Source organism: Glycine max, chromosome 3, assembly GCF_000004515.6.
Source record: "Glycine max cultivar Williams 82 chromosome 3, Glycine_max_v4.0, whole genome shotgun sequence".
Classification (NCBI taxonomy): domain Eukaryota; kingdom Viridiplantae; phylum Streptophyta; class Magnoliopsida; order Fabales; family Fabaceae; genus Glycine; species Glycine max.
The window spans coordinates 20,023,682-20,095,770 of NC_016090.4; the positions used below are offsets into that span (position 1 = coordinate 20,023,682).

General features: G+C 37.7%; 4 protein-coding genes across 6 annotated transcripts; 2 read left to right on the forward strand and 2 right to left on the reverse strand.

The window, feature by feature from the left end:
- Positions 1 to 1,345: 1,345 nt before the first annotated feature.
- LOC100809667 (mitochondrial uncoupling protein 3-like) lies at positions 1,346 to 5,967 on the forward strand. Its single transcript, NM_001254382.2, is given in 9 exon segments — positions 1,346 to 1,743; positions 3,393 to 3,611; positions 3,715 to 3,793; positions 3,969 to 4,102; positions 4,203 to 4,301; positions 4,389 to 4,493; positions 4,811 to 4,885; positions 5,243 to 5,329; positions 5,673 to 5,967. Coding segments are annotated over 9 exon segments (918 nt in total). The 5' UTR covers positions 1,346 to 1,659; the 3' UTR covers positions 5,709 to 5,967.
- A 3,382-nt stretch (positions 5,968 to 9,349) lies between these two features.
- On the reverse strand, positions 9,350 to 12,331 carry LOC100809125 (reticulon-like protein B12). Of its 2 annotated transcripts, XM_003520887.5 has the most exons (5): positions 11,957 to 12,331; positions 11,725 to 11,835; positions 11,237 to 11,417; positions 9,857 to 10,068; positions 9,350 to 9,729 (listed from the first exon to the last, which is right to left on the reverse strand). In XM_003520887.5, exons 2-5 carry the CDS (start codon positions 11,789 to 11,791, stop codon positions 9,560 to 9,562), a joined length of 630 nt encoding a protein of 209 aa, XP_003520935.1. In that variant the 5' UTR covers positions 11,792 to 11,835; positions 11,957 to 12,331; the 3' UTR covers positions 9,350 to 9,559. The 2 variants fall into 2 exon arrangements, with proteins under 2 accessions (XP_003520935.1, XP_014629107.1); XM_014773621.3 differs by lacking the exon at positions 11,957 to 12,331 and having other exon boundaries at positions 11,725 to 11,907.
- Positions 12,332 to 19,655: 7,324 nt separating this feature from the next.
- LOC100808588 (uncharacterized) lies at positions 19,656 to 22,630 on the reverse strand. Of its 2 annotated transcripts, XM_041013832.1 has the most exons (8): positions 22,439 to 22,610; positions 21,671 to 21,765; positions 21,189 to 21,308; positions 20,978 to 21,056; positions 20,561 to 20,647; positions 20,314 to 20,453; positions 20,180 to 20,242; positions 19,889 to 19,934 (listed from the first exon to the last, which is right to left on the reverse strand). In XM_041013832.1, the coding sequence occupies exons 2-7, from the start codon at positions 21,724 to 21,726 to the stop codon at positions 20,221 to 20,223; spliced, it is 504 nt and encodes a 167-aa protein (XP_040869766.1). In that variant the 5' UTR covers positions 21,727 to 21,765; positions 22,439 to 22,610; the 3' UTR covers positions 19,889 to 19,934; positions 20,180 to 20,220. The 2 variants fall into 2 exon arrangements, with proteins under 2 accessions (XP_003520934.1, XP_040869766.1); XM_003520886.5 differs by lacking the exon at positions 20,314 to 20,453 and having other exon boundaries at positions 19,656 to 19,934; positions 22,439 to 22,630.
- Positions 22,631 to 71,072: 48,442 nt separating this feature from the next.
- On the forward strand, positions 71,073 to 71,993 carry LOC102669295 (protein MAIN-LIKE 1-like). The gene is made up of 3 exons (XM_006577471.1): positions 71,073 to 71,358; positions 71,521 to 71,634; positions 71,761 to 71,993. The coding sequence occupies exons 1-3, from the start codon at positions 71,073 to 71,075 to the stop codon at positions 71,991 to 71,993; spliced, it is 633 nt and encodes a 210-aa protein (XP_006577534.1).
- The last annotated feature ends 96 nt before the right edge of the window (positions 71,994 to 72,089 follow it).

A 72,089-nucleotide genomic window follows, 5' to 3' on the forward strand; every position in this document is an offset into this window, starting at 1 on the left:
TTTTATCCTATTGCAAACAGGAATAGATTCTTATTAACATATTTAAGATCAAACTGTCTACTAATTATATCGATTTGTACTTGGTAGACAAGAATAATGTTAGGTACATAGTGTAACACATGTAGCATTAACCATACGTGTGTAATATTCATTGTCTCGTTACGGCTGGATTCACTGAAAATTTTGTATACCAACGCTTTACTTGTGTCTCCAAATACTGAAATGAATTGCATAACAAAGAAACGTGAGACTGTGAAAGCCTTCTTTTACACACGAACGCTATGCACGTCAAAGAAAGGGGGCGAGGGCAACTAATGCTACTCAAAAGTTACACGCATCACTTGCGTAATGATTTAGTATTCGCTTACTAAATATTTATTTATAGTTAATTTATTGTATTGCAATGCACGTTTTAAAGTAAAAGAACAAATCCCCTTTAAAAAGAGTAAAAGAACAAATAATCCATATACTAACAATATAAACAAAATTTACATTATTCAATCATAAATTTGATATGTTCCATGAATTAAAAAAATCATAAATTAATATATTTAGTAATTTATTAATTTTTACAACAACTATTTTACACTGTCTTTGAGTGTGTTTATTTCAAGTCATATACAGATCTCTGGACTGAGTTGGAAATGTATCATCTTCGTATTTGATACAATCTGTTATAAAAAAATTATTCCTAGGTATGATCTATTCTAAGAATAAATATTACACATGATTTATTCCCTTTTTATTATATATGTAAAAGAGTGAGAATCTTCTATTTTCATGTTAACAGGAGTTATTTTCTAAAGTAACTTTTTATTTGTATTTTATTTTTTAATTAAAATAAATTTTAAGATATTTTGAGAAATGTGAAGTAGTTTTTTTTTAAGAAATGTTAAGTAGTTACCAAACATGTTAATAAGAATAATATTTCTAATACTAATATTCTCAAAAATATTATAATTTAGTTTGTGAAAAAAAAAAACATCATTTTATTCTAGATCACACATATCATTGTGGAAGATAATTCTATTTAAATCTTGTAAAATTATTGTGGAGGATAAATTCTTTTTTTAAATTTAACACAATTTTTGGTTTTACATTAATAATATATAAAAATTAATGATAAAATAAATTTGCTATAAAATCAATTAAAATATATATTAATTACGTTACATCTAATAATTAATACAATACTATTAATCCAATTAAACCCTTGATGAATCCTACATATTAGGATGGTCTTATCAATTCTTGACCAAACTTTAGGATTAGTTAAGATTTTTTTCGATAAAATCGGAGGGTTAAAAAGAATAATATTTATCAAATTTCGAACTCAGCTTATCCTGACTAAGCCTACAGTCATTAGAGGGATACGATGCTATACGAAACATTAAAAAGGAATTAAGGAAACCGTGCAAGTGTGCAACATGCATTGCATTCTAGCAAAGCAAGTGGACCTTGCCAGCTCAAGGAAATTTTACCAGACAATAAATGAGTGAGTATTCAGAAACCAAAAACCAATAGCAATACATTTCCGATTTCCAGACAGAGGAACTACTCAGCTTAGCTTGAGTATTTTCAAGAGGGGATCAAAGGGAAGAAGAAGGGAAGGACTCAAACTTGCACACGCAACCTTTGGTTCCTTTCCCAACACTCACCATGGTGGCAGATTCTAAGTCCAATTCCGACCTCTCCTTCGGAAAAATCTTTGCCAGCAGTGCTTTCTCTGCATGTTTCGCTGAGGTCATTTGCAAAACGCTATCTGGGTTTTCTTTCTTTTTTTTTTTCTTTTTTTTTTTTTCTGGGGATTCTCTCTTTTTTCATGATCTTGTGAAAAGACCCATCTTTTGTGTTGGTGTTATGTAGTTGTTAGTAGCAATCGATCTGATTTGTTCTATCACTTTGGTGGGTTTCTTAGTTCTGAGTGTTTTTTGATTTGTTGTGGAACAAACCATGGTTGATGGTAAAGTACTAACTTTGATGATCAAGTCAATGTTTTTGTGGACTCGAGTTTCAGTTGAAAGTGAAAGGTGTCGATGGTCTAACTGTGTTTAGTGATATATAAATTTCAAGTGGGTGGGCTTCAATTTGCAAACTTTATTTTGGATAGTAGTGATTTTGAAGTGAAATTGAGCTTTGGTTAAATGCGAGTTTGAAGTGATTTGTGTTTTCGAAATGATCATCTCAAAAAATAAGTTTGTATTGTTAATTCGAAATGATCATCTCAAAGCTATATTTTTTCACTTGTAGTCAGACCTGTGTTTTGGAGCAAACTTAAGTGTGGTTGGAAACAACCCAACATAATTTGTTTTTTTTTCCTGGCAAAATCATGTTAGACATCACCAAACATGCATGTAGATGTATCCCTCCACTGCTAAACCAAACACAGGAACAGTCTTTGTTAGATGTATTATATGTATCTTTTGTTTTATGCGTTATGGTTTTATGTTGTGTTCTGTAATGTTCATAAAATTTAGATTTGTGCTGAAAAAACAAAACAAGAACTTCTTTCTTTGCCATTGAGTTTAATTTATCCCTTTCTATTAATAGTCTTTGTTAGTCAATGGTGGTCATGGTGGATTTTGATTGCTGTGACATGATGAAAGGCATGCATGTTATTTTTCAAGGATTAACATGGATGAGGAGTCTTCCTTCGTTGATGACTTGTATGTCCTGACAAAATGCTTGACTTGGAAGCAGTTATAGACACTGGATGTTTTGTTATTAATGTTTTTTTATCGGAAAATTTTAGTTATTTGTTAGTGGGAGGGATTTGAACCCATGTTGTAACCAAATCCACCAGTGGGAATGAGCAGAAAAGGGAAGAAAAGGAATGGAACAATGCTATTTTCCCCGTTTGAATGATTAGTAATCAAATGGAATGAACCTCCATTAACCTTGAGTTTCCTCCATTCTACCTCTTGAATTTGTTTCTTTTCCTATTTATTTTTAATCTCCCAAAGAAAGAATTTGTTTCTTTTCTTATTTATTTTAATCTCCCAAAGAAAGAACTTGTTTCTGTTTTCCTTGTTCCCATTCTCTACCCCACTCCTTCTAACCTGTAATCCAAATACAGTTTGCAGATCTAGCTGTTATGCATTTGAACTTTGGTAGCACAAAACAATTACTTACATACTTGATAAATTGAATACTCTTCCAGGTTATCTTGTATGTGAAACAGGTTTTGCATCATTGGAGGTTTACATGGTGACAGTATGCTTTACATTGTTGATTTTTGTCCTGAGATTGATTTGGCTTGTTATATATTTGTGACTGATTTCTTAGTGCGTATCTCGTGTCCTGTTCACTTGTTAGTTCTCTACTGTTTTACGAAGTACTCAATTACAGTTATTTCCCCGGATTTGTTATTAGAGCTCTTGTAATTGAAATAGGTGTGTACTATTCCTTTGGATACTGCCAAAGTGAGGCTTCAGCTTCAAAAGCAAGCTGTAGCTGGTGATGTTGTCTCCTTACCTAAATATAAGGGTATGCTGGGAACAGTTGGAACCATTGCCAGGGAAGAAGGTCTTTCAGCACTCTGGAAGGGCATTGTGCCAGGGTTACATCGTCAATGTTTGTATGGAGGCTTAAGAATTGGGTTATATGAACCTGTGAGTTTTGAATCATGTTGCTGAAATTTGTTCATTTATTTTAGTTTATATATATTGTTTGCATGCGTTATCTAATGTTGTAAATAACATGGGTTGTTAACAGGTTAAGACTTTCTATGTGGGGAAAGACCATGTTGGAGATGTTCCATTGTCAAAGAAAATTCTTGCTGCATTTACAACTGGTAAATCTCAATGCTGGAAATTGTGGGAATAATTTGTATATGTGTGCTATTATATGAGTTTCTTTTCTAATCTATGGATTATTTACTTTTTCTTAGGGGCATCTTGTGTTATTCCTATCTAAATACTCATCGCAATAACTCAATCACGAACTCGTTCAATTTGTCTTGTCAACAGGTGCTTTTGCAATTGCAGTGGCAAATCCAACCGATCTTGTCAAAGTTAGACTTCAAGCTGAAGGAAAATTACCTCCTGGTGTTCCCAGGCGCTACTCTGGATCTTTAAATGCTTATTCAACAATTGTGAGACAGGTCTGTGCAATCCAATATAATTTATGGAAGAGAAAAACATATTTGGTTCATTTTAGTTTGTGATTATTTTTATTCTAACATACATCGATCTAACACACAGGAAGGAGTTGGGGCTCTTTGGACTGGGCTTGGCCCCAATATAGCAAGAAATGGTATCATCAATGCTGCCGAATTAGCCAGCTATGATCAAGTGAAACAGGTGATTTAAAAGTGACCGGAGGCTAGCATTGTGGAGCAAACATTTCTCCTTTATATTTGTAAATAATTTATGTCTTTTTTTGTGCAGACTATTTTGAAAATTCCAGGATTCACTGACAATGTTGTAACTCATCTTCTTGCTGGTCTTGGGGCAGGGTTTTTCGCCGTCTGTATTGGCTCCCCAGTTGATGTGGTAATGTTTTAGAATACTAATGAATATCCATGGTTGATTTGGCTTTCTTATTGCATTTTATATGTAGTGTGCTAATAAATTATTGTTTCAATATGATATGAATTTTGCACTTGATATTCCCTGTTCCACCATGATCAATTAAGAATTCCAGGATGATTAGAAAATGCTATACAATTAATAATAAACTTTGTACTTGTGTATAATTTTTTTTTCAATTTTCTTATTTGGTTGCAAGGTGATCAACTGAATTTCTTGCTTGTGCAGTTCTATCATTCCTCTAATTCTGTTGTTCTATCTTCATTCTGGTGTATATGCAGGTTAAGTCGAGAATGATGGGAGATTCTAGTTACAAGAACACCCTTGATTGTTTTATCAAAACATTGAAGAATGATGTAAGTTGCTTTCCACTGTTACTTTTTTGCTCTCTTAAGAACATCTACCATCATTTTGCTTTAGTTACAACAAGTTACAGTCATTAACAGTGTGGATCCTTTGTTGTTGCGATGGTGAATAAAATTCTTCACAGCATTTCATCACTTCTAACTGTAAGCAGAGGGTATAATCCACAAACATTGAGGATGAACAAACTTGCCTTTTCACTTGTAGTTATCTGACATATATTTACATTCTCAAATCTCAAATTTCTTTTCTATATGTTTTAGCCTTAAATTGTCAAACAAGTAGTTATATTGTAAATATGTATCCTTTATCAAAACTGATTTGCGTATGTAATCTGATGTATTTTCCAGGGACCCTTAGCCTTTTATAAAGGGTTCCTCCCAAATTTTGGACGGCTGGGATCTTGGAATGTGATCATGTTTCTAACCTTAGAACAGGTATATTTTGAATACTCTGCTACATTTCCATTTCCTTTCTTTTCTGTGGTAATCCTGTCATGAATTAATTTATTTTTATTGCTTTGCATGCTTGTTTGGGTAGAGATGAAAAACCTCATTTGCAAAAGCAGTATTTCTACATTTAATACCAACATGCTTAGATGTTAAAATAAGCATTCATAGAAGAAAAAAAATTTCTCATTAGCTAGAAGTTAATCCAAATTAGGCCAATTTCAAGCATGAGAGTTGATTGTTTCTTTTCTTGCATGCACTCCCAAAAACTCATTTAACATCTAACCTTTGAATTTGTGTTTACTTACTCACTTGTATCTTTTTTTGACAGACTAAAAAGTTCGTCAAAAGTTTAGAGTCGTCCTGAGGCGAGTTCCCGTTGAGAATTTTCTAAGGGGACTGGTTGCAACTGCAAATGTAGTGGAAATTGTAGAAAATAAAGGTCCCTTTCTCTTCATTCTGCTAACCAGGATGTGGTCAAACATTTTTTTAGGGAGGAAAAATTTGATAGTAAAATGAGAATGCTATTCATATATACTAGCTTTTAGCAATTGCCATATATTCTGTGGGATTGCATGCAGTTGTCATGTATTTCTCTTTAAACTTTATTATGAACCGAGCTTGGACATGTCACGAGATTCGTTTCAAATTTGGCGGGGGTTCAAGCCTCAAAACCAATGTTTTATTCATTCATAGATTTAAACACAACATAGCCCTTGATCAAGACCATTTGTCTTATAATGGTGGCTATTATAGTAAGTATCTAAATTCACGCAATTGATGCATCAACCCTTGTTGACTGTTTGCAAGGCAACACATTAGAGCAAATTTAATTGGGGTGGTTCTTAAAGTTAAGCAACTTGAAAATAATATTGGAGCAAATGAGTTTTACAGAATTTTTTTAATATAAAAAACAAATATGGTTGCTTAGAAAATTAAGAATCTAAATTAATTTTTGGAGATACCCTTTACTCAAATCTTTTTGTCCGATGGAAATTGATTAGTTAGTGTCTTTGAAAATCAAAACATTTTTTACTCTAAGTACAAGTATATGGACCATTTTTCCCGGCATTACTATATGTTGAGTCAATATTCTATCAAATTTGTTATCTGTCGATGTTTCATAAATGGTGACAATAATAGTTCTTTTCAAATCAACCATTGGTGGCACCATCATCTTCCACTGTAATTAGGAAGAAATGGCTCATTAACAGGAATTGATATTGATATTATTTTTTTGTCAATTTAATTACTATAATTAGGAAGAAAAGTCAATGTATTATTTTATAATGAATATTGTATAAATAACTCGTATCATGGCGGAAGTTGATCCATGTAGTCGATCCTACCTAGTGGGATAAGGCGTTGTTGTTGTTGTATTGTATAAATAACGTATTTTTTGTCGTTTAGGAATTGCATGCGTTATTCCAAATCATGTATAAACCTTTCTAAAGAAGAGTAGAATTTACTGTGTTTCCATTCTATTACTGTTAGCAATCTTTGAATTGTATTGTGTTGAGCATAGCAAAAAAACACTCACGATTGAAGGTTGACCAATATGCCTAACTATCACCAGGGAGCTAGCAAATAACAATCAATGTACCCACTAGCAGTCATATGATTACAAGTTAATTGAACAATGTTTTAATACGACCTTATGATATGATTAATTCAATAATTGAAGATGAAACCTCCTCAACAATTTTATTTTTTTGCTGAATACCTCCTCAACAAGATAACCCAATTGTTTATTAATATAAAAAAAAATAATTATAATCTTTCGATTACCCAAAACTCATCATGAAGTAATGATAACTGGTAGGAAAAAAAATCAAATTGTTCAAAAGGAGTAGTAAGTTAGGCATTTTTATATTTTTCAAAGTAATGTGTTTAAGATGTCATTTTTTATTTACTTTTTTAGTCATTTTTTTGAAGTAACGTATTTAAGATGTCATTTTTATATTTTTGATATTTTATAGCAAAATCAGGTATTTGTATAAACTTTCACGTATAATTGATATATTAAAAATAATTCCACTACTAAAAGATAAGACGATATTAAATTATTATATGTTAAATTTCTTTTGGTCACCCGCCACTCATTGTGAGTAAGATTGATTTATGACCCAATGTAATAAAAAAATATATTTATACTGAAGAAATTTTTTATCGTGAATTCAAGCGTTGACAAGTAAATTAGTATTTTCTTGTCACAATAGTATTTCTGCCATATAATTTTTTTATTGCATATAATTTTTTGCCAAATAATTTGCATTATATTAAAAAAATATATATTTTAATTAAATAGAATCTAAAATAATTTTATTCCGTAATATAGGAGTCCAAATTTATTATTACATAAATTATAAAAAAGAAGGCCAAACACACACTCGTGACAAACATAGTACTCCTTTTATTCTTATTTATAAGATTCAAATTTAAAATAATAATGATTTCTTTTTATAAAGTCCAATTTATAATTATATTAATTATTTTTATACTAGAAATACCCATAACTTAAAAAAGAGATAATATATTAACAAATAATTAAAAGGAAAAAAGTATAAACTATAAAGATAGTTTTAGAAAAAATTATAAATTTAACATAAATTTATCGCTATCAATTAAATTAACTATTTATGCAATCAAAAGCCATATGTGTTATAATTTGGCGAGAGTTGCTGCACCAAGTTTTCTACAGCATTTTTATAATAGACGTGTCACGAGTGGATGCAGAAAATTTGTTTAAGAGAGAAAAAAAATTACTTTCTTAGTTCCTGATTCACACCTTGAAAAAAAGTATTAATTTAATTAATCACATTAAATATATTAATTATTTATATTATTATTTTAAAATTAATTTTTTATCTTTTTATTCACTTATTTGTTTTTTATTAATGTTTAAAGAGAAAATAATTAAATAAGAGTATGTAAGAAAATAAATAAATAATACATCCAAAAATTTAAAAAAATGATCTTATATAGAAGAACAAATAAATTTTTTAAAAAAATCTTATAATTACGAATGGATGAAGTATATAATATTTCATAGAAGAAAAATATTATAAGCATTTGTTTAGTGAAAAAAAGCTTTTACGAAAATCCAAATTACTTTCGAAAAATATTATATTGTAAGCCTTAGATTGATTCTAGAATGTGATTATGATGTTCATCCACAAATTTTTAATTACATTTTCCTCCATTTTTTGCTGAGGTCCATGCTACAAAATGTTAAAGTAGATGTAGATGCCAAATGCGCCAGTACTAAGGCGCATCCTTGAGAAGTTACTTATTTTTCGGATTAAGAATAAAAAAGTTAATTTATACACACGTTTAGAAGATAGTCAACATTTGTAGGCAATATAAATAGTACTTTTGACATTGAAATGACTTTATAAAGCAATAACTTATCAAAGGACATTTTGTTCCACAAAACTAGCCAGCTGAAAATCTAAATAAAAGCTGAAAAGTTAACTCGAAAGTTAAAAAATTAGCTTATTAAATTATAACTATTTAGTAAAACTAATTATTGTAGTAATTGGAAAGTATGAAATGATAAAAAAAAATAATAATAATTTATTTAAAAATGATAACAAGAAAAATTAATAAATACATATAAAAGTGAAAGAAAATATAAAAAAAAAATTAAAAGCTAGAATTTTAAAAACCACTATTTCAAGTAGCATTTTAAAAAATGATAGAAATTACTAAAAAAACTTATTTACTGAACAGTTAAATAAATTTTTTAACCAGTAAAAAAACTAAAAATTAACTATAGACATATATTACTTTTAGAGGAGTGGAAAAAATATTAGTTGGTGTGCTAAATTGGTGAATTGAAGTGAATAACTCAGGCAAATCAACACATACATATGTAATAATAGTTGTACCTATATTATTTACATGTAAAAATACTTGCAAACACATTTTATCTTTTGTATAGGTAGTGGCACCTATATTTTTTCTTTGTTAACCTAAGAATAAATCTTAGATGCTTAGTGGACTACATTAACCAGCCCAACGTAAGAGTTTCATCATTATGTACCAAAAAAGTGATCCATCATTGAAGATGGAAAATGCAAAAGACACTCATTTTGGGGGGAGAAGATCACTATTGTTGTCCCTCAAACTCAATTACAATCTCACCAGTGATCCTGTAAGAAATATTTTAGAAGAATAATAAAAGAAATTGTGAAAATGAATGTGAAAAACACAAACTCAGCTCAGCTTTTTCTTCTCCAGGATCCAATTATGGACTTTGTTGACATATTGCTCATTTATTTTCAAATGTAATAGGCATAATTTTCTGTAACCCTTCAAGATATACTTATCTATGTAATCTTCATATCTTTCATAGATTGCTGGTACTGTAAGAACAATAAAAAGACCTGCCACATAACCAAACCACAACAACAAATTCATTTCTATCAATGTGCTTCTTAATTTTCAAAAACTGGAGACAAATTCATTAAGTGATTTGAATCTATTTCGATCACATGATGCTCAGAAACTTACTGGTGTATGCCAGGGTAAGGAAATCAGTTAAGCCACCGATGATAGAAATTATCCAGAGGTATGCAGCTACTTTCAGGAACAGCCTTGAGTCTTTACCAAGGGCAATATCTTGAGAAACTGATAACAGATCATTAACTCTTGTGCGGATAAAAGTCTTCACTTCGTTTGCCATTTCCTCTGAGAGATGCAACTGTGGTAGAGGTGGAGCAGGTCTGTCAAAAGAAAAAAAAACCGTTAACTTGTTTTTATACATTTTGTTGATACACCATAAACCATTAAACACTACTGAAAATTTACAGATGCAAATTACTGAACATGATGGCATGTTAAGAATGATGAATACTGTGAGGTGTCTAAATTACAACATGTTATTCAAGGGAAGGTATCAATCAAGAAGCAACAATTCCCAGAAAATCTTAAAGCATAATGATTAACAGACCAACCTAGACTTTGAAATGATACACTATATTACATATTTCCATCAAGCCAACTCATCCACGTGTAGCCAATGTATTGTTAACTGGACATTATTAGTTTAAGGAATATTTTTTCTATATAGGAATTGAGATACAAATAAGGTAACTATCCCTCTTCAGCACCAAAAACGAACTGTAAATAAATGGATGTAAGATCAGGACACTTAAAACGTAGGCATCACATCCTCTGCATTACAAACAGGTGTCAACACTGAGGACAAGGCTCAATTTCATCAGAGCACTGATCAAAGTTTTATGTACCTTCTATCACTCAGCTTCAAAACATGCAATAAATATACAGCAGAAACAAACTTCTCCAACAAAAGTATCTTATTGGATCAAAACTTGCAACTGTAAATGCAGATTTAATGAATCAAATTATCACAAAATCTCCCTCAAGAGCAGGGCCTAAATTTTAGGGCTCTCAAGAATGATTAATGATAATTAGTTTTCAATAGGCACATTCACAACTGCTGATAAACTGTTATCCCTCCAATGTACAAGAAAAGTAAATCCTGAACATCAACACACAAAAGTGTTATGCACATTTTAGTCTAAACAAAGTAACAAACATACATTACCATAGTGCACAGAGCATCAAGTTTTCAAACAATTCTTCATACTTAAAACTACAGTAGCTAAGTTACAATATACATGTTACAAAATTTCAACCACTTAATCATGCCAGCATTTATCTTTCAAACAAATAGCCTTGGACCATATAATTTTAAAAGAATACTATAAAGACATAACAATTTCATATTAGAACAAACAATCTGAATTTGAAGTATCAATGATCTATAAAAGCTTCGACATTCTAATACGTTTCAGAATTGAAAATAGAACACACAAGAAGATCCAACTCAAGTGTATACAAAATAATCTAATTAGTCTAAAGTATTACCTGTTGAGAATTGCAGCTGATTTGGCCCAGAGAAAAAGAATGACAATGAGGAGGAGGAGAACATTAGAAACAAGAGACAGAAGAGTATAACCAGATCTTTCAAACACAACCCAAACAGCTAGTGTGACCAACAATATCCCCACAGTAAGGTTCTTCCGCCTCCACAGTATTAAATCTGCAACTGCGTTGAAGCATGGCATTGATTCAGCATAGATTCAAAGATCATGATCAATTACCAATTCATTATTTTCTTCTGATTCTGACCCATTTCCCATTGGTACTAAATGCAAATAAATAACTAAAACAAACAAGCACAGGCGCAGCCCATATAGCTATTCCACAGTTAAAAACAGTACCAAAATGAACATAAACAAACAACACCAAGGAAATAAAAAGAAAAGATTGTGATATACAGATCAAAACAAATCACCAATAAAGCTGAGAAATTCAATCAAAACTAATAATAACAAGAAGAGAAAATGGCATGCCTTGACCACCACCAAGGATCTCATGAAGACTTCTTTGCCGGTTAAACAATCGATCAGAGGAACCCATTAGGGAGAGAATCCAAAGTGAGGAACTTGAACCCAGCAAGGGATCTGTGTCACAAAAAAGCAGAGAGCTTTGAGATGATCCACGGGAAAAAAAAAAAGAGAAGAAAAAGCAATGAACACCAACTATGTCGAACTTTTATAGTCTTATTCAATTTTTTCACCTTACCTATCTATGTCACTTTTTTTTTTTTTGAATTTTAATGTGATAGTGGACCCCGAATTATGTGTATCGTAATTTGTAAGGATGATGGGTTTTTGAAAGATGGGGTTGAATGTCTCAGATTACAGCCTAAAAGTGCAGTACCACTCTTTGCTTTTTGAGGCTCACATAACAGTGCACCACTCTCCTAAGTCCTATCCTACTACCCAATGCCCAACACAACACAACAAAAACACAAAAATACAAATAAGAAAAGAAAGAGAAAAATGAATGAACAAAGTGTGTGGTTGATGATCTCATGTTCCACTGTAAGCCACCGTCCCTTGATTTTACCGTGTTCCTTGTTCACCGCCCACCCAATCCATTTCAAACGAATCTTTTGTCCGGTGTTCACTGTAGTTACTCTTGTCACATCTCTTTGTTTTTTATTCTCTTAAGCACTCATTTTTAGTGTCCACTGATTCTCTAAGCACTCATTTTTTTTTTGGTAAATTTGTTTAAACTTACAAAAAAATGTCTTATAAAATAAATATTTTTCAAAAAATGTTTTTTCAATAAATATATATGATTTTGTTCTTACAATAATAAAATAAAAGACAAATACATTAGAAAGTATAAAATTGTTTATTTTATTAAAATAAATATTTTTTAAAATAAGCTTAAACAAACTCACCTATTATCTTTTTGCTAACATTTTTCATCCGCTTGTATAAACATGGTTAATTTTGTGTTAGAAGTGATTAAAAGTAAATGAATATATCAAGTGATACTGAATTCAATTTTTTTTAAGTAAAGTCTTATGTTTAAACTTTTTGGATGAAAAAAATGTAATTAGAAGAAGAAAATTCTTCTAAAGGTGACCCATTAAGTTTCTAACAAAAATTATGATAAGACATTATAGAACATTGATACATAATATAAATTATATTATGTCAAGTATAACCATAAAATCTAATACATTGTCAAAGATGTACCTGAATTCACATTCATTCTCATAAATGTGGCTTGACGATAGTAATTCACATATGATTATCATATCTTTAATGATCAATTGATGATACTAAAAAATAATGTATTAATTATTGATCGATATTAATCTACAACAAATATTTCAATAAGATAATAAAAAAAGTAAATAAATACAATTGCACGAAGTTATTAAAATATGTAATAGTAGTGGTTAAATTTATCTAATGAGTAGTTAATAGTGTCAAGGAGTGAAAATATTCTCGAGTAACACAAATTGCATCTTGTGGAGCTGTGATTCGTAGCAGCGATGGGGACTTTATCCAAGCTTTTGCTAGGAGGCTTGGACATTGTTCCATTCAAGAAGCTGAACTGTGGGCAATTTGGTATGGTATGCGTATGGCTAGTGACCAAGGGATTCCTAAAGTTCTGGTGGAAACTGACTGTATGGAGGCAGTTAGACTCTTGGAGGACGATTGTCAACATGCAAATCAGTTCTGGGAGCTCCTTTATGAGATTCGAAATTTAAAAAATACTTTCCAGCACTGTGTACGTGATATTGCATTTCTTGAGGGAAGCTAATAGTATGGAAGATTCCTTTGCCAAGACTGGTTTATCTTTAGAAACAGATGTTTGTTTCGATAACCATGTTCCATTTTTTTGTTGTAACCTCCATTTTGGAGGATGATGCTATTTTGAGTTCTAATGATTATATAAATTAGGTTGTCCTAGGGCTTTCTGCCCAAGCAACTCAGCAACAAAAAAAAAAAAAAAGAAGGGTCAGGTCTTCGCCTCCTGAGCCTAAGTCTCACCTTCATTAAAAAGTAAATAGTAAATTTTATCCTTAAATTTATAATTTGTTGATAAATACGTCTTTGAAATATGAAAATATAAAATTTAATCCCTGAAAGTATGAAAAGTGCAACAAATATATCCGACCATTAATTTTCATTCATCATTGTTAATAAAATAGTTAGCGTGACATAGATGAACAAATTTGTCACTAAAATGATTGTCAACGTGATTATGCTGACTAGATTGAACGAAAATGTCAACAAGATACCATTTTTGGACATAAATGTCAGTAATATTTTGCTGGATGAAAATGCCAAAATTTTTTATTGGATGAAAATGTCAGTAATTTTTTTTTTTACCAAAATATTAGTACGTTTCATTAGACCAAAATGCCAACAAGTTACCATTATTGCATGAAAATGTGAATAATTTTTTTATTAGACCTAAATATCAGTATGTTCCTATTGGACTAATTTGTTAGACCCGAAATTTTGTTTCATTTAAGGGTTAAATATAATTTTAGGATAAATTTTTGTCATTTTTTATCGTTACAAGTATAACTGTCACAACCCACTATTGGGACATGACCGGCGCACAGACTATGACTTCCTTAGTCTGGCCAGCCTATCCTATACAACATAACCTGTAAAGGAACACAATGTATATATATCTAGACAAATCCATATACTAGTATCTCATCTCATCCATTTAATAGCAAAGTGGATTATAAACACTAATCATCAAGTGTCTCATAACATCACAAGTGCATCATCATCATATCTATAAAAGAGAGTCATTTACAATTCCAAAATAAAGGAGTCCCCTCTAAATCTAGTACTACCCTGGTCCCTATAGCTATATTATGCTGAAGTTACAACCAAAATATCCATCAGACACAATGGGGACCTACCAAAAAGATAATCAAGTTCCTGGGTGTGTCAACCAATTCCAGGAAATCGGTTACTCCACTATTGGGTATCTGAGAAAAGAAGTAAAATAAGGGGTAAGTCACAAGGACTTAGTGAGAGCATAATATACTAAGCAGACATGAAAGAGAGCACCATTTAACATGAATCTTTCCGTTTCCAAAAGATATTAAAATAACATTCTTGAAAGTAATGAACAAAAATAGACTTGCTTTTAGAAATCATTGTACGCAAGGAATCTACATTTCAGAACTTCTCATAATCTGGTATTCAACATAATTACTGTAAATAATCAAGCATTTATTCTATTATGTGCACATAGACCACATTATCTCTTCATTGTGGTGAGCGGTAATTATATAACTACGGCATTTAGCTCGTAGGCTGCATTTTCTCTTCGTTGCAGCGAACGGAACATATAAATATACTATGAGAATTTAATTCATAGGCTACATTATCTCTTCGTTGTAGCAAACGACATATATCATTATACTATGAGAAATTATCCCATAGGCTACATTATCTCTTCGTTGTAGCAAACGACATATATCATTATACTATGAGAAATTATCCCATAGGCTACATTATCTCTTCGTTGTAGCAAACGACATATATCATTATACTATGAGAAATTATCCCATAGGCTACATTATCTCTTCGTTGTAGCAAACAACATATATCATTCATGAACTCAACATAAATAGAATTAAACAAATAGTTCAACATTCATCCTTATATGTTATCAAGATCTCAAAATAAATTTCAAAGCTCACCAAAAACATATATGTTCGAAAGTATACTTGCTTCTCCATAAATGAACTTTAAGAAAATCGCTAAGTACATTAGCTACTCACCTAAATAACGTAATCACTGACTCCTACTGTTGTTAGGAAGGTCAACCACTGTATTTTCCACAGAACCTAAGCATTTAAATAATAGAACAAGGGATTAGACAAAATCCCCAATTTTAGCAAACCTAGGGTTTTGAGAAAATCACAATAATCTCTAATACTTAGTTTCTAACTCTTTTTCTCACAACCCATGACTAATCAGTACTGAAATTAGTCAACTAACACAATGGGTCATGATCATTTACCTTAAAGAGGTCAAATAGAAAAACCTAGGAAATGCGTAGTGTTTTCCCTTTTTTTTTTCCCGTCACCTTCTCGTGCTTGGAAGAACCCAAAGATGTAAAAAGCTTGCAACTTTCAGAACCATGGGAGAAGATGAGTGAAGGATCGAAAGATTAAATTTTTGAGACAAAAGGGTTAGGGTTGAGAGGGGGTGGGCTGTTGCACACAAAAGAAAGAAAATGGAAGTTTTGAGAAGGGAGGGGGGGGGGGGGGGTCTTGGGAGTTTTTAGAAAGTTGGAGGGGTGGGTGGGTTTTATTATAATACTATTATTTTTCTTTTTTGCCCTTTTAGTGAAACGGGGCGTTTCAATAACATTACAATAATTACTTTAAAAAAATATATTACATAATTTAAAACAAACATAATAATAACGATAATATTGATTATCAACCACAATTGATCTGTTACACTATAAATTATCCAAAATAAACATTGTAACAACATACCAATCATTACAAAATTTTCCAAATTATAATAATTAGTCACAATCTACTGCAAATAAAAGATAAATATATCTCATATTTCACTTCTTCGAATCTTGACTATTTTATTAACAGATGGAAGTTAACATCCGGATATGTTTGTCGCACTTTTTAGACTTTTAGAAACTAGATTTTGTATTTTCATCTTTCAGGGACGTATTTTGTCAGCAAATTACACATTTAGGGACAAAAGTGATTATTTACTCGTTCCTATTAAGAATGGAAAGACAAAAAGTCAAGAAAATAGTATATGACAAATATATTTCTATGTTGACAATTAGAGATGACCATGTTGACAATTATTTGAGTGAAAAATTTGTCTTTCTGTGTCACATAAGCTATTTTTTAACTATGACTAACGAAAGTTAACGGTCCGATATATTTGTATTTTTTACAATTTCAAAGACTAAATTTTATATTTTTATCTTTTATGTACATGTATTTGTCAATAAATTATATATTCAAAGAAAAAAGTAACTATTTATCCTAATTATTATTTATATCTCTCATATTTGCTAATATACCTCTTATTTGTATTTTTTTTAAATATCTTTTTTGGAATGGAGTCCTGGGGAGTGTTAAAATTTTAACATATTTTGGAAAATAGTTTGAAGTCAATATTTAGAAAGAATAAAAAAAAAAGAACTGGACACCATTGTCTTTTGGTTGCTTTGCGTTTGTTGTGTGTTATACAGTCACTTTCTTGATTTCTTCAAAAGAAACCGATAAAAAAAATTGAAATTATGAGAATGTGGAAGAAGTTGCACGAATAGGAATCTCCAAGTCTTCATGATCCTAGGTTACTGCAAAGACCACCTCTGCATCTCCAACATCGTAGACAACGTCACCCTCTAGAACCCTTCCTCTCAAAACAAGCATGAATTCTCCCACCAACCGCTTCCACTCCTCCCTCTTCGTCCCCCTGTTCTTTTTTTGAAAATGGCTTCTGTAAACAACTTTTTGAAATGTGTTAAAGTTTGAAGTTTTGAACACTTCAGGAAATTACTTTATGAGAAAAAAAGGATATTTTTGAAAAAAAAAATATAAATGTAAAGTATACTTGTTAAAATTGGTGTGTAAATAACAATTATCAAAAAGCAAAGTCTGACTTATTATTTTTCATAGCCGTTTTTTTAAAGGTTGAGTCTACGTTTCATAATATTAAAACTCCATTTTATAATAAGGCTTATAAAAAAAGTTGTTAGGCCTATCAGCCTAAATAGGACTATTAATAATTTTAGAATTTTTTTTAAGTTATTGTATGTAATATTATAAAAACAAAAGTCGAGGATTTAAAGTTTATTATTCTTTTCTAAGAATTAAATTTAAATTTTTTCTCATAAATTCAACTTGTGATGTTAATTGAGTTATAATCATTAAATTTTTAATGATTATATAGTATTTGAGTTTTATGATGAAGTTTAAGTATATTAAAAAAATGTTAAATAAGTAGTATAATCTTAAAAATAAAAATAATAAATTTATATTCTTGTAATCTTCCTGTATATATTAAATATTCACAAAAAAATCGTGTTATATTAAACTATAAAAGTGACCTGCCATTGCAACTTTTACTTTTGGCTTAAATCAACCTGTTTTGCATTTTCCTCATTTTATCTAGGCAAACGACGGGAAATACAAAATGGAAAAAGAAAACCAAAATTTTAGGTAAAAGGCTCACACGTCCTTTGGACATTAGCACCCATCCAACCGAAAGTTGATATCACGAAAAAGAAATGACAGCAATTAAGTAAGTGACTTCGTATCTGTTTAATTGCGCTCAAAATTAATTTTACATGTCGTAATATATATATATATATATATATATATATATATAGAATTTGATCCAATCTTACCGTTTAACTTTACAATTGACTAATGATGTATTAATATTGTGATGAGATGAAAGTTAACATTTATTTAAAAATAATTTAATTAATTAAAATAAAATAAAAATGTATGTGAGTTTAAAAATTAGACAAAAATTATGTAAAAAATAAGGAGACTAAAATCGTATATTAAGAATTAAAGGGGATAAAAATTATAATTTAGTCATAAAAATAATTTCAACACACAATTTAATTATGTTCAATCATTTAAATTTTTTATCAAACGTAATTCTATTAAAAATATAAATCAAATAGCATCTTTAAAATCTAAAAAAAACGGCAATTTTGGTTGTGGTTGTTTTCTCCTTAGTGTGTGATACGCATGCGGTATCACAGTGCATGGTGTATATTCTAGATAAAATTAATTTGTAGGTCTAGTCGTCTAGATTTATTTGAGAATTTATAATTTATAATTAGATTTTTAAACTTTTTTCAATGGGATTTTTAAACTTGTACTTTTTTTTAATTAGGTCACAACAAATAATTATAAGGAACCAAAAGTGTAAAAAAAAAAAGAGAGAGAGCTAATTAAAAATTGTTAAGTCTTGTGGTTTAATATTCTCACATCTTGAGGCAACTATTCTTACCTTTGCAACTATGTAAGTTGTAAATCAGTATTCTCAACCTGCATAAGTGAGAATACTGTCATGCACATATGACTTAGACTTTGAAAATTTGTATTAGGTCATTGAACAATTTGTCATTTTTAAATAAGTCATTAAAAAAAACCTTCTTTTTAATTGGGTTCTCGAATTTGAATGAAAGAACTGCTTACCAAGTTTTGTCTTGTGTGTTGAGCAATGAGAGTTTAGTCTGGCTAATTAGTTGTAGAGGTCATTAGTGGTTATTATAGTTGTCACAAGTTGGTTAGATCACATTTTATGGTTACTCATATATAAGTGTTCTTGAAACTAAATCTTACCAAGAATTTACGAGATCTAACACAAAAACATTCACTTGAGACAAGGATAATATGTCATCTTAGTTCAGCTTTAGAAATTCTTATTCACGCAACCTCCTCCTTCACCTAGTAATCGATACCTTCGACCTTAACCCCTCCATAAATCACTATTATGGACATCTTGTAATGACATTCTTTGAATAATCATAACCAGTTTAGGGAGGTTATAAAGGTGAATATTTTCATTGGTATGGGATCAATCGATCATCATGAGATATATGGAGGAAGTCATACCTCGACCGACATAAGACCGATGAGATATACAATCCTCAGGTCTCAAGCACATAAACACAAAGAGACTTAGAGTCATGTCTCGGTTGACATACACAATAAGGAACTTTTGTTTCATTTCTTTCATTAGAATAAGAATTATATCAATTTGTATTTCATTCTTATGATGGCATCAAAGCTCTTCAGAGATTTGTTGCATCTAATAGTTATTCATTCCTGTCTTCTTTAAATTAAACAAACACACTTTTTTAAATATATACTTTTCAATGTTTGGTAAGTGAATGAGAATTTGAAATTGAAAATGCTTAAATAAAAGGAAAAGACAAAAAAGGTGTCCATGACGAGAACAAAATTACAAAACCATAGTTATAGGTTTGAGCATCAACCGTACAGATAAATAAAATTGTCCCCAAATTGAGAATTTGTGAAGATATACAGAATTACAGATTGTTAAAACAGGTAGCATGATGGGGTATGGAACTTAGGTGTATAAAAGATAGAACTTCCCCCCCCCCCCCCCCCCTACTTTGGATCTGATGCCCGTATACCATGTCGCTTGAAGAATTCTCTAAATCCATAAGCACTAACATCGTAGTTGAACTGCAAGTACACAGATGAAAATGGGACAAAATTACATTATTTCACAAATGGAAGCAAAGATATTTGTCAGGCAGGTTCAAAAGAAAATTGATGCAGCATTACTAGATTTACCACCTAGATATAGATATATTTTGCATATTTGTTTGAGAAAAGGAGTTCATAATACAAATAATCATAATCAGTAATAGATGCTACAATTTGCCTGAAGAAGAACTCTTAAGGCTTTGGAGAGCAAAACGACTTACAGGCAAGACCTTCACGTTGTACTTAGTAATGTTTGGATCAGCTACCCTTCCCTGGTTAGCTGCCTGTATTAAAAACATAAGTCTCAAGTTAAAAAATAGATTTACATGGGGTAGTAGTCACTGAAAAGATTAACCTGTGAATTAAAAACCATGTTATTGCAGCTGAATATATGCTCTGCTTATTCATGCAATCAAAACAAACTTCTATTATTATTAGTTTTTCCCAATTCCCCGAGCTGTATAAGGAGTGAAGTGATGAGATCATGATACTGTACTGAAAAGATTAACCTATGAATTAAAACCATGTTATACAACAATAGGCAGTGAATTGATGATATCATGATACTGTAGTTAACAGGTGAGGACTAAGGAATACCATACATGTGTTGGACTGTGAAATATCTCAACAAATGGATACTCCTTTTTCTGCCGAGTTATACAAAACCCAGGATATTTTGGACATTCAACCTACAAAGCACCAGAAAATAACAACCCTGTTACAGAGTGCATAGAAAATAAGTAGACAAAACCTAAGGAAATAGTAAATTATTCCCAAGCAATAAATTACAGAAAGGAAGTAAGGAACATTATAAAATATTAATTTTATTGTGGACCTAGTGCACACACTCCTCAGTCAAAAGTAAACTCCAAGTCTCCAACTCATTGCAAACTAATAAGGGCAAGTGTCTCTGTTTTTTGTGATTATATTTGATGAGTCGGTGATATGCTTCATCATGTATGATGTTATTGATATGACTACCAACACTTAAAAAAGTGAATCAATGAAAAATAACTTACACGCATAAATTTTACATTTGGATAAAACTCAGCAGCAGATTCTTCTAATACTTTGTCAAGATGCCGTGTGTAGTTCCCCCTGAATTATTAAATAGCAAATAGTTATTCCAAAGTCTTTTTACTTTCCTTCTTCTTCCTTTCCATTCAGACCAAAAGTCATATTCAATGTAGGGGGAACCAAATGAAAATCCAGAAGCTGACTACAGATCACCTGATGGTAAATGCAACAACCACAGGGAAACCTTCGTGAAGGAGATTGACAAACTCACGCTCGGAGGTAAAATGAATAACCTGTGATGGTCCAAGGTCCTTTGGATAACCAGTATAGTGCCTTATATTATCACAAAAATTCCAAGAATAAAGAAAAGAATCAGATCAGGTGAGACTGCTCCAAGAATAATCCATGGGAGCACTGTGCCATAACAAGTTAAAAACACCATCACACAGCTATCATTTAAATTGTGCAAACTATGCTACCATAGTCAATGCCCACCTAACCTAAAGTAATATACAAAGTTTTGAAATTAGCTTCCAAAGATTTATAGATATGACCGAACAATTCCTCAGTTAAACAACTATTACTGTTTCATACTATTATTAATTAATAATAAAAATCAATCATTCACGGCAAAGTGACACTGGTAGTTGATGTGCCAAAATTTTCAAATAAGCATCATATTGAGGAAGTCATACATGCAAGTTGCTCTCAGATGACTGATCATTCGATCGAAAAATGATGGATCTTCCATTTCACAGAGTAGTGCGCAACAGGTGAAACTATCCAGTCCCTGCAACATAAACAAATGTTATATCCAAGTGTTGTTTACATTAATACTATCTACCTTCTTATCCACAGATAATTACTAACCAAACAAATTGGTCAAAATTTCATACTTCACTCCGTACCACTAGCTCAGGGAACTAATTCCTTAAGTTGATTACATTAAGCACACGATAATTCTAACAGTGCACACTATCAAACGCACCAAAACCACATCTTATACAAAAAGATTCAACTGGAGCATTTTATCAAACAGCTAGTGAGCAAATCATAATGGCATCCCATCTTCAGTATCCAAAGGTACTAACCAGTCAAAACTGCTAAAGCATATTATAATAGCATCTCCTGATTATTATAATCCACCGTGCATAATCTCATTTACATGCATAATAATAAAATGCTCGATCAAATTCAAAATTAATAAACATGCTTAGCCTGCGTGTGTTTAGAATCATTAATTAATAGGCATAGCACGGAAGAAAATAAGTATAACCACAAAAAGTGAGAAATCCAAAATCAGGTGGCATTGCAAAATGATCAAACTAAATACTAGCAAAGAAGCGGTGCAGAACGCAACAAATGCATCTGTTACTAAAAGAGGATAAACAAACTTCGAAATTGAAATTCAACAACGGTTTGATTGATTCAGTAACTAAAAGTTGGTAAAAGAAAAATAGTACCGGTAACTGAAAATCGAAGATAATATTGCTCCTGAAATCGTTCCCAACTCAAGTCGTACACCAACAAGTGTGCATGTAGTGTCTCTCCAACCTCTCCAGCAAGCTTATTTTGAACCGTTGGATGTGTATAGACGGATAGGATTGGAAGTTACAAAGTTATAACCAAACGCAGTGTTAATGTGGCTGGAACTCGTTTCTACTTTCGGTAATGTATTATTTATATTTTAAATATATAAATTAAAGTATAATTTATATATTTAACTGTTTTTTTTACTATGAATGTTTAAAATAAACATTTTTATATAATTATATATTACATAAAATTTTAATATAAATATATAAATTAAAATATAAGTGAAAAATACTCCTCCCCATTTTGAATATGAGAAAAAAAATCTTTAATCTTGAACTTAAAGATATGAAAATCTCAACAAATTTTATTTTATTTAACAAGTTTATCTCTAAAGTACCCATAATTTAATAGAAAATTTAATTCAATGACTCCTTTTTCTTAATATATCAAATTTCAACGAATCCTAATTTGATAAAATAATTTATTTTTAATTGAGATTGATGTAATTAATTATTGTTAACCAACTTTTTTAAATTTAAAGGGAGTATGGTTTACTTTATATAATTTGTAAAATTCTTATTTAGTACTTGTATTTCATCATCTAAGTTATGGTCACCAAACTTTTGAAAATAAGTCTTTTTTGGGCTCTTAAAAATATTGTTTTTTAATGTCATTTAAGAGAAATTTTTTTCTGTGCAAATAAAAATCTAAAAATCTAAATTAATTCTACCACTAGAACAAAAATAAAAAAAGTTCTTGCATCTCATCTAATATCATGGGACTCATAAAAAATTATCTAAAAACATAAAATGCATTCTTTCCACTAAAGATGTTCTAAAAATATTTATTATTAAAATTTTAAGGACCAAAATGTTTAAAGGTGAATTACGTCCTAAAACCAAGAAATTTAGAAAGTCCAAGACAATAAATATTTTTTTCTCCAAAATATAATTTAAAATATTTATTTATCATGAATTTTAATTAAAATATAATTTATAAATTTATATTATGAAAATATCTATATTACATCTTTATATAATTATATTTAAATTTTTATTTTAAATATTCATAATAAAAAAATAATTTAAATATTTAATATGTTTAAAATCTATAATAATACATCAATATCTATATACTAAAAATGAAGTATGTGGAAAATACAAAAATACTCATGGTTGAGAGCTTGACAGCTGTCCAATTTTTTGGTTTTTTGGTCAAAATACCCATAGCTGAGAGCTTGACACCTGTACAATTTTTTTTATTTTTTGGTCATTTATGCCCGCCTAGGTTGGGTTGGTTTTCTGCCTCCTTGCTGCCATGTGTTATTTTATGGTTATATGGTTATGGTTTTAAGCCACGTAGCTTGGTGTCCAGTTTTGGTGGTTGGTGGTGTACGTGGCTTCTTTGTAGCGTTTTTGACTCCTTTCACTAGCAAGTTCCAAGCTGCTGATTAGCAAGTTCCAAGCTGCTGATTTATGCTGGGTTTGCATTTGTTTCACTTTTTTCATTTGTTTTTAGTTGGCTTCCGTCTTTTGGTGTGAGGTTGTGGTTTCCAGTTCGTGATTTCCGTTCTTCTGTGATTGAAGGTTCGAGTCAGTTTTTTGTTGTTTGGTGGTTTTGGTCTGTGCATGTTTATGTTCTTCTAGCACGTGTTCTGTTTTATTCTTTATTGTTCACAAATTCTTGCTTTTCTTAAATTCTTGCTTTTCTTTTCGTTGGCTTGCATTTGTCAGTTGTTCTTTGGATTGCATTTACATGGTTTTGGATTGATCATATTATTCCTTTAGAGCTATAATTGTTTGATTCTGTTTTTTTTTTGCTTTTTGCTTAGTTGGCTATTTTGTTTTTTGTCTCTTTTCACTGGCTTCGATGGTTGGATTGTATTTACATGGTTTTTTATTAATCATATTATTGTTCGTCTGTTGTGCACGTGTGTTTTTTGATTAACCATATTATTGTTTGTCTGTTGTGCATGTGTGATTTTGTCAGGTTTTTGTTGTTTGGTGATTTTGGTTTCTGCATGTTTATGTTCCTCTGGCACGTGTTCTGTTCTGTTTTTTATTATTTACAAATTCTTGGTTTTCTTTTTGTGGGCTTCCATTTGTCTGTTGTTCGTTGGATTGCATTTGCATGGTTTTGGATTAATCATATTATTCCTTTAGAGCTATAATTATTTGGTTCTGTTTTTTTGTTGTTTGCTGAGTTGGGTATTTTGTTTTTAGTCTCTTTTCACTGATTTCGGTGGTTGGATTGCATTTGCGTGATTTTTTATTAACCATATTATTGTTTTAGAGATATAGTATTTCCGCTTTGCTTTTCTACTGTTTGCTGACTTGCCTATTTTGTTTTTGAGTTGAGGTTGTTGCATGTATTGGCTGACTAGATTAATTGATAGTCTAATACTTTTTGTGGTATGTTGGCATTGATGGAAATCTTATTGCATGTGTGGTTTAAGGATGAGTTGGTATTCTGTTTTGCAAAAGTTGAACTTTGTTGTGTTTGTTTTTGACCCTTTTATTTGTTTGTTGATGGTTGCAATATTATTTGTTCGGAGATATAATTTTTGTTTCTGCTTCTCTGCTATTTGTTGATTTGGCTTTTCTTTTTTGGTTCAGGTTGTTGCATGTATTGGCTTAGTAGTTCAACGAATAGTATCATAGTTTTTATGGTATTTTGTCATTGATTGAAATGTTATTGCATGTGTCATTTAAGTCTGTGTTGCTATTCTATTTTTTGTTAGCATAATTTTCTATTCTAAATTGACAATCATTCTTTACATAGCATTTGCATCGTTTTGGATTTATTACATTTTTCGTTTAGAATTGGCAGGTCTATGTAATTTTATGGCGAGGATTCCTGACAAGATTAGGTCTATTGATGGATCAAAAGATACGCTTAAGCTTGCTGTTAGGATCACCGATCTTTGGTTCGTTGGGACTCCCAACAAGTCTGAGCAAGCGGAAATGGTTTTTGTTGATTCTGAGGTATATTTTGTGCTCTCTATTTGATTGTTGGATTGTTGTTCATATCATTTATTGATTATATAGTTTGCATATTTCAGGGTGATCAAATTCATGCTATTTGTAAATCGGACCACCTCAAGCCTTGGAAAGCTGATTTGAAAGAGAATTGCACTTATGTTATGCATAATTTCAAAGTTGTCAAGAATGATGGTCAATTTAGAGTGTGCGAACATAAGTACAAGTTATTTTTTATTGGAGTGACGGTTGTTAGAGAAGCTGATTTGCATGAACTGCCTTTTAAGGAATTTAGATTTGTTGAATTTGCAAATGTTGTTGCTGGCAATTTTGTGTCTGGCCTGTTGGTTGGTGAGTACAGTCATAATTTGTGCTTTCATTTTGATCATAACTTCTTTGGGGTTTTTTCAATGACCTATTTTCATTTCTGGTGGTTTAAGATATTATTGGGGTCGTTGATCAGGTGGTCTTTCGGCATGTTTCATCAAAAAAATACCAGGGTTGTTTTTAGAATGAAGGATTTGAGGTTATGGTTAATCACAGTTTTTGCTATCTCCTATGTATATTTGGTTATTTAGAGTTTATATTGTTGAGGATTTTATTTGTCATTTTGCATGGTGCTTATGTCTATTTTATCCTTATGAGGTGATGGATGTAATGTTGTTTCTTTGTTGTAAGTCTTGCACACTTTGGGAGAATTACTGTACTCAGTTCCTATCCTATTTGAATGAACGTGGGGATGATGGGCCGATGGTTATTATATTGACACATACCAAAATAAAAGATGCGCAGGGTAAGTATGATATTTTATTTACTGATTTGGATACTCAATAGATGAGTTTTGTTGTTGCTGTTCTTGGCATTTACAGGAAGTTATCCAGCTTCAGTGAGCAATTCCTTCAAGGCGTAAAAACTATTGATTAATGATCCTATATTGGAAATTCAGGAATTTAAAGAGAGGTATTTTGCTTATCATCTTTGCTCTGTGGTTGTTAAATTCATTTGTCAATCGTCTTGACTATTTTCTGTTGCTTTATTCTATTTATCCGATTGCCTTAGGCTTTTAGATTTAGGTATTGAGGTGAGTCCAGTTTTGCTACCTGGCGATCAAGCAAGTTCACAAGTTTCAGGGGGAAGCCAGCTATCATCAAAGGATTCATTTCTTTCAGAAGCTGAAGCCAAAACTATTTTAGAAATCAATGTCATTTCTAAGGTGGACATGTTATCTGTGTTTATTTTATATTCATTGCAATTGGAAGTCGAATTTGCCAAGATTTGTTCGCATTCATATATTATAGCTAATGTGTCTAACAATGGCATTTTATTGTTGGCAATTTGATTGTTATGGTTTTTTAAAAGGACGTTGTTTGTGTTACGGTGGGGACTATTAGCAAAATAGTCATGGATAACCATTCATGGTGTTATCCAGCTTGTGTTCAATGTCATAGGAAAACTGACATCCAAACAGGACCATTCACATGCAGATGTGACAAGGATAATGATCAGCCTGTTCTGAGGTAATTGGAGTTTTAGTCCATTAGCATGCTTTATTCAACATTTTGTTTTTGACTAGCATCTAAATTGGTAGGTATAGAGTTGAAGTCATGGTTACCCAAAACAATGAGAGTAGCAAGTTTTTGCTCTGGGACCATGAATGTGCTGAATTGATTGGTGAAATAGCTGATGATGTGAATAGGGTCAAGATTGAAGTATGTTCATGCCTTATCATATGCTGCTTCTCATTTTATGTATTATATTTTGTTCTTTGAGTTGTAACTGGTAGCTGGTGAATTTGTGCTGTTTCTGGCAGAATGGTGATCTTGATTTGAATGCTTCCCCTCAAGCACTTGACAAATTGTTGGGTCATGTGCTTGCTTTTAAGGTCAGGATTCAATCAAAATTAAAAAATGCAGTTGTTCTTAGATACTCAAATGACCTAGATTTGATCAATGTTGTTCTCGAGATGCTGCCTGATTGTGAGGTGTTCTTTTCTGATATCTATTTTAGTCATTGTTGTCATAATGATATGATTCATGAGTTTGACTATCATCAACTTATATATGGTGCAGGCATGTTCCAAAATAGATCCTTCCAATGTTGATTGCAATAATACTACACATGCTGAATGTGTGAGTTAATGTTGCTGTCATGAACATTGATATCTTATATTGTTTTTTATTTATCAGTTTATGCTTTATGCAACAATCTCTGTCTGTCATAGCTGACCATGATTCGGTTGCCGGATTGCCTTTAACGCCCAAAAAACGGATTTCATCTGATGAAGTTGATGATTAGTTAGGGAGCTCGCAAATTTCCCCAGCCCAACTATCGTCTAACAAATTAACAAGACATTCTCATAAGAGCCAATTTAGCTGATTCCAGATTCTTATTGTTGTGTTTTCATGGTGCTATTAAAATATTGTCATATTGAACATGCAATTATGTAGTTTTTGTTACCACTGCATTTGCCGATTCCCCTGGCGTTTTTTCCCAGTATGCTGATGCTTTGATCATTTGAAAACCGGTTTTTTTGGATTCATGCTTTTAGACGTTCTAAATTGAGATCTGTCCATATTGTGTTCCTGCTGTAGTATTGCAAGTTTTCTTATATTAAATATGGCACTGAAAACAATTGATTTTCGTAGTATTCATTGTTTGGTTGTCCTCGATACAATTGAATTGTTGTTTATCATACCTTTGATGGTCTATATGGTTGTAACAAATTAATGGAGGAGTTAGCCTAAATAAAAAAACGGTGAAGGAGATAAATTGGTGTTCAAATAACATCAAATATTAGAAAACAACCAAAGAGGAAAATTTATAGCTACATTGGTGATCATGTTGATACTCGATATTCTCATGTTCTTAATCTGTTTCTTGGTTAACTGCTTAATGAATTCCATTCCCATCTGAATTGCGTGAAAATAACAGGAAAAAAACCAGATTAAGAAAAAAATAGAATGCAGAGGATTGTGTTAAATTTTTAGTTTCAGTTTTCCTTCTCAATCGAGGTGCTCTTTAAATTAATCAAAGTTTCTATCCTGACATCATATTTCCTCATTTGAAATGTGTTTTCCATGAATGTTATCACTCCATTTTTTTAGCTATCACTGCTTTGCTAAAATCATGTGTTCGATATTTCAGTTGCAATTTTTAACTTCATTGATGGCTTACGCAACTATAATCTTGATTTTAACTACAACAAAGTAGAACTATATAAAACAGGTCTAATCTATGGCCAAGAGAAATCAAAGAAAAATTTGTGATGTGTTGGACAAGGTTACATAATGCCAAATAAAAGATGTAAAATAGAAATTTCATATTTCAAGTTGAACACATAAGCTAATAGATTTGAGCGTACAAATTAAACAAATTTGTGTTAGTGAATGCAAAATTCATCAATATATATATACAATGTCTTCCATTGCAAGCTTAGTAGCAGTTACAGAAGTCAATATTTCTGCCAATGACTATGATCATTTCTACCTTACCTATTTTCCATTATGGCCTTGGTTTGTGTGTCTAGATTGACACCAGAGTCCTAAATAGACAATATCTTTCATTGCAAGCTTAGCAACAGTCCCAAAACCCAATTTTTCCCGAAACCAAGTGTCATGATTTCTATATTACCAATTTTACTAGCTGTTAATGTTGCATCATAGTTTTGCTATGTCATCTACCTTTGGTCTCATCTCTTTACCTTACAATTTAGTCAATTCTATCATTACCCTTTTTCAATATACAGAATTAGCAACATGCAAACATATCTAATCCAGGAAATTCCACCACTAATAGTCAGCCTATAATCCATAACCAATGAAATGCCTCATATCCGATTTATTCCATCTTCTAATTTTATTGTAGTTTCTGTAGATTTAAAATAAGCGTTTGGTTCTCCGTTTCAACATAAATCTATTGTTTAGTTTATAATTCACTCAATTCTGCCTTTAGTCATTTTCAACATGCAGAACTATCAACATGCAAAGAGATCTGATTCTGCAAAAGCCAGGATCAACAGAAAACGTATTATGCAGCAGAAGCGACATGATCATGCTCAGTCATCTTCACAACCAATAGTTAACTGCACTTCAGAATATAATAGTGAGACATCTCATATAACATGTTCTGCAAGAAATCAATTTACTTAGCTGCCTTAATCACATTTTCTTTTGTTTTTTCTCTATTTTTTAGTGATTGTGTCTGATTCATCAAAAAGTGAAGATTCTGAATCCACACAAGGTACTGGAAAAAAATGCTTCATGCTCTTTTTTGCTATGGTTCAAACATTGCTATTATATGTATTTCTAATTTATGTCACCACTAATAGTCAGTCTATAATCCATAACCAATGAAATGTCTCATCTCCGATTTATTCCATCTTCTAATTTTATTGTAGTTTCTGTAGATTTAAAATAAGCGTTTGGTTCTTCGTTTCAACATAAATCTATTGTTTAGTTTATAATTCACTCAATTCTGCCTTTAGTCATTTTCAACATGCAGAACTATCAACATGCAAAGAGATCTAATTCTGCAAAAGCGAGGACCAACAGAAAACGTATTATGCAGCTGAAGCGACATGGTCATGCTCAGTCATCTTCACAACCAATAGTTAATTGCACTTCAGAATATAATAGTGAGACATCTCATATAACATGTTCTACAAGAAATCAATTTACTTAGCTGCCTTATTCACATTTTCTTTTGTTTCCTCTCTATTTTTTAGTGATTGTTTCTGATTCATCAGAAAGTGAAAATTCTGAATCCACACAAGGTACTAAAAAAAAATGTTTCGTGCTCTTTTTTGCTATGTTTCAAATATTGCTATTATATGTATTTCTAATTTATGCAGGTTCAGGCTCTAATTTTATGACTCCCTTCGAGGATTGTCAATCTCCAACTAATCAGTCTGTAATCAACACTGAAGGTAATGACTATAATTCTGATTTCCAGTTTCAGATGCTACCGTACATGCTCTTAAATTAATATTCAAAATTCTTATCATGATATTGTACTATGATATTGAACAATTTTAGGATATTCTGATCTTGGTGATCAACTCATCCAATGTAGATATTGTAATGCACAAATGTGGTATGATGAAAGAATATCAAAAAATAAGAATTGTCAGAATCCAAGGTTCAGTTTATGTTGTGGAGATGACAAAGTTGAATTGCCATTATTACAAAATCCACCCCAATATCTCCAACAACTTTTATTTCATGATGATACAATTGATAGTAAAAATTATCAACATAACTTACGAGCATACAACATGATGTTTGCCTTTACTTCTGCTGGAATTAAGCTAGATAAAACAATTAATAATTCAAGAGGACCACCTACAATCAGAATACAGGGGCAACCATGCCATAGAATAGGCAGTCTATTTCCAATGCCTGGGAAAAAAAACCCAAATTAGCACAGCTATATATCTTTGACACAGAAAATGAAGTGCAAAATAGAATTAATGTCATGAGGTAGAAGTTCTTTTATTTCTATCAGTGAGAAAATTATTCATTCACTTACAATAGTTTGTGCAGTTATGAATATTTTTAAATATTGTTTTTTCAGTCAATATTCCGGAATTCAGAATCATATTGTTTCAACTTTAAGTCACATGCTCGATCAACACAATTCTCATGCTAAAAGTTTTAGAATGGCCAGAGATAGATTGGTAGGTGATCAAGCCAATAATATCAAATTGCAACTCATAGCTGCTCGGGGAAAAGATGGCCGTGTATATAATATGCCTAATGTTCCGAAAATTGCTGCTCTTATTGTTGGCGATTTTCATCCAGGCTCAAAAAGAGATATTATTGTTGAAACTCAAAATGGAGAATTACAAAGAATCCATGAACTTCATCCTAGCTATCTACCACTACAGTATCCTCTACTTTTTCTTTATGGAGAAGACGGATATAGAGCTGACATACTTCACCGTTGTACTTCATCCAGCAAAAAAAGAAAGCAAAACCGTCTGACAATGAGAGAGTGGTTTGCTTATAGACTTCAGTCCAGGTCAAATGAAGCACAAACTTTATTGCATTCTCGAAAATTATTTCAACAATTCATTGTTGAAGGTTATACCATGGTGGAATCTGAAAGACTTAGCTATATCAGAAACAACCAAAAGAAGCTTAGAGTTGATAAGTATTCTAGCTTACAAACTTCATTGGATACTGGAACAGCTAAAGGCTTAACCAAGGGAAAAAGAGTCATCTTACCCTCAACGTTTGTTGGGAGCCCACGTTATATGAATCAACTTTACTTTGATGGTATGACAATATGCAGTCATGTTGGTTTTCCAAATCTTTTTATTACTCTAACCTGTAATCCAAATTGGCCTGAAATTCGTAGATTACTTTCACCTTTGAATCTCAAACCAACAACCAACACTTTTACAGATATGAAATACAGAATTATACTTACCATCATAACATTATCTTTTGTGAATCACAGATATGCATATTATAGAGTTTAGTTTACCATAATTTTTATACTTAAATTAAATACAAATATTAGTTGGTCATTTGGACATTTTTCTTTGTTCTATAACATAGATATTAATAGCTAAAATATTACAATTTAACCAACACTTTTACAGATATGAAATACAGAATTATACTTACCATCATAACTTTATCTTTTGTGGATCACAGATATGCATACTATAGAGTTTCAAAAGCGAGGACTCCCTCACGTGCATTTATTACTATTTCTACATCCAGACAATAAATATCCATCTTCAACTGACATTGATCAGATAATATAAGCTGAAATACCTTCCCATCAAGATGACCCAGAACTCTACAGATTGGTGGAGAACCATATGATACATGGCCCATGCGGAATTTGACAACCCAACTCTCCATGTATGAAAGAAGGCAAATGCAGTCATTTTTATCCTAAACAATTTCAGCCTCAGACTCTTTTGGATTCAAACGGTTATCCAGTCTATCGTAGAAGAAACAATGGTCATTCAATTTCAAAGAATGGTGTTATCATTGATAACAGATATGTAGTACCTTACAATCCAAAATTACTGAAAAAATATTGGGCTCATATAAATATTGAATGGTGTAATCAAAGTACTTCAATCAAATATTTATTTAAATACATAAACAAAGGCTATGACAGGGTGACTGCTGTTATGCTTTCTGATAGCAATAACGCAGCTCAAAATGTAAATATTCAAAATGATGAACTTAAAGAATATCTAGATTGCAGGTAATTTCATCTTAACCTGCATAATTTATTTTCTCACTATTATTTTTACTAACCAACCTATATCACAGATACATTTCTCCCTGTGAAGCTGCTTGGAGAATATTTGCTTTTCCAATATCCAACATATAGAGAAGCATGTTTTGCAATGGGCTTTCTACAAGATGACAGAGAATATGTTGAGGCAATCAAAGAGGCCAAGGACAAGGGCACAACTGATTATCTAAGGAAATTGTTTGTATTAATTCTATTAACGGGTGCCATGAGCAAACCTGAAGAAGTTTGGAATCAATGTTGGCATTGGCTAGCTGATGACATTGCATATCAATATACTAAATCAACAATCAACTCAGGTAGGCTGTGACAGTTTTTATGTTCCACTGCAATGGTCACAATCATTCACTAACAACTTGATTTTTATTTTTTATTGACTAACAACTTGCTTTTTTTTTTTCTTAGAAGTACAGATCAATGATGATACTCTTAGAAATTTGACATTGATTGAAATTGAAAAACTATTGCACATAAACCAAAGATAACTAAAAGACTATCCTACAATGCCATATCCTCAGGATATCAATCTCACATCCTACCTACAAAACAACTAGGTATTATCAGAACTCGACTACAACCATGATGCAACGAGATCAGAATTTGAGCATCTTTTTGCATCCATGACAGGCAATCTACCTATTCATATATTATAAATTCTATTAATGATAGTTAACATCTTACAAAAAATGGTCATTGCGAATTATAAATTATATTGATGCTCTTAATATTCTATTAATAACAGGCAATCTACCCTCACTTAATTCTTTCCATCAATGACTAAATTAATGTTCATTTCAATATAACATTAGCTTACCTATCAATGCAGATGAACAAAAAACAATTTATCACAGGATTATCCAAGCTGTCAACAACAATGAAGGAGGAATGTTTTTCCTATACGGATTTGGAGGCACAGGAAAAACATTCATATGGAGAACATTAGCAAGTTCATTGAGAGCAGAGAATCAAATTGTGATTATTGTTGCTTCTAGCGGAATAACCTCTCTATTATTACTAGGAGGCAGAACTGCACATTCCAGATTTAAAATTCCTGTACCAATTTTTGAAGACTCAACATGTAATATCCATCAAGGCACCGAATTAGCAGAATTATTGAACCAGACAAGTCTAATAATTTGGGATGAAGCACCAATGGCCCACAAATTCTGTTTTGAAGCGCTTGATCAAAGTTGAAGAGATATTATCACAAATAAATCAAACTAAAATCAAATATTTGGAGGCAAAGTTATAGTATTTGGTGGAGATTTTCGCCAAATACTACCAGCCATCCCAAGAGGAACCCGCTCAGACATTGTAAATGCAGCAATCAATTCATCCTATCTATGGGATTTGTGTGAAATATTGACCTTGACAAAAAACATGCGCTTACACAGCAATCTAGAATCAGTTGATGAACAAGAAACTGCCACATTTGCTAAATGGATTCTAGACATTGGAGATGGAATTATAGATGATGAAAACGATGGTTATGCTACAATTCAAATTCCTACTCATCTACTCATTACTCAATATGATGATCCAATTAGTGCTATAGTCAAATCAACATTCCCAGACTTAGATCAGCACCACAATAATCCTGAATTCTTTAAATCGAAGGCAATACTAGCTTCAACAAATGAAACGGTAGAACAAATCAATCATTACGTGCTATCCTTCATTCCAGGTAATTATATCATTACTTATTTAATTGACACTTGCTCAGCCAAAAATATAACCACTGAAATTGTAATTTTGCAAATCATAGGTGACCACATGGAATGTCTAAGCTCTGATTCCGTTGATAAATCAGAAACTAGTGAGGATTCGTATTTCCAATCAATTACTACTGAATTCCTTACTTCATTGAACACATCCAGTTTGCCAACTCATTCTATCAAACTTAAAATTGGAAGTCCTATAATGCTGTTAAGGAACCTCGACCAAAATCAAGGTCTATGTAACGGTACTAGATTAGTGGTAACAAAGATGGCAAAACATGTAATTGCAGCTGAAATTATCTTAGGTAAAAACATTGGCCTCGCTGTTTATATTCCAAGAATGTCAATGTCCCCTTCACAATCACCCTGGCCGTTTAAACTATTAAGAAGACAATTTCCGATTATGCTATCTTATGCAATGACAATTAACAAGTCACAGGGACAATCACTATCCATGGTTGGACTTTATTTGCCGAAACCGGTATTCACTCATGGCAATTATATGTTGCATTGTCAAGGGTCAACTCAGCAAAAGGATTAAAAATTCTGATTCATGATGATGAGCATAAAAGCATGAATTTCACTACCAATGTAGTATACAAAGAAGTGTTCAGAAACATTAAAAATTAAATTTCAGTTTGTCGCAACCTACCCTTCGGCGGGAGGGCGACGCGAGACTCGCGGGATGCGTGTTCCACGAAAGGAATACGCGCGGAGTCGCCACCAACGTTTATTTGAGGAAAACGTCGGAAAAACCGGAAAAGACGCGATCTACGAACTTCTTAGTGAAAGGTTCGGGAGTTGTATTTACGCACGGGGAAGGTATTAGCACCCCACACGTCCGTCCCAAGGGACGGCAGCCTTTAATCGAATGTGCAAACATGACTTTGATTTTTATGTTCCCTTTTATGTTCTTATATCCTTTATACCCTTTTTATATTTTTTTCTTTTTTTTGTGGTCGACAAGGGTGTTTCCCTTTGCTCCTACGTATTCCTCAATTTGGGATGAGAAAATCAGACCTACGTAGTTCTTTCTTATCAAGTGATTCTTTTTACTTAAGTGGTGATCATTTTAAGGCGTTGGACCTTAAAAATGATCCATTTTACTTAGCGAGAAATTGAAATGACAAACTTCAAAAGCCTATTTTTGTGGACGAGCTTGACTAGGCGAGTTGATTTTAGCCTTGGTTTCACTTTAGTTATTAATCAATTCGATTAAGAATGAGAAATCCCAAAGAGAAAAACGTCCGATTGATTTTCCGCTTTATTTTACTAAAAGATGTTTTTTTGATTATTATATTATTTTTACCTCTTTTTTGATTCCAATGTGGTTACGGCACGACCGAACGGTCGGAATTCATTTTAACCGAAGTTAACGGATAATACAATTCAAACGTTCGGTGGAAATTGATTTTATTTTTAAGTTAAGCGAGAAATGACTTAAGTAAAATGGCTTAAGCACGTCAACAGGGGTATAAAAAGTAAACAAAACGAGAATAAAAATGCACGAAACACAATGTGGACCACCATGGGTGCATAGAATGAATCGAAAAGCTTGGTTCGAGGTACTTACCCGTTGAAGATCGAAGAACGATGAAGAACGAACGAAGAATGTCGAAGAACGGTTGAAACCTTTGCGAAATTCCTCACGGAAAACGTTACGGAAACGTTTCGGAAGCGCCTCGGCTTAGATTTTCTTCACGGAAACAATTTTTCCAAGCAAATTCGAAAGAGAGAGAAGTGCCTAAGGGGCTGAACCCCTTCCTTCTTCACTTCCTCCCCTATTTATAGCAAAATAGGGGAGGTGGTTGCCGCCCAGCTCGCCCAGGCGAGCCAGGTTGCTTCCTCCAGAAGCAACAGCCTTCTGGAGGAATCTTCTGGAGGGCCCAAGTGGGCCTGGGTGCTATTTGCACCCCCATTTTTACTAAGTACACCCCCCTCTGCTGTTTTTTGGTGATTCTTTTTTCGTAAAGTTACGGAAACTTACGAATTTCGTAACGATACTTGTTTTCTTTCCGTAATGTTACGGAACCTTGCGGATTACATAATCATCCCCCTTTTGACTTACGGAATGTTACAGAACCTCACTTAATTATGCAACGATGCTTCCGTTTGATTTCCGGTGTGTCACGGAAACTTACGGATTGTGCATCAATATTTTTTTGGTTTTTCGGCACGTCCTGGAATTTCACAAATTGCCTAATGATGGATGCCAAGCACCTCACAAGGACCAAAGAAAGGTCGCATGTCATCAAGCAAAGGTCCCCGGACGAAATTAGGGTATGACAGTTGCCCCTCTTTACTTGTCTTTTATTGGAGATAAAAGGAAAGTAAAGATAAGACACTAATTTCGTTCCTCTCGATTTGACGAGAGTCGCGGGTGACCATAAAATCTCCACATGCAAATGACTTGTTGTTCCCAGAATTTCACAAATTGCCTAATGATGGATGCCAAGCACCTCACAAGGACCAAAGAATGGTCGCATGTCATCAAGCAAAGGTCCCCGGACGAAAATCAGTGTATGACACTAATTTCGCTCCTCTCGGTTGACGAGAGTCGCGGGTGACCATGAAATTTCCGCATGTAAATGACTTGTTGTTCCCGGAGGAACAAAAGGTGCAGAAGACTATGTCAGTCTCTGCATGCTATCAAGCGTTCTGTCTTACAGATAGCAAAAGAATGTTTATACGGATAACCACTCGGGTATTTCCGCGTATCATCGGGCCCGCCGCCTCTGGATGATACAAGGGTGCAGAATGACCAAACTTGGTCTCTGCTTGTCATCGGGCCCGCCGCCTCTGGATGACAAAAGGGTGCGGATAACCGTAAGGTATCTCTGCGTATCATCGGGCCCGCCGCCTCTGGATGATACAAGGGTGCAGAATGATCAAACTTGGTCTCTGCTTGTCATCGGGCCCGTCGCCTCTGGATGACAAAAGGGTGCGGATAACCGTAAGGTATCTCCGCGTATCATCGGGCCCGCCGCCTCTGGATGATACAAGGGTGCAGAATGACCAAACTTGGTCTCTGCTTGTCATCGGGCCCGCCGCCTCTGGATGACAAAAGGGTGCGGATAACCGTAAGGTATCTCCGCGTATCATCGGGCCCGCCGCCTCTGGATGATACAAGGGTGCAGAATGACCAAACTTGGTCTCTGCTTGTCATCGGGCCCGCCGCCTCTGGATGACAAAAGGGTGCGGATAACCGTAAGGTATCTCCGCGTATCCTCGGGCCCGCCGCCTCTGGATGATACAAGGGTGCAGAATGACCAAACTTGGTCTCTGCTTGTCATCGGGCCTGCCGCCTCTGGATGACAAAAGGGTGCAGAATGACCAAACTTGGTCTCTGCTTGTCATCGGGCCCGCCGCCTCTGGATGACAAAAGGGTGCGAATAACCGTAAGGTATCTCCGCGTATCATCGGGCCTGCCGCCTCTGGATGATACAAGGGTGCAGAATGACCAAACTTGGTCTCTGCTTGTCATCGGGCCCGCCGCCTCTGGATGACAAAAGGGTGCGAATAACCGTAAGGTATCTCCGCGTATCATCGGGCCCGCCGCCTCTGGATGATACAAGGGTGCAGAATGACCATGACCAAACTTGTTCTTCTGCTGTCATCGGGCTGCGCTCTGATGACAAAAGGGTGCGGATAACGTAAGGTATCTCCGCGTATCATCGGGCCCGCCGCCTCTGGATGATACAAGGGTGCATAATGACCAAACTTGGTCTCTGCTTGTCATCGGGCCCGCCGCCTCTGGATGACAAAAGGGTGCGGATAACCGTAAGGTATCTCCGCGTATCATCGGGCCCGCCACCTTTGGATGATACAAGGGTGCATGTCACGTGACCTCAGGGTCAGTATGACAAAGATTATGGGGCGGCCGACAAAAGCAAGGCTCTTGCTCCTACGTATCCTCCAATGAGGAACTCAGACCTACGTAGTTCTGGATAACTTGTGAGACTTGAAAAGTCTCCATCGGAAAATGCTGACATCTCCAGAAAGGGAGCAGATGACCACATTGGCCTCTACTCGTCAATCACACTTGGGGTCACTGAATGACGAGGTGCGGATAACCGTAAGGTGTCTCCGCGGGCTACCAGCTCTTGAGTCATGGCAACAAAAGGCGGTGTGGTCGACAAAAGCGAGGCTCTTGCTCCTACGTATCCTCCAATGAGGAACTCAGACCTACGTAGTTCTGGATAACTTGTGAGACTGGAAAAAGTCTCGGTGTTTTCTCCACTAAAATGCAAACATGCTCTAGCAAAGAGACAAATATTCCAACTGATTTAGAGCAGCATATGCTTTTTTTTGAGTGAAAAACAATGCGTCTACCGGGGAAGGAGAGTCTGCTGATGAAATCTCCCATAACCATAAATGAGATTTTGGATGTTAGCATTTCGTTTCTAAATGACCATTTAGAGGAAACACTGGGTTCGACAAAAATAGAAGAAATCCACTCAAAGTGTATCAATCTCGCACAGGTAAGTGTTTCATCCTAATTCCGAACCATAGATATGTCATGACTTGACTTTGCAAATTATTTCCTATCAAATCAAAAATTACATGCGTGATCATGGATCAAATAGGACTTCCCTTGGGAATGGGTTCTTTTGGTGTTCTCTTCTTTCGGCTTTTGTGTGTTTTTGGCTTTTGATTTTTCTGGCTTTTTTCTTTTTTCTATTTTTTTTGTTTAGCGCGGGGCGAGGAAAAAAAAAGTCGCTAGCGCATGGGTTTTTGGTTGGTAATCAAAGGGAGAAGACTATTTTAGGTCGTGGTTCCCTTTCCTTCTTTTTCGTTCATTTGGTGACAATTCTGTATTGTTCAGATATTGTCCGGTCCAAAGACCTCTCTGCATATTTCTTCTGTTTTTCCTTCGATCCCCGATCAGGGGCTTTCTTTCCTTCTTCTTCTTCTTCTTCTTCTTTTTTTTTTTTACTTTCTTTGATTGGGAATTTTCTTTCTTTTCTTTTTGCTTTCTCCCACTCTTTGATTGGGAATTTCCTTTCTTTTCTTTTTTTGCTTTCTCTTTGATTGGAAATTTTCCTTCTTTTCTTTTTTGCTTCCGAGGGTAAGGATTGACATTCTCACCCTAGGTCAAGGTTTATGGTGAGTCAGGATTTTGGCTCAAGGTTTGTAGAATGGCTAGACGTGATACATGTCGGGGTTTGGTTTAGTTCAAGGATAAAAGGGATGCCCCACATTATTTCCATGACACAAATGCAAAAATGATGATTTGGAAACTTTATGCAAAACTGGCCATGCATGCACCTATGTGGACACTCAAGTGTCAAACTTTTATGGCCATGTGATGCTAGGGCTCAGGATTCATTTCCTCTATTTTAAATCAACCCAATGTTTCCAAAATATGTTCTTTTATCAATTTATGCATTCATCCGGGTCCATTTCGGGCGTCCGGGGAAATTTCACAGCATTCACCCTTCAGGTGTAGACACGTTTTTTCTCTTCAAAAATCGGTTGTGATCAATGAATTTTTTCGAAGAAAAGTTGGAAGTCATCTCTTTCCAAAAGCATGTCGGTTTTTAGCTAGACAACTTATTTTCTCTTTTTCCACCTTTTTCCTTACTTGTCTTCTTCTTTTTTCTTATTTGCTCTCTTTTTCTTTACTTGCCCTCTTCTTTTTTCTTATTTGCTCTCTTTTTCTTTACTTGCCCTCTTCTTTTTTTACTTGCTCTCTTCTTTCCCTTTTGTTCTCTTTTCCATTTCATTTTCTTTTCTTTTCTATTTTTTATTTTTATCATGATTTTTTTTTGTTTATTTTACATATATAATTTTGGACGATGTTCCTAAACGAAGAACTCTACACGGTTCCAGAATTTCAAACATCATCGATAGTAATGATATATAAATACTAACGCAACAATCTAAACAAAAATGTATGCGCTGTACAAATGACAATCGAAACAACAAAAACAAACATTAGTCTCTCAAGTCAAAACAATAACATAGAATAAAAATGACAAAAGAAATATGAAAGAAAACATGAATCTGGGGATCTCCCAGTCACGTATCTCCACTCCCTCCCAAGAAGTCAAGCAAATCGGCCATCTCCTCATCCTCGTGGGCCTCTTCTCCGTCGCCGGGAGCTTCTGGGAGTGCCTCTCCTGCTTGGGCCTCGGGCCAATCTCCGGGCCATGCAACCTCTGCCCTGAACTAGTCTGGAGTAGGGCATGAAAAAGAAGCGAAGCCCTGACTCTGCATGCTAAGGCTCATCTGGTACAGACAATCATGGGTCCGTACATGTGCTCGGTGGTTGGCCGCCTGCTGGCGAACCAAATGCCGTAAATACTGCTCCATGTCAAATGCCCCAGCCTGGCCAGCCTGATGAGGTGGTGGGGGCGCGCCTGCGGCCTGTGGAGCATCACCCTGAGCCTGTCTCTGGGTACAGTATTTCTCAATAAAAGCCCGGGTGATGGGCGGCCGAATCACCTTGGTAGGTGCAACGGGGACTCCGAACGACTGGCAGAGTCCTGTGATCAGTGCGGGGAATCCCAGGGCCCTGTTGGACTTATCTGGGTCCAAAGGGTGCCTAGTGGGCGCCATACCTGCAAAAATATAGATGGCATCAGCGATCAACTGAGCCACATGGATGCTCATCCGTGTCAGGATGGCATACACCAGCTGACACTTCGGCATGGGAAGGTCAGAATTATGATCGGTGGGCAGGATGTTGCTGAGGAGCAACGTCATCCATATCTAGGTCAGGGTGGTCATGTTGGTGCGCATGATTCGCACTCGCCTCCCTGCAGCAGTCCGGGCAAAATCCTGCCCCGGTATACATAGCAGCTGGGCGATGGCCTCCTCATCGAACCCATCAGACCGGTTCCTCCTCTGGCCATACTCACATTCCTGGCCCTCTTCCAACACCAACGAATATCCTAGGAGTTGGCCGATAGCGTCGGCATCAAACGGGATCCACTGACCCCTTACCCAGGATCTCATGTCACGCACGCCCTCCTCTGTCGGCCAAGCATTGGCATAAAATTCAAGGACTATTTCTGGATCAAACTTGGCCATAGGAGTAACCAGTGGTACCCACCGCCGGCGCCCTATTTCCTCTTGGAAATCAGTATACTCGTCGTCCCTGAGCTGGACGCGTCGCTCCCGGAGAAATGACCATCCCTTGATGGCCTCAAAGCGCTGCTGGTGTACAGCGCTCCTAAAGCGGTGACTGTCATACTCCGGAGCGGAACTAGTTCCTTCGGCTGCCTTGTCCTTCCTGGACCTCTTTGAGGCAAGCTTCCTTGGGGCCATTTCCTGCGAAGGCAAACATTTGGAAAGTTAGTTTTACCAGTGGGACACTACTCTTAAAACAAAAATGGCATACAACCTCCTCCCATAAATACAAACATCAATGTAAATTTAGAGCAAGCTTATGCGCATATTTCCTTACGAACGTTCACTTGCACAAGACATCCTATTAACTAAGAAAAATGCACCCATATACAATCAAGGTAGCTTCATTACCTAGATTATTTACATGTACTTCCAAGGTGTATTTGTTATTTACATCACACACGCCTCCTTGGCTGAATTTACATACATGCATACTCAAAGCATTTTGGGGTACCAAAAACTGCACATGCGCTCATCTTGGTATTTCTAATACCCCTACATATACAAACTTCACGATGAATCTTGACTACCTACACAATAAGGTGCTACATTTCATGCTTTTTTTCAAGTTTTTACTACCTAAAGCCGCATGCAAATTCAAACATATTTTCCTTTGTTGACTAAAATTTGTATTCAAATTAAAAGGTATATATTTTTTTGTAATATGTTTTCTTCACATAACATGCAACATATTTATATATATTTTTTTTGTGAGACATTTTGACTACCAAAAATTATACATATATACATCCAAGTATTTTGCTATCATACCCAAAGTGTAAATTGCCAAAGGTATCTTGCTACCTATTCTACACCTACACATTCATGACGAGCAAAATTCCTAAACATCTAGGCGTAGGGAAAATATTGTAGTGTGGCCCATAGCCGATTGCTGGCCAAAAAGGGTAACTTTACCCAATATGCACCTCCTTTTGTGTTCTTTTTGCATAAAATTTTAGTTTCTAGGCCTAGGATATATGCGGGGCAATTACTCTAGCCTTTTTCGAGAATGAATACATATCCCAAAAATAGAAAATATGTACAAACCAAGATGCCCCATGGGTTGTTTCCTTACAAAAGTCACGCGCTAATGCCATTGAGGCATTTCACCGAACACTTGGTGGGCGCGCGTTTAGGCGTCAATAGCAAGAGAACGGGGACAATGTGGCATGTCCCATTGTTTCAAAATGCATTATAGGCCTAGGGCCATCCAATACAAACCCCCAATTCAACCTAATCAAGCAAGAAAACAAACCAAAATTGCCCCACATATTCAAACACATTCCCACAATTTAGAGCACCAAAAGGAGATCAAAATACACCAATGAAAAGCTAGAAAGCTTAGGGATGGAACACTTACTTATTGGTGATGAACAAAAGCGCAAAACGGAATCAAAAAACGCGAAAAATGATCACCCTGGGGCTGCAAATTCGTCAATCCCGTGGGTAGGGCTTTTGAAAGGGGGGAAAAGAAGTTTTTGAATGCAAAAACGTCCCCCCTTTCGTCATTCTTATAATTTGGTGCAGGGGTGGCTCGCCCAGGCGAGCCCAGCTCGCCCAGGCGAGCTAACCTGCACTTCTTTTTTTTTTTTTTTTTTTTTGAGGGGAACATTAACCATGTCCCCTCCCTTCTCATGGATTAGCATCTTGCCTAACTTGAACTTACTTAGGTTAGAATTAGGCGTTGATTACTTATTTTATTCTTTTTTTTCTTTTTAAAACAAACAAATAGTAAAAGAAAGCTGCAAAATACAAAGGATACGGGGCTGCCTTGCAGCGACATTCTCTACTTGTTTAGCACAGAGAAGGGCAACGATCGGTCGGTCGTGACCCCATCCCTACTTGCGTTCGTCCTTAAGTACCTGCAAGTAATAAACAACCAGGTATGGCCAATCTTGACCGCGTCATTACCCTACCTTGATTGGTTTCTGCCGTTCATGTTTTGTCTCTACTCCAGAAGGTAGCCCAAGGTGATCCTGCCCCTGTTTTACCACAACAATATACATGCGTATGCGTATGCATGAATGTTTTCAAACGCAGAAAATTTAGGGAAAGTTGGTTCAGGTTCAATTCTAATTAAGCGCTTGGGGGATCCCATGAACTGAGCGGAAGGGCTCAGGTGATCACAGATTAACGCAAGGTGTGAAACTAACGTGAGGACTAAAAGCCTCGAATCCACGTTCATTTCTTTGAAAGATTGTAACGGGAGATACAACAGACAGGAAATCCCTGGGGGAAATCCAGAAAACGCATAAAGATAAAGAACATGCAGTGACATCCTTAATTGCCCCAGCTTCTAAGCATAATATTGTTTGACGACATCAGAGTTCACGGGTGAAGGTAGCTCTTCGCCATCCATGTTGGTAAGCACCAGGGCTCCTCCAGAAAAAGCCCTCTTCACAACAAAAGGCCCTTCGTAGTTCGGGGCCCATTTCCCTCGATGGTCCTTGACAGCATGGGACATCTTCTTTAGCACAAGGTCTCCCTCATGGAACTTGCGTAAGCGTACTTTCTTGTCGAATGCACTCTTCATTCTTTGCTGGTATAAGCGCCCATGACTCATGGCCGTTAAGCGCTTACCCTCAATGAGGTTGAGCTGATCATAGCGTGTTTGAGCCCATTCTGATTCCTTTAATCTGGATTCTGCCAAGATCCTTAATGACGGGACTTCTACCTCAAATGGTAACACAACCTCCATCCCATATACCAATGAGAACGGCGTTGCCCCAGTTGACGTTCGCACTGAAGTCCGGTAACCGTGTAACGCGAATGGGAGCATCTCGTGCCAATCCTTGTATGACACGGTCATCTTTTGGATAATCTTTTTGATATTCTTATTGGCTGCTTCCACGGCTCCATTCATCTTCGGCCGGTAGGGTGTGGAATTGTGATGCTGGATTTTAAACTCCTCGCACATTTCCCCCATCATCTTGTTATTCAGGTTGGTGCCGTTGTCCGTGATAATCTTCCTTGGCAAACCATATCGGCAGATGATCTCCTTCTTAATGAACCTGACCACCACATTCCTCGTGACATTGGTATATGAAGCCGCCTCGACCCACTTGGTGAAATAATCTATCGCTACGAGGATGAAGCGATGACCATTCGAGGCCTTGGGCTCAATGGCCCCGATGACATCTATTCCCCACATGGAGAAAGGCCAAGGGGCGGACATGACATTCAGAGGATGTGGTGGGGCATTGACATTATCTGCGAATGCTTGACATTTGTGGCACTTCCTCACATGGACACAACAATCACTTTCCATGGTAAGCCAGTAATAACCTGCTCTTAGGATCTTCCTGGCCATAGCATGTCCGTTGGCGTGCGTTCCAAACGAGCCCTCATGGACTTCTTCGATCATGTGATTTGCCTCCTTGTCATCCACACACCGCAGGAGTGTTATGTCGTGATTTCTCTTATACAGCGTGCTTCCGCTCATGAAGAAACCGGCCGCCAACCTCCTCAATGTCCTTTTATCGTTGTCGGCAATCTCTGGCGGGTATTCCTTGCTTACGACATATCGCCTGATGTCGAAATACCAAGGCTTTCCGTCCCGTTCCTCTTCCACTTGGCAACAATGCGCGGGTTTGCCACGACACCAAAATTCAATGTAGGGTAGATCCCCGTGCGGTGTTAGCTGGAACATAGACGCCAATGTAGCAAGTGCGTCTGCCATTTGATTTTCCTCGCGGGGAACATGATGGAAGGAGATCTCATCGAAGGTCTTAGCCAATTCCTTGATATAGGCTTTATAGGGTATCAGCTTGGGATCTCTAGTTTCCCATTCCCTTCTCAGCTGATGAATTACCAACGCTGAGTCGCCGTACACCTTGAGTAGTTTGACATTGGAGTCAATTGCTGCCTGGACGGCTAGGGCACATGCTTCATATTCGGCCATGTTGTTGGTGCAGTCGAATCCTAGCCTGGCTGTGAAAGGTACACATTGATTGTCCGGAGAGACCAACACTGCCCCAACGCCATGACCTAGAATGTTTGAAGCTCCGTCAAACCATACAGTCCATTTGTCCCGATCTTCGTCCAATTTTTCTTCGAACAAGGCCATGATGTCCTCATCCGGGAATTCCGGATGCATGGGCTGGTAGTCGTTAAGAGGCTGTTGAGCCAAATAATCTGCCAAAGCGCTTCCTTTTATCGCCTTTTGGGTGACGTAGACTATATCAAACTCAGATAGTAAGACTTGCCACCGGGCGATTCGTCCTGTGAGAGCTGGCTTTTCAAAGATGTACTTAACCGGGTCCATTTTGGATATCAACCAGGTAGTATGGCTCAGCATGTACTGCCTTAGGCGATGGGATGCCCATACTAAAGCACAACACGTTCTTTCGAGCAAGGAGTAATTCATCTCACAGGTCGTGAACTTCTTACTTAAGTAGTAAACAACGCGCTCTTTCTTCTCGGATTCGTCATGTTGCCCCAGCATACACCCCATTGACTCGTCCAAGATTGTCATGTACAAAATGAGAGGCCTTCCAGGTACTGGTGGCATAAGCAGGGGAGGATTCATTAGGCACTTTTTGATCCTTCCAAAAGCCTCTTGGCAATCCTCATTCCACCGATCAGTTTGGTTTTTGCGCAAGAGTTTAAACAACGGCTCACAAATGGCGGTGAGCTGCGATATGAATCTGGCAATATAATTCAAGCGCCCCAGGAAACCTCGGACTTGCCTCTCTGTACGGGGTTCTGGCATCTCAAGGATAGCCTTCACCTTTTCGGGGTCTACCTCTATCCCTTTCTGGCTTACAATGAAACCAAGCAATTTCCCTGATTTGACCCCGAAGGTACACTTAGCGGGGTTCAACCTTAATTGATATTTCTTAATGAAATTCTGATACTGGGGACAGATGTCGTACAGGATGTCACGACATCACGCTTCAGAACATGCAGATTATATTTGACAGTGTGTACAGTTTAAACAAGTAAATAACACAAGAGAATTGTTAACCCAGTTCGGTGCAACCTCACCTACATCTGGGGGCTACCAAGCCAGGGAGGAAATCCACTAAAATAGTGTTAGTTCAAGGTCTAACAGCCACTGTTTACAACCTTCTCACCTAACCACTACCCGTGCAATCTCTACCTAAGAGCCACTCTTAGATATGAGAACCCCTCTCACTCCCTCTCGAACACTCTCCCGTGTTTACAATTAAATCAAATACACACCAGAGATTGCTCTCTGAACAATAGAGATCAACTCCACACACTAGAGATCAACTCTACACACAAGAGATCAACTCCACACACTCAGGTCCAACACTTGATGTTAGGGTACCATCAAGGTGGCTCACAAAACACTCAAGTCCCAAAACTCACAAAATAACTCTTCAATCCCGGACTTGGTCCAGAACTCGTGCAGCCTTCGTGTTTATATAGCAGTGAGCGTATCTGGGCTGCAATTTCTTGTGCTGGATGAGATCTATCATTCTTCTGAAAAAATCTGCACTTAAAGATCTAAAAGATACAGTTTGATCTTTTAGTTTTTATCTTTAATCTTTAATCCCTGAACGAACTCTTCTACTTTGAAATTCGAACTTTAACTATCTTTTAATTCGTTCCAAGAGATAGATCTTCTAATCTTTTGCTAACTGCACAATAATCTGTTAAAGATATAACAGATTTATATGTCCAGTATTTTCGGGCCAGATGTCCTGGACATCGTGTCCGACATCGTGGATGCTTCCATTCTTCATTTGACTTTTATCTTGCCTTCCAGTATTTTCGGGCAGGATGTCCTGGACATTGTATCCGACATCGTGGATCCTGCAGCTTCAATGCTTTTAGCAATTCCAGTATTTTCGAGCAGGATGTCCTGGACATTGTATCCGACATCGTGAATCCTGCAGCTTCAATTCTTCATTTGACATTTCATCTTGCCTTGTGCATTGTGCAGCCCGATCTTATTCTTTGACATAACGTTGGACATCATGTGCAGCAACTCCAGCTTTCCTTCATTGTCTAAGTGCTTATGTTTTAACAAAATCTTAGCCAATCTTTTAAAACTCAGTAGAGCTAAGCACTAACAATCTCCCCCTTTGGCAAATTTTGTCTAAAACATACTTAGACACTTCCTGAGCAGGTACGAGCAGTTATGCAAGTGGGATCAGCAACTTTCATTATCAGAGTAATCAAGCACAGCGGAAATTCTGCAAGTTGCAAATCTACAAGTCTTCTCCAGGATGTTAAGACATCTCACGTGACATCAGCTTTCTGCTCCCCCTGTCTCAATGCTCTTTCACTGCAGCATCTTCTATCAGCTACTAGTCTTTTCAGGATGTCAAGACATCTCATGTGACATCACCATTCTGCTCCCCCTGTCTCCATGCTCTTACTGCAGCAGCCAGTAGCTTACACCAGTCATCATCAGCAGCAGCAGTTTGTCTCCCCCTCAAAATCATATACATACAACTCCCCCTCAAAATCATGAATCATGCATACATCGTATCCTACTACTATTGCATACATAGTATCTTACTACTCAAAATCATGCATAATACATACATACTACTACTCCCCCTTTTTAGACATAAATTTGGCAAAAGTAGAATGCATGAAATTAATGTGCAAATATTACAGACCAATAACAATCAATTGTTCAAAGGGACATGCCCTTATAGCTAGTAAAAGTAAAAAGCAAAAGTAAAGGTCTGATGGTCATGGGGTGGCTTCAGAATCATCATCTGATTCAGTATCCTCTGCTGCATCTTCCTCTTCCTCAGCAGCTTCTTCTTCTTCCTCGGCTGCTTCTACCTCTTCCTCAGCTGCTTCATCTTCTAGCTCAGCTGCTTCTCCATCATCAATGCCACTTTCTGAGAGCCTTTTGATCAGCCGGTCCAGCTCCATCTTCTTCTCTGTGGTGGCTTTGATGGTTGCTTCCAGCACCTTGCATGTGTCCTTGAGTTCAGTAATCAGAGCATCCTTGGACACAGCACCTGAAGCAGCAGCTTTCCCTGATGTCGAGACAATGTCTGGGACTTGTGTCCCCTCAAACAGTTTGTAATGCAGGGATAGAGGAGATTCTCTCTTCATCACAGAGTCAGTGTAGTTTAAAATATTGGGATGTTGACTCAACATAATGCCACACAATACAGTTGGGAAGGCAATGGGTAATTTGACAGCAAAGGATTCTGAATGCTTAACGGTTTGATCAAAAATATAGTTTCCAAAATTAAATTTGGACTTGGTTCCAACAGCATACAGAAATTTACCCAAACCTGTGGCAACAGTGGAAGTATGATTGGTGGGTACCCAGTTTGCAGCTCCAATCCTGTGCAGGATTGCATATTTCACACTTAGCTTCCCTGCAGACAGCTTCCCTTTCTTTGGCCAATGCTGGACTTGTTTGGCAGTGATTTCCTTGGCAATTTGATGTTCAGAGACAGCAATATCCACCACTCCATCTGTTGGTCTGTCCAGGTATTTGTTGATCACAGCAGGGGAGAATCTAACACATTTTCCTCTGACAAACACTCTTTGATACTCTTCACTCTTTCTGTTTGTTATGTCAGAGGGAATGTTGACAATGAATTCCTTGACTAGACTCTCATAGCAGTCTCCCAACTTGGTGACTGTTTTCAGCAGTCCAGCAGCCTTGATGAGGTCCATTATCTCCTTGCAATCTAAGGCATCTCTTCCCAGTTCTCTTTCAACCGCAAGTCTGCGTTGATACACATATTTCCACTTTCCAACATTGCCAATGGAGTGGAAAGAGATGTTGTCCAATGGTGCATCAGGAACATTTCCAGGCACCTTTCTCCCAGATTTCTTGGCCCTCTTTGATGTCAAGACATCTAGTTCGACATCATCATCAGAATCGGATGAGGAAATTTCTTTCCTCTTCTTGGAGGGGATTGCAACCTTGCTCCTTCTGGATGTGGTAGGAGTGATTGGAGTGCTCTTCTTCTGGGCCATAGTTTTGATTCGTCCAGACCTCTTGATGGGGGTTTTTCCCTTTCTGCTTTGTAGTCTTTCTGCAATGCCAGGTGCCAACTTGTTGGCAATGGGTTCCTCATCAGATTCTACCTCTTCAAGGTCAATGAGGTCACCTGGAGCAGGTTCTGGTGCCTTTGGTGCAGGAGTCTCCTCTGTGGCTTGATCTTCTTCTTCTGTTGATTCCTCTTCACTGGGTGAAGGGAGGGCTTCAGCATTTGGAGCGGAAGATGTTGGAACATCTTTATCAACATCAGGAACAGAGGCGTCTTTCAAAATGCTACTCACAATACTGCGGATCTTCTTATCCATCTCCGGGTCTACTTCCCTAGGACTTGTTGCAATGCTAGGGTTTTCAGAAATCTTCACTCCCTGTTGTCGTTTGGGAACCAGTTTTTCAGGAACAGGGGCTTGACCAGGAATCATCTGTATGGGCTGGATATTGAATTCAGGTCGTTCCTGGTTTGATGGTGCAGAGGGTGAACCAGGAGCTGAAGTTTCTTTTGGTGAGGTAGCCATGGAAATGCAGAGCCTTTGGAATGATTTCGTAAATTTCTGAGAGCTGTTGGGGAATGCTGAAAACGAGATTTCCACGAAAATATAAGTTTGAATGAGGAATGTAGAGGGACGTGTGAAGCAACGGTCGAATTTGTTTTGGCTTAGTAGTGAACATGCTATTAATGTTAAGTGAGACGTTTGAGCACGTTCAGATAGCAGTAGCTGCTATAATTCCTCTAGCAGACAAATGCCCAGCTTGCCCCTCAGTTTTTCAAACTGATTTGCATCCAATGCCTTTGTGAAAATATCTGCTATTTGTTCTTCAGTGTCAACATGCTCCAGTGTGATAACTTTATCATCAACAAGCTCTCTGATATAGTGATGTCTAATGTCAATGTGCTTGGTTCTGCTGTGTTGCACAGGATTTTTAGAAATATTAATAGCACTCAAGTTGTCACAGTATAATGTCATGACATCTTGTTCGACATTGTACTCCTTGAGCATCTGCTTCATCCAAACTAGTTGAGAACAGCTGCTTCCTGCTTCAATATACTCTGCTTCTGCGGTAGATAGGGACACACAGTTCTGCTTCTTGCTGAACCATGAAATAAGATTGGTTCCCAAATAGAAACATCCACCAGAAGTGCTTTTTCTGTCATCTGCACTTCCAGCCCAATCAGCATCACAATACCCAACCAGCATTGAATCTGAACAATGACAGTACATAATCCCATAGTCACTGGTGCCATTTACATATTTCAGAATTCTCTTTACTTGAGTCAAGTGACTTATCTTAGGATTGGCTTGATATCTTGCACAAACACCTACTGCATAGGTGATGTCGGGTCTGCTAGCTGTTAAATATAGTAAGCTCCCACTCATGCTTCTGTACAGACTTTGATCAACACTGGTGCCAGCTTCATCTTTTGACAGCTTCAAGTGAGTAGGTGCAGGTGTTCTTTTATGGCTGGCATTCTCCATCCCAAACTTCTTGACAATGTTCTTTGCATACTTGCTTTGTGAGAGGAATATGGAGTCTTCCATCTGCTTCACTTGAAGTCCCAGAAAATAAGTCAGCTCTCCAACAAGACTCATCTCAAATTCAGATTGCATCTGTTGAACAAAATGTCGAAGCATCTCATTCGACATCCCTCCAAACACAATGTCATCAACATATATCTGTGCTATCATCAAGTTTTCAGCATCTTGCTTGACAAAGAGAGTCTTGTCAATTCCTCCCTTCCTATACCCTTGCTGAGTAAGGAACTCTGTTAGCCTTTCATACCAAGCTCTTGGAGCTTGCTTCAATCCATAGAGAGCCTTCTTGAGCCTGTATACATGATCTGGATGAGTTGGATCTACAAATCCCTTTGGCTGCTCCACATAGACTTCTTCATTCTGGTATCCATTCAGAAACGCGCTCTTCACATCCATCTGGTACAGCTTGAATTTGAGGATGCAAGCTACACCAAGTAACAATCTAATGGATTCAAGTCTAGCAACAGGAGCGAACGTTTCATCAAAGTCTACACCTTCAATCTGAGTGTAGCCTTGAGCAACAAGTCTGGCCTTGTTCCTGGTTATAACACCTTCTTCATTGGTTTTGTTCTTGAAGATCCACTTGGTGCCAATCACACTAGTTCCCTCGGGTCTCGGAACTAGCTCCCAGACTTCATTCCTTTTGAATTGCTCCAATTCTTCTTGCATAGCATTGATCCAGAACTCATCAGCCAGTGCCTCTTTCACATTCTTGGGCTCAATTTTGGAGACAAAACATGAGTTGGAGACAATCTCAATCTCCCTTGATCTTGTAGTGACTCCTCTGTTTGGATCTCCTATAATCAGCTCCTTGGGGTGCATCTTCTGGATTCTAATGGAGGGTCTCTTGTCGGGTTGGTTGATGTTTGATTCATCTGTAGCAGAATCAGAGTTTTCTGCATTCTCTGCACTTTTAGCTGTATCTGCTACATTGTCTCCCGATGTTCTGACATCTTCTTCGACATCCTTCTTTCTTGCTGGAGTTAGATCATCAACAACCACATTGATGGATTCCATCACAGTTCTGGTTCTGGAGTTGAATACTCTATATGCTCTGCTGTTTGTAGAGTATCCCAGGAATATTCCTGCATTACTCTTGGGATCCATCTTTCTCCTTTGCTCTCTATCTGCCAAAATGTAACATGGGCTTCCAAAGATGTGAAAGTGCTTGACAGTTGGCTTCCTCCCTTTCCAGATTTCATACAGTGTGGTTGAAGTCCCTCTTCTAAGTGTGACTCTGTTGTGGATGTAGCATGTTGTGTTCATGGCTTCAGCCCAGAGATTATAGGGAAGTTCTTTGGCATGAAGCATGACCCTAGCAGCCTCTTGCAAAGTCCTGTTTTTCCTTTCAACTATGCCATTCTGTTGTGGTGTAATGGCTGCAGAGAACTCATGAGTGATGCCTTCAGATGTGCAGAATTCAGTGAACCTGCTGTTTTCAAACTCTCTGCCATGGTCACTCCTGATTCTCTTGATGACACAGTCCTTTTCTCTTTGAAGTCTTAGACTCAACTCCTTGAATACTTCAAAGGTGTCTGATTTCTCTCTGATAAAGTTGACCCAGGTAAATCTGGAGAAATCATCCACAACAACATAGGCATACCTCTTTCCTCCAAGGCTTTCAACTTGCATAGGCCCCATCAAGTCCATGTGAAGTAATTCCAGTACCCTGGAAGTGGTCTGATGTTGAAGCTTCTGGTGGGACATCTTGACTTGCTTTCCAATCTGACATTCACCACAAATTCTGCCTTCTTCTATTTTCAGATTGGGAATGCCTCTAACAGCACCTTTGTCAATGATTTTCTTCATGCCTCTTAAGTGCAGATGTCCAAATCTTTGATGCCATATTCTGACTTCATCTTCTTTGGAGGATAGACATGTGGAGGAGTAACTGGTTTCTTGAGGTGTCCATAGGTAACAGTTGTCCTTTGATCTGCTGCCCTTCATTAGAACTTCACTCTTCTCATTTGTCACCAAGCATTCTGACTTTGTGAAGTTTACATTGAATCCTTCATCACACAACTGACTGATGCTGATCAGGTTTGCAGTCAGTCCCTTCACCAGCAGTACTTTGTTCAGACTAGGAAGTCCATCATGAACTAGCTTTCCCATTCCAATGATCTTTCCTTTAGAGCCATCTCCAAATGTCACATAGCTAGTGGAGCAGGGCTCAATGTTCACCAGGAATTCTTTAACTCCTGTCATGTGTCTGGAACAGCCGCTATCTAGGTACCAATCTTCCTTAGCTGATGCTCTAAGTGAAGTATGAACAACAAGACTGACAATCTTGTGTTTTGGAACCCACATCATCTTCTTTCTGCTATTGCTACTTTGAGTTCCATGATGTGGATGGCCATGTAGATGATAGCAAAAGGGCTTTATGTGACCATACTTGCCACAGTAGTGACACCTCCACTTCTTTCTTTTACTTCTTTTACTCTTTTTCTGCTGCGTTCCATGATGTCGAGACCGATGTTGTGACATCGTGGCTCCAGTGCTATTTTTGGCAGGAACAAATTCTGTCATGGTTATTCTGCCAGCAGATTTAAACCCAAGTCCTCTCTGGTTTCCAACATTCTTCCCAAGCTGTAGCACTTCATCAAGCATATCTGAGCCTTTATTCAGCATCTTTATTGATTTTGTCATGTTTTCCAGTTTAGAGTTCAGAAAACCAACTTCTCCTTTAAGCTCAGAGATTTCCTCTTCATGTGCCTCCTTCTCAGCCTCCAGATCTGCAATGACCTTCTTCAGTTGTGCTTCTTGCTGAAGGATCTTCTCACTTTTGATGCATAGTTTTCTATAGGATATAGCAAGCTCATCAAAAGTGATTTCACTATCTGTATCACTTGAATCTTCAGCAGATTCAAATCTCCCAGTGAGTGCATTTACATCTCTGTCAGAATCACTTTCTTGTTCACTCTCTGTATCATCAGACCGACATACAGAAAGTCCTTTCCTCTGCTTCTTGAGATGAGTGGGACATTCAGCTATGATGTGTCCATAGCCTTCACACCCATGGCATTGAATTCCTTTGCTGTGACTGGGCTTTTCATCTGACCTTTTCTGGTATTTACTACCTTTCCTGATGTCGAAAGGGATGTTCTGGACATGTGGTTTCTGCCTCCTGTCCATTCTGTTCAGCACTTTGTTGAACTGCTTTCCAAGGAGCACAACTGCCTTAGTCAGACCTTCATCAGTATCCAGGTCATACTCATCTTCTTCTCCTTCATCATTGGACACGAACGCCAGGTTCTTGCTCTTCTTTTCAGCCCTATCCGAGAGTCCTAGCTCAAAGGTTTGAAGGGAACCAATGAGTTCATCTACTCTCATGTTGCAAATGTCTTGGGCCTCCTCTATTGCAGTGACTTTCATGTCAAATCTCTTAGGCAAGGATCTGAGGATCTTTCTCACCAGCTTTTCATCAGTCATTCTTTCTCCCAAGGCAGTGCAAGCATTGGCAATTTCAAGAATGTTCATGTGGAAGTCATGAATACATTCTTCCTCCTTCATCTTCAGATTTTCGAATTTTGTAGCCAAGAGTTGCAATCTGGACATCTTCACTTTGGAGGTTCCTTCATGAGTGGTTTTCAGGATCTCCCATGCATCTTTGGCCACTGTGCATGTGTTGATCAGTCTGAAGATATTCTTGTCAACTCCATTGAATAGAGCATTCAAAGCTTTGGAGTTTCCAAGTGCCAATTCGTCTTCTTCTTTAGTCCAGTCTTCTTCTGGCTTCAATTCATCAGTGGGCTTTCCTTCTGTGTCCAGCATCTTGGGATGTTCCCAGCCTTTGATGACAGCTTTCCAGGTTCTGCTATCCAGTGATTTGAGGAAGGCCACCATCCTTGCTTTCCAGTATTCATAGTTGGTTCCATCCAGAATTGGTGGTCTGTTCACTGGTCCTCCTTCTTTCTCCATGTTCATCAGAATTTATCTCCCTAGATCTCACTCAGTGATTTCGAGTGCCTGCTCTGATACCAATTGAAATTCTGATACTGGGGACAGATGTCGTACAGGATGTCACGACATCACGCTTCAGAACATGCAGATTATATTTGATAGTGTGTACAGTTTAAACAAGTAAATAACACAAGAGAATTGTTAACCCAGTTCGGTGCAACCTCACCTACATCTGGGGGCTACCAAGCCAGGGAGGAAATCCACTAAAATAGTGTTAGTTCAAGGTCTAACAGCCACTGTTTACAACCTTCTCACCTAACCACTACCCGTGCAATCTCTACCTAAGAGCCACTCTTAGATATGAGAACCCCTCTCACTCCCTCTCGAACACTCTCCCGTGTTTACAATTAAATCAAATACACACCAGAGATTGCTCTCTGAACAATAGAGATCAACTCCACACACTAGAGATCAACTCTACACACAAGAGATCAACTCCACACACTCAGGTCCAACACTTGATGTTAGGGTACCATCAAGGTGGCTCACAAAACACTCAAGTCCCAAAACTCACAAAATAACTCTTCAATCCCGGACTTGGTCCAGAACTCGTGCAGCCTTCGTGTTTATATAGCAGTGAGCGTATCTGGGCTGCAACTTCTTGTGCTGGATGAGATCTATCATTCTTCTGAAAAAATCTGCACTTAAAGATCTAAAAGATACCGTTTGATCTTTTAGTTTTTATCTTTAACCTTTAATCTTTAATCCCTGAACGAACTCTTCTAGTTTGTAATTCGAACTTTAATTATCTTTTAATTCGTTCCTAAAGATAGATCATCTTATCTCTTGCTAACTGCACAATAATCTGTTAAAGATATAACAGATTTATATGTCCAGTATTTTCGGGCCAGATGTCCTGGACATCGTGTCCGACATCGTGGATGCTTCCATTCTTCATTTGACTTTTATCTTGCCTTCCAGTATTTTCGGGCAGGATGTCCTGGACATTGTATCCGACATCGTGGATCCTGCAGCTTCAATGCTTTTAGCAATTCCAGTATTTTCGAGCAGGATGTCCTGGACATTGTATCCGACATCGTGAATCCTGCAGCTTCAATTCTTCATTTGACATTTCATCTTGCCTTGTGCATTGTGCAGCCCGATCTTATTCTTTGACATAACGTTGGACATCATGTGCAGCAACTCCAGCTTTCCTTCATTGTCTAAGTGCTTATGTTTTAACAAAATCTTAGCCAATCTTTTAAAACTCAGTAGAGCTAAGCACTAACACTTAAGCCTTTCGAACAATTTCCGCAGGTTGACAAGGTGTTCTTCCTCGGATTTAGATTTAGCAATTATGTCGTCCACGTAGACCTCGATCTCTTGATGCATCATATCATGGAACAAAGCTACCATGGCCCGTTGATAAGTTGCCCCGGCATTCTTGAGTCCAAAGGACATCACCTTGTAACAGAATGTTCCCCACAGGGTGACGAAAGTAGTCTTTTCCATATCCTCGGGCGCCATCTTTATCTGATTGTAACCAGAGAAACCGTCCATGAAGGAAAATAAAGCGAAATTGGCCGTGTTATCTACGAGGATATCAATGTGTGGTAAAGGAAAATTGTCCTTGGGACTGGCCCGATTCAGGTCCCGATAATCTACACACATTCGTACTTTCCCATCTTTTTTAGGAACTGGTACGATGTTGGCAACCCATTCCGGATATCGAGCGACGGCCAGAAATCCAGCGTCAAATTGCTTCTTCACCTCTTCTTTTATCTTCAAGGATGTTTCGGGCTTCATCCTTCTCAGTTTTTGTTTTACCGGGGAACACTCGGGATTTAAAGGTAATCGGTGCTGTACAATGTCAGAACTCAAACCGGGCATATCTTGGTATGACCAAGCAAAGATGTCTTGGTAGTCTTTTAGCAGGATTATTAATTCTTCACGGATAGGTGCGGTAATACCTGTACCTATCTTTACTTCCCTCTTTCCACTGCTAATTCCTAAGTCTACCAGCTCTGTTTCTTCTTGATGAGGCCCCGTTTCTTGGTCCTCATGAGCGACCATTCTTTCTAGTTCTGGGGGAAGTCCCACATCCTCATTTCCTTCATCTTCCGTTTGATTCATTTCTTGCTCGAAGTCAATAGGCGGGTCCCAGGTATTAGTACCTTCGGGGGACTCGTCATCGGATCTGCCATTTCAGAAAAAGAAGTAAACATGCAAATGAATGAGAATGGGTAGAGACCAGGAACAGATGAAGAAAGATCCTTGTATTATAAATTCAAAAACAAAAGACACAAAGCCTTAACAAAAGGAAAAACTCTAAAGCCTAGGCCCAACTATAGAGCTTTTAAAACCGTAAAGGTTTACATTATGCTCGTCGCGTAAATGCCGGAGCGTTCCTCCACTCGCCAATTTCCCAGCTGGAAATCAGGAGGGCATGGTCGTACCAAATCCAAGGTACTCGGAACATCATCTTCGCATATCGCGAACACTTGACCTTTGTCTCCCAGACCCGCGCTTATAAAGCTTCTACTTATGTGGCAGGGCGGGCTTCCTTCACTTTCTTGTCTCCAACGCGAGCTCTGACCACTGTTCTTCCTTCCCGCGATGCTTCTTTTCATGTCCGCCTGAGTGGGCTTATAGCCTAAACCATACTTCCCACGATTTCCTTGGGTTTTTATCAGGCTAGTTATGCCGCCGTTGTCTTTGCCTAAACCCATCCCGGGTTCATAACCGTTCCCCAACATAACTCGGGCCATCATTACCGCTGCATCGGACAGACAAGGCTGCCCAAAGAGGGAGTCCACGGAGGAAATGCTGACCACCTCAAAAGACTGGAAAGCAGTTTCTAACGATTCTTCTGCGGCTTCCACATAAGGCATGGAGGATGGGCAGCTTACCAAGATATCTTCCTCGCCTGACACGATGACCAAGTGCCCCTCCACTACGAATTTCAGCTTTTGGTGGAGTGTAGAAGGCACAACTCCCACTGAGTGGATCCACGGGCGCCCCAACAGGCAGCTGTAGGGGGGGGTTAATATCCATTATTTGGAAGGTGACTTGACAGGTGTGAGGGCCTATTTGTACTGGGAGATCGATCTCTCCCCTAACCTCTCGGCGAGTGCCGTCGAAGGCCCGAACCACCATTGAACTTGGTTTTAAGTGGGAAGCATTGAATGGTAACTTCTCCAAAGTGCTCTTAGGCATCACGTTTAAACTGGAACCATTATCGATGAGCACCTTGGCTACGATATGGTCCATACACTTGACTGATACGTGTAAAGCCTTATTATGCCCTCTCCCCTCGGCGGGGATTTCTTCTTCGGCGAAGGCAAGATAGTTGTTGGCAGCGATATTGTTGACCAGCCCTCCGAAACCTTCTACCGAGATATCTTGGGCCACGTGAGCCTCGTTCAGCACTTTTACTAGCAGAGCCCGATGAGGCTCGGAGCTCATAAGTAACTCCAACAGCGAGACCCTAGCCGGGGTTTTGTTGAGCTGTTCGATTACCTTGAATTCGCTCTGCTGAATTATCCGAAGGAACTCGCTGGCTTCCTCTAGCGACACCTCCTTTCTACCATCCTTTATCTCCGGGGGCCCCTTTGCTGGAATATCTTTATTCGAAGCGTGGGGTGCTTCGCCATCTTGCTCCTCCACCACTTTTCCTTTTCCCTTGACGTCGGCGGGTTGGACTGGTAGGTCCGGAGGTGCGAACACACGACCACTACGGGTCACACCACTCAGTCCCGTGATATTTGTTACTTTAGCTGATAGCGAGCTGACGTCAGTGACTTCTTCTTCCTTCTCCCCCGGAGGTGTATATCTCCACGGGACCGCGTGGCTATTTTGGTACGGGAAAGGAACAGGTTTGGCTATTAAAGGGTGTCCGGGCTTTTGCGAAGCTGCGCTTTTAGTGAAGTATATCACCAAGGGTTTGGGCTTCACAACACCGCTTCCCTCCGTAGATTGCATGCATATATGCTGCTCTTCTTTTCCTTCAATGCCGACTTCCAGTCGACCTTGATCTATCATCCGCTGTAATAATTCCTCTACTTCCAAACACGCCTCCATGTCATGCATCTCGCCGGAGTGTAGCAGACAGGAATCCTCCTTACACCCACTATGGGGAATCACACCTCCTTTTTGTAGGGCCTTAAAGATAAACCTCCTAGGGGTTGCCACATCCCTTAAAGGTTTAGACCTGTGCGGCCTATCGAATTCAACTGCATTAACTGCTCCCCCTCCATGATTGGCGAGCGGGTTGGTTCTCACATTGGGCCGATCCTCTTGGAAAGTCAGCCATCCAGCATCCATTAAATGTTGGACCTTGTATTTAAGGGCCAAGCATTTCTCGACGGAATGCCCCGGGACACCCCCATGGTACTTGCAAGTTGCGTTAGGGTCATACCACTTCGGGAAAGGGGGTTCGAGGACCCTTCCGGGAGTTACCACGGCCAAATGATTGGCGATGAGGGATGGTAGAAGATCTTCGTACGTCATTGGGAGCGGGGTGAATTCCGGCAATGGCCTCGGAGGGAAGTTCCTTGTCGTGTTGGAATTACCGGCCGGTCGAGTCGTGTTCGGAGTTGGAACTTGGGGAGCTTCCCTCTGGGTGGGTGCCTTAGGCTGCACGGGTGTTGAACTAGAGGCGTTCCCAGCATGAGCCGAGAAGCTTGGGTGATGTTGCGCGTACTGATGGGTACCATGAGGTGTTTGCTGGGGTTTGACCCACGCGGGTGTTGAAGAGACGGCATGGGCATCTCCTTCCTTCCTTTTTGCCCCTGTTGCCCCGATTCTTTTGGCATTCGCGTTTGTGGAGGAAACGTAATCAAACTTTCCTCTTTTCAATCCAACCTCGATTCTTTCCCCGGCAAACACCAGATCCGCAAAGCTGGACGGCATGTAACCCACTAGCTTCTCATAGTAGAACACTGGCAGAGTGTCTACCATCATGGTGATCATTTCTCTCTCAACCATGGGAGGAGCTACTTGTGCCGCCAAATCCCTCCATCGCTGCGCATATTCTTTAAAGGTTTCACCCTCTTTCTTGAACATATTCTGCAGTTGAGTACGGTCAGGAGCCATATCAGAATTGTACTGATACTGCCTTAGAAAGGCGGTAATCAGATCCTTCCAAGTACGGATACGGGAAGCTTCCAAATTAGTGTACCACACTACCGCAACTCCGGCCAAGCTATCCTGAAAGAAGTGTATCAACAGCTTTTCATCTTTAGAGTGGGCGCCCATCTTACGGCAGTACATTTTGAGATGGTTTTTGGGACAAGTCGTCCCTTTATACTTGTCGAAGTCTGGCACTTTGAACTTCGGGGGAATAACAACATCGGGTACTAAGCAAAGATCCGTCATGTCTGCAAACGGATAGTCCCCAAATCCTTCCACAGCCCTCAATCTTTCCTCAAGGAGATCGAGCTTCCTCCTTTCTTCAGTTGCTAGGGGCGGCCCTTCCATGGACAAGACTATTGGCGATGCTGCGATGTTGGGTTGAGGCAACGTGCCTGGTGCCGGCCCTTCGGGGATCGGGGGATAGAACTCGACATCCCTTCGAGCATAATCTTGAGGGTCCTTGTGGACTTCGTCGGGCTGCTGAGGAGGCTCTCTTTCATGGACAAGAGAAGCAATGTGGCCCGCATCTTCTTGCAAGACGGGTGGTGAATAGTTGGGCGGCAATCCATAAGGGTAAGCCACTCGGTTGTATCCCAGGTGAGGGCTACCATCGTGCCCCAGTGTGTCCCTTCCCCGTCCTACTATGTTTGAGGGAGGATGGTGCGTAGTTGCCAAGTGAGTCGGGTCTGCTTCGGCAGCCGAACTGACAGCGGCGGCGGTGGCCGCGTTCTTCTCTATGAGCTGCTTCATACTTAACATGGCCTCCATCATGGAGGCCATTTGTTCTTTCAGAGCCGACATGTCGGCTTTCATCTGTTCCTGCGTCTCCTCTTGATCACCCATCGTTCTAGATTTGGATCTGGTGCGATAGGGATCCCTTGCGGCGCGTTTAGTTATGGTGTTTTTTTCCTAAAAAACCAAACGTGAGGAGTGGGTAAAGAAAGAAAATGCATGCTAGAGATGAAATGTAGGAGTGATTTGATTTGCACAAGCTTTTTGGAGTAGAAACATGGGACCAACTCATTTTATTTCAAAAAGGAAGTCGTATCCAGTCAAGGTCTGAGAGACCATACAAGTTTCCTAACGATTTCTAATTATGTGGGCCATTAAGTCTATCATATGCTGACAATAGCCGAGAAGCCCATGAATCTCTTCGGGGGTAGAGTAGGTGTCTGCCATCGCCTTGGCCTTGGCTAACAAGCGGGGAAGTTCTTGACTCCCGTTCAAGGTAAGAGCAAACCGGTCCATCCACATGGTTGCCTCTTGGTGTAAAGAGTCGATCACCCTTCCTCTAGCCTCTTTTTCCGCATATACTTGAGCATACTCATCCGCGATTCTATGCTCGTGGGCCGTGGCTAGACCTAACTCTTCTTGGTACTTGGCGATGATAGCTAACATGTTGGTCTCCGTCTCGCATAAACGCTGAGACAAGCTTCTTTTGGACCTTGAACAAGCAATTAACTCCTCTTTCAGAACCATGCTATGTGCTCGCGACTGGTCTCTTTCTTCCCTTCGCAACTTGAGTTCACTATTGCTACCCCATAGAGCTCCGCGAAATTTGTTCCGGCCATACTCTTCCTTGCGAGCCCTCTTGGTCTCTTGTTCAAGGGCTCTTGCGGTAATTGCATTCTCTTCCCGTAACCCGGCACACTCCTTCCGAACGTGTGTAGCGGCCAATTTGAACTTCTCCTTGGCAAGTTTTGCTTTTCCTAATTCGCTTTTGAGAGCTTGGACTTCTTCGTCCTCTTCCGGTGCTTCAAAACTCTCTTCGCTGACGACTTTTAACTTGGCGAGCCAATCTAAACCTCGTATATGAGCTTTCAGCCATTCGTGGTACCCACCAATGATGCCATTATGAATACCTCTAAGCTCTTGATCTTTCCTTAACGGGGTTTCCCATGCCTTATGGATTCTTTGTATAGTCTCGGAACCTTGTGCACCGAGATCCCTCACAAGGAAAGGAGACATGCTTTCTTCCGTCGGTGCTCCCCTCATGGGGTACCCTAGTTGTCTTATAGCGAGCGTGGGATTGTAGTTAATACAACCCCTCGTTCCTACCAGCGGAATGTTTGGGTATCCTCCACATGAGAAAAGGACTCCTTCTTTTCCTTCCTTCCATCGGGGGAACCAACTGATTGTTCTACCTCCTATCCCGGCCAAGAGCTGGTCCCAATCTATTCTCCTCTTTTCAGTACACGAGCGATGGCTCAGGAGCGGACACGGATGTCTTGTGTCTTGTTGGAACAAGTGCGAAACCAACCAAACACAGAGGGCGGGTAAGCAACAGATGATCCGTGCGCTACTCTTTTCGCACCTTCGGTCAAATGTGTCAAATAGATCTGCCAAGACAGCTACCACCGGGCTTTCCTTGCTATGGTGGTAGGCAAGGAAAGCGTCGATTGCTGCTAGGTCTACCAAACCATCCACGTTTGGAAAGAGGACAACCCCGAAAATTAGCAAAGCTAACACATCCATAAACGGGACCCAGTCTCCTTGATTGGCCATACCCCTTGCCTTGTCTTCTAGGTACTTCTGTGGTAGGCCCGCTATGCCGTTCCGAGTCTGTTTTATGCGGTCCAAACCTCTTGCTGAATCCTTGACCACAATTGCAATTCTGCTCAAAGAGGGGAGACACCCGGAGGAAAGATATGGTTTTCTTCCCCCGAGAGGACATCCTAGAATTTCCTCAAATTCTTCAATGGTTGGTACTAATTGGAAGTCTCCGAATGTGAAGCACCTCAAAGGCTGGTCGTAGTATTGGGTAAGTGATACAATGGCTTCTATGGACACCTCTGCTATGGTTAACTCTAAGATCTTTCCGTAAGTCTTGCGGAAGGCTTGCATTTGGAGGGGTTCCATCAACCGCCCTAATTCCTTGATGCTGGTGGTATCTAGGCTTTTGACCTTGACTTGGTAGAACCTCTTGCCGGTTTGATTTGTTCCCATGCTTACTAAAGTGAGATAAAAGCTAGTGCAAATCAAAACTCCGATATCTCATGGGTGGGATGGATGAATGCATGATGGAATGCATATGACACAGATGCAATCTAGGAATGCGGGGGTCCGGGGAATTTGTCCCCTTCTTAGATACGACGTCTAGGGGTAGCAAAATGCCCCAACGCACGTTTTTAAGAAGGCGACACGGACCCTCCGTTGGTTTGTTTACAGTAGGGATCAAGACAGAACCCACATGCAAGGCCTATGCAAAAGACACAATGCGGGAATGTACACAGTATGACAATATTTACCGAACATAAGAAAAAGGGTATATGATACTCATGCATGGCAGTGTGAAAAATGGCACGCAGCGTGTTTGCTCCGTGCCCCTATTTAAGGGACCTATAAGGGAGAGAACTAACTAGGCTTTTAGCAATAATCCCCAAGGTAGTCATATCTCTCTTGATGGTTTCTAGAGGTATCATCCCCTTCGAAGAACATATTGCAGCAGTAGGGACTACTAGCAACAATAAGTTTTCAAAGAAAAAAGCTCTAGATGAGGGTTCACTGTAACCAAGCAAGTCGGAGACCTAGCATGATCACAGATTCACCTCCACTCCTTATGTTCCCATGAACCCGGGTATGGGGCCCTTTTTCACTCACAGTGTGTGCAAATAGTGTTAGTGTTTGTGTGCATCAAATGAATAAATATTTACCTCATGCATACATTCTAAAACACACTAAAAGCAACAAATAGTTTATATACACAAGAACATAAGACAAATAAAGGGAAACCAACAAAGGAGAAAGTCATGATAAAACATTGCACAAGATTAAATGGCCTAACTCTCTAAAAAGGGTCCCCAGTGGAGTCGCCAACTGTCGCAACCTACCCTTCGGCGGGAGGGCGACGCGAGACTCGCGGGATGCGTGTTCCACGAAAGGAATACGCGCGGAGTCGCTACCAACGTTTATTTGAGGAAAACGTCGGAAAAACCGGAAAAGACGCGATCTACGAACTTCTTAGTGAAAGGTTCGGGAGTTGTATTTACGCACGGGGAAGGTATTAGCACCCCACACGTCCGTCCCAAGGGACGGCAGCCTTTAATCGAATGTGCAAACATGACTTTGATTTTTATGTTCCCTTTTATGTTCTTATATCCTTTATACCCTTTTTATATTTTTTTCTTTTTTTTGTGATCGACAAGGGTGTTTCCCTTTGCTCCTACGTATTCCTCAATTTGGGATGAGAAAATCAGACCTACGTAGTTCTTTCTTATCAAGTGATTCTTTTTACTTAAGTGGTGATCATTTTAAGGCGTTGGACCTTAAAAATGATCCATTTTACTTAGCGAGAAATTGAAATGACAAACTTCAAAAGCCTATTTTTGTGGACGAGCTTGACTAGGCGAGTTGATTTTAGCCTTGGTTTCACTTTAGTTATTAATCAATTCGATTAAGAATGAGAAATCCCAAAGAGAAAAACGTCCGATTGATTTTCCGCTTTATTTTACTAAAAGATGTTTTTTTTATTATTATATTATTTTTACCTCTTTTTTGATTTCCAATGTGGTTACGGCACGACCGAACGGTCGGAATTCATTTTAACCGAAGTTAATGGATAATACAATTCAAACGTTCGGTGGAAATTGATTTTATTTTTAAGTTAAGCGAGAAATGACTTAAGTAAAATGGCTTAAGCACGTCAACAGGGGGTATAAAAAGTAAATAAAACGAGAATAAAAATGCACGAAACACAATGTGGACCACCATGGGTGCATAGAATGAATCGAAAAGCTTGGTTCGAGGTACTTACCCGTTGAAGATCGAAGAACGATGAAGAACGAACGAAGAACGTCGAAGAACGGTTGAAACCTTTGCGAAATTCCTCACGGAAAACGTTACGGAAACGTTTCGGAAGCGCCTCGGCTTAGATTTTCTTCACGGAAACAATTTTTCCAAGCAAATTCGAAAGAGAGAGAAGTGCCTAAGGGGCTGAACCCCTTCCTTCTTCACTTCCTCCCCTATTTATAGCAAAATAGGGGAGGTGGTTGCCGCCCAGCTCGCCCAGGCGAGCCAGGTTGCTTCCTCCAGAAGCAACAGCCTTCTGGAGGAATCTTCTGGAGGGCCCAAGTGGGCCTGAGTGCTATTTGCACCCCCATTTTTACTAAGTACACCCCCCTCTGCTGTTTTTTGGTGATTCTTTTTTCGTAAAGTTACGGAAACTTACGAATTTCGTAACGATACTTGTTTTCTTTCCGTAATGTTACGGAACCTTGCGGATTACATAATCATCCCCCTTTTGACTTACGGAATGTTATGGAACCTCACTTAATTATGCAATGATGCTTCCGTTTGATTTCCGGTGTGTCACGGAAACTTACGGATTGTGCATCAATATTTTTTTGGTTTTTCGGCACGTCCTGGAATTTCACAAATTGCCTAATGATGGATGCCAAGCACCTCACAAGGACCAAAGAAAGGTCGCATGTCATCAAGCAAAGGTCCCCGGACGAAATTAGGGTATGACACAGTTGTTTAATATCAGATTCAATTCTATTGTCATGCTTTTTCAAACAGTCTTATTCTTTAATAATCAATTGTTCAATATTATATTATCACTGCATTATATAATTTGAGTTATTACAATCTTCAATACAATTCAATTGATATTAAATATTGAGAATTGACTATCAATTTCAATTCTTTTTTGATGCTTTCTGAAACAGTACTACTCTTTTGTGATCACTTCTTGCAGACAATTCCATTGATTTTAAATACTAAGAACCCACCAACAATAACAACAACCAATCTATAATTTTTTAATAACAATGACAATTCCATTCATATAACCACTTTGACACAGACACAGCGAGAAAAATACATACATACATACATACATATATATATATATATATATATATATATATATATATATATACACACACACACACACACACACACACACGTGGTTTTATTAATACCAAAATATGCTAGATCAGTTAAACACCTTATCTTTTAAATCACATTATAAGTTAAAAAACTAAGGATAAATAAGGCTGACTAAGTAGCAGTAGTAGTGGTCAGTGGACTACAATCCTTTGGAACTTGGTCTGTCTGGGAGAATTAGAGTCCTCACAGAAAACCCTTTTCATTTTGTTTTAATTTATTTCAATTTGAATTTTAGTTTTTTTACTCTATTTTCCCTATTCATCTCTATTTTCTAACGTGCCTCGATTTTACTGATATTTTAGAAACTGCACACACAAAAATTTCACAGGGGCATTGATTGAGAAGAAATGGGTGCTGGCACAATTGATACTGCAATTACTTCAACCATGGGAACGTGTAAAATAGTTTAATGATTAGGTGAACTTTACATTATTAATCTATTAAGCCGAAAACCTCATGGAAAAAATTAACGCATTTAAGGCCCAACTATTACATGCACACCCCAAACAGCACTAAAGTCCAATCACTTCTGAAACCATTCACAAAAAAACCGTTCGGTTACTTCCACAACTATTCACGTTGAGGCTCTTCATATCATCACTGCCTTTCGCATTCAAGAAGCAACTATTCACTTGCACCGTTTCCAACAAAAACCTACCGCCACTTATGCCATCGAAAAGATAAATCAATTAATCAAGTCCACTCAACTATTAACCCATATTACGCGTCCCTCTGGAAACATCATCTTAACATCATATCACCATACTTTTACTTCAGAAAAACCCAAGATGAGTATCTCATCCTCCACCGCTTCAACCAGAGTAAGGAGCCACTCTTACAAAGTTTATATCTTCCAATGCATTATTTTTTCGCTTTAAACTTTTGACATTAGTAAATCTTTTGGTCATGCAGATCAGATATCCAATTGTGAGACCACCTGCAATCATCCAATTCAGAGCAGCTTTCCACAATGACCAGGTTATAGTTCAAAATGCAAAAAGCTTTTTTTCGTTCCCTTGCATCTGTTGGTTATTGCTTACATTCCATTTGCATGGTTTTTGATTGATTATATCATTTCTGTTCGTTCTGTTTTTTCCCTGTTTCCTGCCTTGTGTGTTCTGTTTTTGTCTATTTCTGTTGACTTCCATGCTTCCATTGCATTTGCATGCTTTTCGATTCACCACATTACAACTTTAAATATATAGCATTTTGCTTTGACTGTAGATTTCACGTGGAATTTTATATCATTTTGATTTAGTTCCTTTAACTTTTTTCATTTTCTTTTTTGACATATTATTTCTTTTCATACAATTTCTTGCTTTTTATATCCAGACATTCATAGAAATACCCCCATTTTACCATGAACAATGGGCACCCAATTACCCACATGAAGTTCGGTTCAAATACAATGGAGCAACCTACCCAATACGAGTCCAACAACCCCGAGGTAGATATTTTTTTGCAGATGGACTCGCAGACGTCAGGGCAGATTTAAAAATCTACGAGTCTATTATCATCAACTTCTTTGCCTGCGATGATAACACCATTTTTTATCTACATTTTACGCCTCCCCTGAATCAACAGACATGTGGCAGACCAATACTTCATTCCCATCTACATGCCTGGACAACTGAAATAACCCAATGTATACTGGGTGCACCCCAACCACTGGTAATATGCAATCACATTAACTTGCATTATTATGAGAATTTCAATAACATTATTAATCTGTATAAATGATATGCAGGAAATCCCATCACATGCAAGGAAATATCTGAAACAATGTGAGAATCACTTGACAATTTTAAGGAAGAATGCACCTCCTCTGCAATGGGACGTCGTTACACTTGACCGCGACATTAAAGATAAAAGTATCATCCGGCCATGGTACAAGTTTCTCAGGGAAAACGATTTCCATCATGGAGACGAGGTATCATTCTACTACCGGCCACATGAAAGAATTTGGCAAATAGTCATCAGAAGAGAAAGGAAGTGGCAATAATTTTCGCTTTATATGTAATTATATTTTGTTTTATATGTAATTATATTTTGTTTATTTTCTCTGAACAATCTCTGTTTTATCAACATTATAATTATATATCTATCTAATATTCAATTATACTCCTGTGATTGCAATTTTACTAACCAAGTGACTCATGCGTATGCACGGGTTACAAACTAGTTAATTTGAAAGTAGAAACAAGGTCTAGCCACGTTAGCATTTCGTTTTGGTTATAACTTTGTAACTTTCAATCTTATTCGTCAATGAAGATCCAACGGTTCAAAAAACCTGGCTGGATAGGCTATAGGCAGGAGAGGATCTACATCCTTGCACCTGCTGCTGGCTACTGCACGTTGTCCCAGTACGTTGGGTGGCTTAAAAAGAGAACTGACCACTACACCAGCACCAATTGTTTGATTACTTGTGCCAATACTAAATTGATAGTATACTTTTAATTTAAAAACCATATATTTATAATATATTAATTTAAAGCATAACATATAATAATATGTTGTAAAAAAATATAATAATATAATAAACTAAATAAAACAAAATATGTAATATGATAAACAAAAGAATAATAATAACTAAAAATTAAACTAAAGATTTATTTTAAAGCAAGACATGAAAATTTTAAACTTTTTAATAGAAATATCCGGTCAAATGGTTTAATTAATAATTTATTTGTTCAACTGCCCAGATTGGATAGATGATCGGACCCGTTATTGAACATTGATCGAAGTCTTTTAATAGAAACTTGAAATCAAGGAAAGAAAAGAAGTCCTAGCCAATCATCGAGTGTCCTCTTTTGTTCATGTTTTTCCTAGACCCTTTTGAAAACAAAATTGTTTATTACGACAAAAATATTGGGCTGTTGCTAGGTGCACTCAACACTTAAGGCGAAAAGACCTAATTACCCCTATAATGTTTTTAAAAATGTTAGTGCACCCAACTCTCTTTCTTCCGCACGTTCCTTCTTCCTTTCGCGACGTCTCTTCCTCTCCTTCTTCCTTCCACGATTGTCGTTCGTCTTCGTCTTCTTCTGAGTGTTCTTTGGCTGCCGACGGTGTGGTTGTTGTTGCGCATTCTTTTCAACATTGTTGGCAGCGTGGTGGTGGTGGTCTTCACCTTGACTTTACACGTTCTTTTTCTCTGTTGGTGTTGCTCCATCGAGGTAAGCTTCTGCTTTCATGCTTCCATTGTTGTTGGTTTAGTGTAGTTTCTAGTTTGTAGGCATTTCGTTGATCCGAATAGGGGATTTTGGTCATCCGTAGTTGAGATAGCTTTGGGTATAGATAATCCGCAATAGGAAACACATGATCCGTAGTGAGTTTTGCACCCCACCATTCATGTGGATCAAGTTGATCCGTAAGTTTCATGTGGCAGATCAACTTGATACGTAAATGTTTATTTGAATTTTAAAAATTTATAATTTATGAAAATTGGTTTTTATTAGTGTTTAGGGTTAGTTTTGAGGGTTTTCTGTGAAGTAGAGTAAGGTTGAATTTGGAAAATGCTATTTGGTTTGGTTTTCAGGCTTGTTTTAATTGTTTTGTTTGTGATTTTACAATATTTCATGTGGCGTGGCCTTCTATTTTCTGGTTAAATAATGAGCTTTAATATAATGTTATTTTCCTGAGCTTTGAGTGAACCCGTTCCCTTCTATTTTACCCTTTGATATTTAAACATTATCATATGTTGTACATTCTATTCATTATGCTACTTCATATCCCATGCATGAATAACATGTCTATAATCTGATTAAATAATGATTTGAACGTATGTCCTCTCTTAAGGAACTTATGTTAGACCTATTTATTGTGAAAGACATTTTCTTCTATTTTACATGTGTTTTACATTGTATATGCCCATTACTTTAGAGAATGAAAATACTCAGTTTTGTGTAGCTTTGAAAATGGGTATTCCCTTGCATGACAAAAGTCATAATGATGATTTTTTAAAGGGTTCCCCTTTATCTGCCTCAATTTTATGCAAAACAGAATAGAATAAATCACTTCTGCTGAACTTCCAAGTTCCAAATGCTCTAGTAGTCCAAAATACCATTGGTCCTCATAATACTAATAAAAGTATCAATTGTTGATTGACCATCACACGCAAGCAGGTTGTGGGTCTATTAATGTTATCATAGTTGAGCATAACATTCATTCCATGTCTTCTTCTTGAATATTTCTACATGCAAAGAGGCCTCATCCATGTATGTCTGATCTACCAAAGCAAACCTGATCATTTTCGGTTCTCTAGAATCATATGAAGTACCCATAAAACAGTCTGAAAATTGACCACTAAAGCAAATAATCCACGTTCACTGGAAATAGAAACATGAGAATTAACATTAACATATATTTTCCCCGCTTGTCATATTCTTTATTGCCTTCCAATGAAGAACTAATTCCACCTTCAAATTTGTTTTGTTTGAACAAGTTAATATTTGTGATGAAATTGTGTGGTTTAGTGATGGAATTTGTGGTAGACATTTGCAGATCATGGTTAGGACTAGAGGATTAGGCGTGCCTAAGGTAGGGTTGTTGACAGAGGTCTGGGAAGAGAGGATCGTGGTGATTCTGACGGTGCTCCCCAGTGCCGAAGGCCTACTGCATCGGCACGGAGGCAACGGGTACCTGTCACTATTGCCGATGATGTGCCTGTGGTACCTGCGGACTCGCCTGCGGTACCTACTGATGAGCCGATGGTAAATGCTAACGCACAGGACACCGGTGTAGACATCGGTGCAGAGGCTGCTGCAGATGAGGCTGAGGGATTTCCTGGTGAACCCAACGATCCATCAATGCTTACGGAGTGTGCTGAGCATGTTGCAGCCAACATATGGTCCAGAGAGGTATTTATAATATTCAATTTAAGTTATCTGTTAAGTATTCCTTTTTATTGAGTTTTTGGTTACTTTAAAATATTATTTTAATAAATTGTTTGTTCCTTTATACTTCAATTCAGGAACATCGTGAGTTGAAGTTATTCCCATGGGAGGAAGGAGCATAAATTAGGCAGACCTGTTCTTACAATTGAGGAGATGGTTGCTGGGACAGGATTAAGTCCTTTGATCATGTGTTCAGTAGACACCGACGATCAAGGACTTATATCCTCATTTGTCGAGAGGTGGCACCGAGAGACAAGTACTTTCCATCTTCCTGTGGGGGAGGTTACCATCACATTGGACGATGTCGCGTCTCTTCTTCATCTGTTGATCGTTGGCGACTTCCATGCCTTCCAGCCTCTGCACATCGACGAGGCAGTGCTGATGTTGGTTGAGTTATTGATGGTCTCACTAGAGGTAGCCATGGCTGAGACAGGACATTGTAATGGACCATACGTACTCCTGTCTTGGCTACGAGACATATATCAGCGCAGATGTCAGACCCAGCACTAGACAACTGCAGCTCGTGCTTATCTTCTTCATCTTATGGGTTGCACCCTTTTTGCTAATAAGAGTGCAACCCATGTTCATGTTGTGTTCTTAGACGCCCTTGGTGACCTCAGTCAGACTAGGAGGTATGCATGGGGAGCTATTGGCCTCGTCCATATGTACGATCACCTTAATGATGCTAGTATCAGCACCAGCCGACAGGTTGCTGGTTACATCACGTTGTTACAGGTAATTAACATGTTTTTCATAAGTTAATTACAAAAATTTCTTAATGAGGGTATTTTATTTCAGATGTTCATTTGAAATTTGTATGATGTTCATGTAACCTCTATAGGGATATATGAGCACTTTCTGTCAGTTGCGGAGTGCAATGCTGATCTGGACTACGACAAGGTGTCACCACGTGTGTGTCGGTGGATTGTCACAAAGAAGACTGTGAAAAAGATATATATAGCGACGTACAGGCAACGCCTGGATCGTCTTAGGATTCTGGATGTCTACTGGATGCCATACGGGGAGCACCGACCGGTCCAGGAGTTTCATCTGATTTCATATTTTTCAGGATAGCTCCGCCGGGGGCCTGTTGCTGTCAGATACAAACCAGAGAGGGTTATGCGCCAGTTCGGATACGTCCAGAGTATTCCTGCACACCCTGTCGATTCA

Bases quoted from the DNA above. Each gene is read 5' to 3' on its own strand.
- LOC100808588 (XM_041013832.1), bottom strand. From the start codon at position 21,726: ATGGAAGATCCATCATTTTTCGATCGAATGATCAGTCATCTGAGAGCA. The intron at 21,057-21,188 runs GTGATCTGTAGT...TTAATAATTCAG, and splicing joins GTTGTTGCATTTACCATCAG to GGGGAACTACACACGGCATC. The intron at 20,243-20,313 runs GTTAATCTTTTC...TTTTTAATACAG, and splicing joins ACATGGTTTTTAATTCACAG to GCAGCTAACCAGGGAAGGGT.
- LOC100809125 (XM_003520887.5), bottom strand. From the start codon at position 11,791: ATGGGTTCCTCTGATCGATTGTTTAACCGGCAAAGAAGTCTTCATGAG. The intron at 11,418-11,724 runs GCATGCCATTTT...GCTTCAACGCAG, and splicing joins GATCCTTGGTGGTGGTCAAG to TTGCAGATTTAATACTGTGG. The intron at 10,069-11,236 runs GTAATACTTTAG...TTCTTTTGACAG, and splicing joins TCAGCTGCAATTCTCAACAG to ACCTGCTCCACCTCTACCAC.
- LOC102669295 (XM_006577471.1), top strand. From the start codon at position 71,073: ATGGTTGCTGGGACAGGATTAAGTCCTTTGATCATGTGTTCAGTAGAC. The intron at 71,359-71,520 runs GTAATGGACCAT...TTGTGTTCTTAG, and splicing joins CATGGCTGAGACAGGACATT to ACGCCCTTGGTGACCTCAGT. The intron at 71,635-71,760 runs GTTACATCACGT...TAACCTCTATAG, and splicing joins CACCAGCCGACAGGTTGCTG to GGATATATGAGCACTTTCTG.